The 72,089-nt window shown below is 47.4% G+C and overlaps 1 protein-coding gene and 1 long non-coding RNA gene across 2 annotated transcripts; both read left to right on the top strand.

Moving 5' to 3' along the window:
- Positions 1-21,584: 21,584 nt before the first annotated feature.
- On the top strand, positions 21,585-23,612 carry LOC123157345 (FBD-associated F-box protein At5g60610). The gene is made up of 3 exons (XM_044575607.1): positions 21,585-22,467; positions 22,714-22,857; positions 22,966-23,612. The coding sequence occupies exons 1-3, from the start codon at positions 21,664-21,666 to the stop codon at positions 23,347-23,349; spliced, it is 1,332 nt and encodes a 443-aa protein (XP_044431542.1). The 5' UTR covers positions 21,585-21,663; the 3' UTR covers positions 23,350-23,612.
- A 15,271-nt stretch (positions 23,613-38,883) lies between these two features.
- On the top strand, positions 38,884-43,877 carry LOC123159140 (uncharacterized). The gene is made up of 3 exons (XR_006479531.1): positions 38,884-39,347; positions 42,193-42,269; positions 42,922-43,877. It is a non-coding gene; the product is annotated as an uncharacterized lncRNA (long non-coding RNA).
- The last annotated feature ends 28,212 nt before the right edge of the window (positions 43,878-72,089 follow it).

The following is a 72,089-nucleotide window of genomic DNA, read 5'->3' as shown; positions in this document are numbered from 1 at the left end:
CTTATGAAGGGTAAATAGAAGTTGACAAAATCACGTTGTGGTTATTCGTAGGTAAGAAAACGTTCTTGCTAGAACCCAATTGCAGCCACGTAAAAGATGCAACAACAATTAGAGGACGTCTAACTTGTTTTTGCAGCAATTGTCATGTGATGTGATATGGCCAGAAGTTGTGATGAATGATGAATGATATATTGTGATGTATGAGATCATGTTCTTGTAATAGGAATCACGACTTGCATGTCGATGAGTATGACAACCGGCAGGAGCCATAGGAGTTGTCTTTATTTTTGTATGACCTGCGTGTCATTGAAGAACGCCATGTAAATTACTTTACTTTATTGCTAAACGCGTTAGCCATAGAAGTAGAAGTAGTCGTTGGCGTGACAACTTCATGAAGACACGATGATGGAGATCATGATGATGGAGATCATGGTGTCATGCCGGTGACAAGATGATCATGGAGCCCCGAAGATGGAGATCAATGGAGCTATATGATATTGGCCATATCATGTCACTACTATATAATTGCATGTGATGTTTATTATGTTTATGCATCTTGTTTACTTAGAACGACGGTAGTAAATAAGATGATCCCTTACAACAATTTCAAGAAGTGTTCTCCCCTAACTGTGCACCGTTGCTAAAGTTCGTCGTTTCGAAGCACCACGTGATGATCGGGTGTGATAGATCCTTACGTTCACATACAACGGGTGTAAGACAGTTTTACACATGCAAAACACTTAGGGTTAACTTGACGAGCCTAGCATGTACAGACATGGCCTCGGAACACAGAGACCGAAAGGTCGAACACGAGTCGTATGGAAGATACGATCAACATGAAGATGTTCACCGACGATGACTAGTCCGTCTCACGTGATGATCGGACACGGCCTAGTCGACTCGGATCGTGTAACACTTAGATGACTAGAGGGATGTCTAATCTGAGTGGGAGTTCATTGTAATAATTTGATTAGATGAACTTAATTATCATGAACTTAGTCTAAAACCTTTGCAAATATGTCTTGTAGATCAAATGGCCAACGCTCATGTCAACATGAACTTCAACGCGTTCCTAGAGAAAACCAAGCTGAAAGATGATGGCAGCAACTATACGGACTGGGTCCGGAACCTGAGGATCATCCTCATAGCTGCCAGGAAACAATATGTCCTAGAAGGACCGCTAGGTGACGCTCCCGTCCCAGAGAACCAAGACGTTATGAACGCTTGGCAGTCTCGTGCTGATGATTACTCCCTCGTTCAGTGCGGCATGCTTTACAGCTTAGAACCGGGGCTCCAAAAGCGTTTTGAGCATCACGGAGCATATGAGATGTTCGAAGAGCTGAAACTAGTTTTCCAAGCTCATGCCCGGGTCGAGAGATATGATGTCTCCGACAAGTTCTATAGTTGTAAGATGGAGGAAAACAGTTCTGTCAGTGAGCACATACTCAAAATGTCTGGGTTGCACAACCGCCTGACTCAGCTGAACATTAACCTCCCTGATGAGGCGGTCATTGACAGAATCCTTCAGTCGCTCCCACCAAGCTACAAGAGCTTTGTGATGAACTACAATATGCAGGGGATGGTGAAGACCATTCCTGAGGTATTTTCAATGCTGAAGACAGCAGAGGTTGAAATCAAGAAAGAACATCAAGTGTTGATGGTCAATAAGACCACTAAGTTCAAGAAGGGCAAGGGCAAGAAGAACTTCAAGAAAGACGGCAAGGATGTTGCCGCGCCCGGTAAGTCAGTTACTAGGAAGAAGTCAAAGAATGGACCCAAGCCTGAGACTGAGTGCTTTTATTGCAAGGGGAAGGGTCACTGGAAGCGGAACTGCCCCAAATACTTAGCGGATAAGAAGGCCGGCAACACCAAAGGTATATTTGATATACATGTAATTGATGTGTACCTTACCAGTACTCGTAGTAACTCCTGGGTATTTGATACCGGTGCCGTTGCTCATATTTGTAACTCACAGCAGGAGCTGCGGAATAATCGGAGACTAGCGAAGGACGAGGTGACGATGCGCGTCGGGAATGGTTCCAGGGTCGATGTGATCGCCGTTGGCACGCTACCTCTACATTTACCTACGGGATTAGTTATAAACCTTAATAATTGTTATTTGGTGCCAAGTTTGAGCATGAACATTGTATCTGGATCTCGTTTAATACGAGATGGCTACTCATTTAAATCCGAGAATAATGGTTGTTCTATTTATATGAGAGATATGTTTTATGGTCATGCCCCGATGGTCAATGGTTTATTCTTAATGAATCTCGACGTAATATTACACATATTCATAGTGTGAATGCCAAAAGATGTAAAGTTGATAACGATAGTCCCACATACTTGTGGCACTGCCGCCTTGGTCACATTGGTGTCAAGCGCATGAAGAAGCTCCATGCTGATGGACTTTTAGAGTCTCTCGATTATGAATCATTTGACACATGCGAACCATGCCTCATGGGCAAAATGACCAAGACTCCGTTCTCCGGAACAATGGAACGAGCAACCAACTTGTTGGAAATCATACATACTGATGTGTGCGGTCCAATGAGCGTTGAGGCTCGCGGAGGATATCGTTATGTTCTCACTCTCACTGATGACTTGAGTAGATATGGGTATGTCTACTTGATGAAACACAAGTCTGAGACCTTTGAAAAGTTCAAGGAATTTCAGAATGAGGTAGAGAATCAACGTGACCGAAAGATAAAGTTCCTACGATCAGATCGTGGAGGAGAATATTTAAGTCACAAATTTGGTACACACTTAAGGAAATGTGGAATCGTTTCACAACTCACGCCGCCTGGAACACCTCAGCGTAATGGTGTGTCCGAACATCGTAATCGCACTCTATTGGATATGGTGCGGTCTATGATGTCTCTTACTGATCTACCGCTATCATTTTGGGGATACGCTCTAGAGACAGCTACATTCACTTTAAATAGGGCACCGTCTAAATCTGTTGAGACGACACCGTATGAATTATGGTTTGGGAAGAAACCTAAGCTGTCGTTTCTAAAAGTTTGGGGATGCGATGCTTATGTCAAGAAACTTCAACCTGAAAAGCTCGAACCCAAGTCGGAAAAATGCGTCTTCATAGGATACCCTAAGGAAACTGTTGGGTATACCTTCTACTTAAGATCCGAGGGCAAGATCTTTGTTGCCAAGAACGGATGCTTTCTGGAAAAAGAGTTTCTCTCAAAAGAAGTAAGTGGGAGGATAGTAGAACTCGATGAAGTACTACCTCTCTAACGGGAAAGTGGTGCAGCTCAGGAAAATGTTCCTGTGATGCCTACACCAACTGAAGAGGAAAATAATGATGATGATCAAGGTACTTCGGATCAAGTTGCTACTGAACTTCGTAGGTCCACAAGGACACGTTCCGCACCAGAGTGGTGCGGCAACCCTGTCCTGGAAATCATGTTGTTAGACAACGGTGAACCTTCGAACTATGAAGAAGCGATGGCGGGCCCAGATTCCAACAAATGGCTTGAAGACATGAAATCCGAGATAGAATCCATGTATGAAAACAAAGTATGGACTTTGACAGACTTGCCCGATGATCGGCGAGCGATAGAAAACAAATGGATTTTTAAGAAGAAGACGGACGCGGATGGAAATGTTACCATCTATAAAGCTCGACTTGTCGCTAAGGGTTATCGACAAGTTCAAGGGATTGACTACGACGAGACATTCTCTCCCGTAGCGAAGCTGAAGTCCGTCCGAATCATGTTAGCAATTGCCGCATACTATGATTATGAGATATGGCAGATGGACCTCAAAACGGCATTCCTTAACGGACATCTTAAGGATGCAGCCGGAAGGTTTTGTTGATCCTAAGAATGCTAACAAAGTTTGCAAGCTCCAGTGATCCATTTATGGGCTGGTGCAAGCATCTTGGAGTTGGAACATTCGCTTTGATGAGATGATCAAAGCGTTTGGGTTTATGCAGACTTATGGAGAAGCCTCCGTTTACAAGAAAGTGAGTGGGAGCTCTGTAGCATTTCTCATATTATATGTAGATGACATACTCTTGATGGGAAATGATATAGAACTTTTGGACAGCATTAAAGCCTACTTGAATAAGTGTTTTTCAATGAAGGACCTTGGAGAAGCTGCTTATATATTAGGCATCAAGATCTATAGAGATAGATCGAGACGCGTCATAGGTCTTTCACAAAGCACATACCTTGATAAGATTTTGAAGAAGTTCAAAATGGATCAGTCCAAGAAAGGGTTCTTCCCTGTATTGCAAGGTGTGAGATTGAGCTCTGCTCAGTCCCCGACCACGGCAAAAGATAAAGAAGAGATGAGTGTCATCCCCTATGCTTCAGCCATAGGATCTATTATGTATGCCATGTTGTGTACCAGACCTGATGTAAACCTTGCCGTAAGTTTGGTAGGAAGGTACCAAAGTAATCCCGGCGAGGAACACTGGACAGCAGTCAAGAATATCCTGAAGTACCTGAAAAGGACAAAGGACATGTTTCTCGTTTATGGAGGTGACGAAGAGCTCGTCGTAAAGGGTTACGTCGACGCTAGCTTCGACACAGATCTGGATGACTCTAAGTCACAAACCGGATACATGTATATGTTGAATGGTGGAGTAGTGAGCTGGTGCAGCTGCAAGCAGAGCGTCGTGGCGGGATCTACATGTGAAGCGGAGTACATGGCAGCCTCGGAGGCAGCGCATGAAGCAATTTGGGTGAAGGAGTTCATCACCGACCTAGGAGTCATACCCAATGCGTCGGGGCCGATCAAACTCTTCTGTGACAACACTGGAGCTATTGCCCTTGCCAATGAGCCCAGGTTTCACAAGAAGACCAGGCACATCAAGCGTCGTTTCAACTCCATCCGTGAAAATGTTCAAGATGGAGACATAGATATTTGCAAAGTACATACGGATCTGAATGTCGCAGATCCGTTGACTAAACCTCTCTCGCGAGCAAAACATGATCAACACCAGAACTCTATGGGTGTTCGATTCATCACAATGTAACTAGATTATTGACTCTAGTGCAAGTGGGAGACTGTTGGAAATATGCCCTAGAGGCAATAATAAAAAGATTATTATTATATTTCCTTGTTCATGATAATTGTCTTTATTCATGCTATAATTGTATTATCCGGAAATCGTAATACACGTGTGAATACATAGACCATAATATGTCCCTAGTAAGCCTCTAGTTGACTAGCTCGTTGATCAACAGATAGTCATGGTTTCCTGGCTATGGACATTGGATGTCATTGATAACGGGATCACATCATTAGGAGAATGATGTGACGGACAAGACCCAATCCTAAGCATAGCACAAGATCGTGTAGTTCGTTTGCTAGAGCTTTTCCAATGTCAAGTATCTTTTCCTTAGACCATGAGATCGTGTAACTCCCGGATACCGTAGGAGTGCTTTGGGTGTATCAAACGTCACAACGTAACTGGGTGACTATAAAGGTGCACTACAGGTATCTCCGAAAGTGTCTGTTGGGTTGACACCGATCGAGATTAGGATTTGTCACTCCGTATGACGGAGAGGTATCTCTGGGCCCACTCAATAATGCATCATCATATTGAGCTCAAAGTGACCAAGTGGTTGGTCATGGGATCATGCATTACGGTACGAGTAAAGTGACTTGCCGGTAATGAGACTGAACAAGGTATTGGGATACCGACGATCGAGTCTCGGGCAAGTAACGTACCGATTGACAAAGGGAATTGTATATGGGGTTTGATCGAATCCTCGACATCGTGGTTCAACCGATGAAATCATCGTGGAACATGTGGGATCCAACATGGGTATCCAGATCCCACTATTGGTTATTGACCAGAGAGTCGTCTCGGTCATGTCTGCATGTCTCCTGAACCCGTAGGGTCTACACACTTAAGGTTTGGTGATGCTAGGGTTGTTAGGAAGACTTGTATGTGATTACCGAATGTTGTTCGGAGTCCCGGACATCACGAGGAGTTCCGGAATGGTCCGGAGGTGAAGATTTATATATGGGAAGTTGTCATGCGGACACCGGAAAGTTTCGGGGGCATATCAGTATTGTACCGGGGCCACCGGAGAGGTTCCGGGGGTCCGCCGGGAGGGGCCACCCCTCTCGTAGGGCCACATGGGCCGCAAGGGGCAGGGAGCCAGCCCCTGGAGGGCTGGGCGCGCCCCCACCTTGGGCCCATGCGCCTAGGGTTGGGGGGGGGGGAAACCCTGAAGGGGGCGCCCCCCTTGCTTGGGGGCAAGTCCCCCCTCCCTGGCCGCCGCCCCCCCCCCTCTAGATCCCATCTAGAGGGGTCGGCCCCCCTTGCCCCTTCCCCTATAAATAGAGGGGTGAGGGGAGGGCTGCTGTACACATCCCAAGGCGCAGCCCTTCCCTCCCCAACACCTCTCCTCCTCCGTTACGCGCTTGGCGAAGCCCTGTCGGAGTACTGCTGCTCCAACACCACCACGCCGTCGTGCTGCCGTTGGAGCAATCTTCCTCAACCTCTCCTTCCTCCTTGCTAGATCAAGATGGAGGAGACGTCGTCCGTCCCGTACGTGTGTTGAACGCGGAGGTGCTATCCGTTCAGCACTTGGTCATCGGTGATCTGAATCACGGCGAGTACGACTCCATCATCATCATCCCCTTGAACGCTTCCGCACGCGATCTACAAGTGGTATGTAGATGCAAACTCACTCCCTTGACTCGTTGCTTAGATGAACTCATAGATGGATCTTGGTGAAACCGTAGGAAATTTTTTAATTTTCTGCAACGTTCCCCAACATTCCTCTGTGTCGTCACCGATAGGCTTGATGGCTTCTTTAATCAACAACAACGCAGTCCAGGGTGAGACTTTTCTCCCCGGATAGATCTTCGTATTCGGCGGCTTCGCACTGCGGTCCAATTCAATTGGCCATCTGGAGCAGATCGAAAGCTACGCCCCTGGCCATCAGGTCAGATTCGGAAGCCTAAACTTCACGGCTGACATCCGCGGAGACTTGATCTTCGACGGATTCGAGCCACAGCCAAGCGTGTCGCACTGTCACGATGGGAATGATCTAACTCTGCCGCCGGACAGTACCCTGGAGGCCGCACACGAGTCCTCTCCGACCCATAGTCCAGAGCTGACCACGCAGATCGAGGACAGGTGGCTGGACACCGCCTCGGGAGCTGCAACTTCCACGGCGATGGATCCGAATACTGACCTCGTCCCTTATAAAGCTCGTGACTCCGAGGTGCCGGACTCCCTGCCGGACTCCGAGCCTCCTGCGCCCCTGCCAATCGAATCCGATTGGGCGCCGATCATGGAGTTCACTACCGCGGACATCTTTCAGCACTCACCCTTAGGCAACATCCTAAATTCGCTAAAGCATCTCTCGCTATCAGGAGAACCCTGGCCGGATTGCGGTCAGGACGGTTGGGATGCGGACGACGAAGAAATTCAAGGCCCACCCACCACCCACTTTGTAGCCACTGTCGATGATCTAACCGACATGCTAGACTACGACCCCGAAGACATCGACGGTATGGACGACGATGCCGGAGACGATCAAGAACCAGCACCCACAGGGCACTGGAAGACCACCTCTTCATACGACATATACATGGTGGACACCCCAAAGGATGGGGACGGCGGAGAAGAAGCAGAGGCAGATTCCTCTAAGAAACAGCCCAGGCGCCAACGTCAGCGGCGCCGCTCTAAATCCCGCCACAGCAAGAATGGAGATTCCGGCAAAGGAGATAATAACACTCTAGTAAGTGCCGAAGACAACCCCCTCCAGCAAGATTCAGCGCAGGAGGATGCAGAAGCCAGCCCTCACGAGAGAGCAGCAGACGAAGAGGTCGAGGATGATAATTACAGACCTCCCTCCGGAGACGAGGCAAGCCTCGACAACGACGAATTCGTCGTGCCTGAGGATCCCATTGAACAAGAGCGTTTCAAGCGCAGGCTAATGGCCACGGCAAATAGCCTAAAGAAAAAGCAGCAACAGCTTCAAGCAGATCAAGATCTGCTGGCCGACAGATGGACCGAGGTCCTCGCGGCCGAAGAGTATGAACTCGAACGCCCCTCCAAAAGCTACCCAAAATGCAAGTTGCTCCCTCGATTAGAGGAGGAGTCATATAAACCTTCATCACCAGCGCACAATACGGCAGACCGACCACCTTGTGGCCGCGACAGAGAGGCATCCAGGCCCTCCACCAGGACTGTACCCCGGCACCGCTTGAAAAGTACGAAGCCGCGGGGGAACGCGCCGGACTTGCAGGATATATTGGAGGACAAGGCAAGACAATCCAGATCTATCTATGGATCACGTGGGCGCCCCACGACCCACGACGAATACCGTCGCGCCGGATACAGCAACTCTGGTCGGGCCGAACACAACAGACAACGCTCTCTTGAGCTACGTCGTGATATTGCTCAATATAGAGGCGCCGCACACCCACTATGCTTCACAGACGAAGTAATGGATCATCAAATCCCTGAAGGGTTTAAACCCGTCAACATTGAATCCTACGATGGCACAACAGACCCCGCGGTTTGGATTGAGGATTATCTCCTTCATATCCACATGGCCCGCGGCGACGGTCTCCATGCCATCAAATATCTCCCACTCAAGCTTAAAGGACCAGCTCGGCATTGGCTTAATAGCCTGCCCGCAGAGTCAATTGGGTGTTGGGAGGACCTGGAAGCCGCATTCCTCGACAACTTCCAGGGCACATATGTGCGGCCACCAGACGCCGATGACCTAAGCCACATAATTCAGCAGCCAGACGAATCGGCCAGACAGTTCTGGACACGGTTCTTAACAAAGAAAAATCAAATCATCGACTGTCCGGATGCAGAGGCCCTCGCAGCCTTCAAACATAACATCCGCGACGAGTGGCTGGCCCAGCACCTAGGACAGGAAAAGCCGAAATCCATGGCAGCCCTCACATCACTAATGACCCGCTTCTGTGCGGGAGAGGACAGCTGGCTAGCCCGCAGCAACAACCTTAGCAAAAATGCCGGCAGTTCGGATACTAAGGACCACAATGGCAGGTCGCATCGAAACAAAAACAAACGCCGCGTTAACGGCGACAACAATGAGGATACGGTAGTCAACGCCGGATTCCGAGGCTCTAAACCCGGTCAGCGGAAGAAGCCATTCAAAAGAACCACTCCGGGTCCGTCCAATTTGGACCGAATACTCGACCGCTCTTGCCAGATACATGGCACCCCCGAAAAGCCAGCTAACCACACCAACAGGGATTGTTGGGTATTCAAGCAGGCAGGCAAGTTAATTGCCGAAAACAATGACAAGGGGCTGCACAGCGATGACGAGGAGGAGACTTGGCCGCCGAAAAATAGAGGACAGAAGGGTTTCCCCCCACAAGTGCGGACGGTAAACATGATATACGCAACCCATATACCCAAGAGGGAGCGGAAGCGTGCACTTAGGGACGTATATGCGATGGAGCCAGTCGCCCCGAAGTTCAATCCATGGTCCTCTTGCCTGATCACTTTCGATCAAAGAGACCACCCGACCAGTATCCGCCATGGCGGATTCGCCGCATTGGTTTTGGACCCAATCATCGATGGATTTCACCTCACCAGAGTCCTGATGGACGGTGGCAGCAGCCTGAACCTGCTTTATCAGGATACAGTGCGCAAGATGGGCATAGTCCCCTCAAGGATTAAACCTACAAAGATGACCTTTAAAGGCGTCATACCAGGTGTTGAGGCCAATTGTACAGGCTCAGTCACACTGGAAGTGGTCTTCGGATCCCCAGATAAGTTCCGAAGCGAGGAGTTAATCTTCAACATAGTCCCGTTTCGTAGTGGCTATCACGCTCTGCTCGGACGAACCGCGTTTGCAAAGTTCAACGCGGTGCCCCATTATGCATACCTCAAGCTCAAGATGACAGGCCCTCGTGGAGTCATCACGGTCAACGGAAATACTGAACGCTCCCTCCGAACGGAGGAGCACACAGCGGCTCTCGCGGCAGAAGTACAGAGCAGCCTTTTAAGGCAATTTTCGAGTCCGGCTGTTAAACGACCGGACATGGCCAAACGCGCCCGGAGTAACATAAACCAAGACCACCTGGCACGTTCCGAGCACGCGTAGAAATGCGGCCCCAACCCCAGCCCTTGCATAATTGCAAAACCAGCTCTCCGCGTACATCATTATGCTTTGGAGATACCATGGGCATAGGGGAAGGGGCACAACCACGACAGGACCAGAGTGCGGCTCAACCACACCAGGGGCTCCCAAGTGTGTCACTCTTTTTATTTTCATCTTTCTTCTTTTTATCCACAGGACTCCGTTCACCAGAGGCCCTGTCCGGCGGCGAACCTGCCGAACTCACGATGCAACAGCCAGGGGGGACAAAGGCTGCGGCAAACACTCAGGTGGTCTCCATTACGAGCATTAAATTTGTTAAATACATCAGTCCGCAGCCCACCCCTGGAGGGGGACATGTTTAATTAGTCCAATCCCTTGCTTACCGCACTATTTGTATCATTCTGCACTCATAGCAGAATTCCTTGAATAAACAATGCAACACTTTTTGCCTATAATTGCATTACTTCTTTTTACATATATGTTCATTAATGACATCTCGCACCCGTACATTTTGGTACGGCCGAATACACCAGGGGCTTATGTTCCCCGCATTATGGTGTGATAAGTCCGAACACTTTCACAAGTGCGGCACCCCGAACTTATAGCATTATATGCATCGGCTCCGAATCATGTCTTGGGTCAATAGTTGGGTTTGCCTGGCTCCCATGTTTTGGTACCTTACGTTCCATTCTGTTGGCTAAGGTAGCACTGGGAGAACCACTGCGATTGCTCCCCGGTTGAGCTGGGCGAGCGCCTCAGTGGAGAAAGCTAAAACTGACTGTCATTATAAGGCGAGAGACTGGTCGCTGTTCGAGAGGTCTTTTCGAGTCCCTAAAGACCTATGCCGCTTCGAGCGAAGAACCGGATAGTGTCCGGCCAAGGCATGGATAGCGCCTCGAACTCGGTCTTCTGAATACTAGGGGCTTCGCCGAAATTTAAAATTATAGAATTCTATGGCTAAGTGAGAGTGTTCAAGCATTATAAGTCCGGTTGCCTTGTTCGTTGTGTTGAGCGCCTCCCTAGATGGACCCAAAAATGGGAACAAGAGCGCTCAAGTTTATCCCGAACACCCCAGCACTTGTGGCATGGGGGCTGAAACCGACGACTTGCCATCTCTCAGATTTAAGAAACGACCGCATAGAAGGTAATATTTTAAATCAATAAGCGTTGCTTAGCGCATATGAACAAAGTTTTCAGCGCACATGATAGCACATTGCGAGTTTACTCAATAATTACATCTTTGGGGCACTCATCCGCAATCTTGCGGGCACCCTTCAGGACACTCTTATAGTACATTTTGGGTGTACGATATTCCTTGCCCGCCGGCCGCGCGTCCGTGATAAGCCTCTCAGCATCCAGCCTGCCCCAGTGCACCTTTGCGCGGGCAAGGGCCCGACGGGCACCTTCAATGCAGGCGGAGCGCTTGATGACTTCCACCCAGGGGCACGCATCCACCAGCCGCCACACGAGGCTGAAGTGGCTCCCAGGCATGGCCTCTCCAGGCCACAGCCGGACTATGAGGCCCTTCATGGCCTGCTCGGCTACCTTGTGGAGCTCGACCAGCTGCTTTAGCTGGTCGCTAGGGGGCACCGGGTGTCCGGCCTCAGCGTACTGAGACCAGAAGACCTTCTCCGTTGAGCTCCCCTCCTCGGCCCGGTAAAATGCGGCGGCATCAGACATGCTGCAAGGCAGATCTGCAAACGCCCCTGGAGAGCTCCGAATTCGGGTAAGTAACAGGTAATTTACATTCACATGCTTGCTTTGCATGAAAAATGCCTTACCCGCCGCTATTTTCTTCACTTCCTCAATCTCCTCGAGGGCCTTATGGGCCTCGGCCTTAGCGACTTTGGCACTTTCAAGAGCCAAGGCAAGCTCGGACTCTCGAGTCTTCGAGTTGCGCTCCAAACTCTCATGCTTTTCCATGAGAGCCTGGAGCTCTTGCCGCACCTCCACCACCCGCGCCTCCTGCTTCTCTCACTCCGCTCGTTCCTCGGCCGCATTGCGTTCAGCCGCGGACACGGCCTCCTTCAGGGTTGCCACCTCGTTCATGGCCCCTGCAGTACCCACGTTATCCTTGTTATTTCCATTGCAACCAAAATCCTTTTCTATAAGGTAGAAATTTAAAAGTGGTGTTACTCACCTTCTTTGTCCTCGAGCTGCTTCTTGGCACGGCCGAGCTCTTGCTCGGACCGCTCGAGGTTCTGCTTCAAAGCACCGACCTCCGCAGTCAGTGCGGCAGAGGTCAGCAGCGCAGCCTGCAAACCAATATTGACATAATTTTTAGCACTCCTGCGTATATCTTTATTAGATCCTCAGTCCGGTTTTTCTTTCCGAACACCAAACCGAGCATCAGGGGCTACTGTCTATGCGGTACTACATTACATATTTTAAACTTCTTACCTCAAAGCCTGTTAGAAGGCTACTGCAGGCTTCGGTCAGCCCGCTCTTGGCGAGCTGAACCTTCTGAATCACCACACTCATGATAGTGCGATGTTCTTCCTCGATGGAAGCGCCATTGAGCGCCTCCAACAAGTTGTCCGGCGCCTCCGGTTGGACGGAGGCCGCCGGCGTCACGGTCTTGCCCTTCTTACGAAGGGGCCGCTTGCCGGACTCCGGAACCACAGCGGGTTCCGGCATGGAGTCCGGCGCAAAGTTCGGGAGGTTGCCTTGTGGCACCTCCGGAGCCTCCTCCTGATGGATCCCCTCCTGGGATCCCACCTCGGCGTCTTCAGCATCGCGAGGGATAGAGGCAGTCGGAATGGAATCTACATCCGACGGAGCCAATGACCCGCTTGATGAAGCGGGAAGATCATCATCGGCCGGACTATAGGAAGTGTGCGGCATTAGAAGGACACTATGTGACACAAAAGAGAAATTATAAATCACTCAGGAATCCGGATACTTACGATCTTGCCGGAGGCCTGGCCCTTGAGGGCCACTCTTCGTCGCCAACGTTGGCATTGGCGGAGCTGTCCTGGGGAATAGTCCTTCCCCTCTTGGACCCTTCGGCCTCCCCCGTTGGGGAAGCCTTCCTCTTCCTCTCTCCCTCCTCTAGGAGAGAGTCCTCTTTCTCCTCCTCGTCTTCGGGGGAGGATTCCGCCTCGAAGCCATCGGACGATGAGTCCGATATCACCTGGCGCCGGGAACTTCTTAGGGTTCCCATGGCCTTCTTCTTGGCCTTCTTCTCCGGCACCACATAAAGTGTCAGGACCAGCAGCCTCGTTAAACGGGTGTCCGCTGGGTCTTCGGGAAGGGGAGCCGGACAGTCTACCTGTCCGGACGTCCTCTGCCAGTCCTGTTAAAGGCATCGGGAGTTTTAGATCCCACAATAGAGTCAAACTATGAAAAAAATGAATGTCCCATAAAGGATAATATATCTTACCACACCGGCCGGGCGCTTGGTGCTGAATCCGCGATCTTCAGTCGCGGACGCGGGGGCTTCTCCGCCCTTGAATAGCACCCTCCAGACGGCTTCGTACGTCGTGTCGAAGAGCCCGCTCAGAGTCTGGTGCTGTGCCGGATCGAACTCCCACAAATTGAAGGCCCGCTGTTGGCAAGGGAGAATCCGGCGGACGAGCATGACCTGGATCACATTGACAAGCCTAAGCTTCTTGTTCACCAAGGTCTGGAGACAGGACTGGAGTCCTGTCAGCTCCTCCGAACTGCCCCATAGCAAGCCCTTCTCTTTCCAGGAGGTGAGCTGCATGGGGATGCCAGATCTGAACTCGGGGGCCGCTGCCCATTTAGGGTCACGCGGCTCGGTGATGTAGAACCACCCCGATTGCCATCCCTTGATGGACTCCACGAAGGCCCCCTCGAGCCAGGTGACGTTGGGCATTTTTCCCACCATGGCGCCTCCGCACTCCGCTTGGACGCCCTTCACTACCTTCGGCTTAACATTGAAGGTCTTGAGCCACAAGCCGAAGTGGGGCTCGATGCAGAGGAAGGCCTCGCACATGACGATAAACACCGAGATGGTGAGGATGAAGTTTGGCGTCAGATCGTGGAAGTCCAGGCCGTAGTAGAACATGAGCCCCCGGACGAAGGGATGAAGTGGGAAGCCCAGTCCGCGGAGGAAGTGGGGAAGGAACACGACCCTCTCATGGGGCCTGGGGGTGGGGATGAGCTGCCCCTCGTCGGGCAGCCGGTGCGCGATGTCGCTGGAAAGGTATCCGGCGCCGCGCAGCTTTTCGATGTGCCCCTCCGTGATGGAGGAGGCCAACCACTTGCCTCCCGCTCCGGACATGGTTGGAGAAGGTTGAGGCGAGATGTGCGAACTTGGGCGCTGGAGCTCGAGTGCGCGGAGATGGATAAGCAAAGGAGGAAGAAGGCGTAGGTAAAAAAGGTGAATCCTTATCCCCTTATATATGGGCGGACGAAGACTATGCGTCCCCACCAGCCTGGTAAAACTCGCTTATCTCCCAAGCGCCACCATCAATGGCGCGGTTGGGTTACCCACGTCCGTATTGATGGGAATCCCGGAATAAGGGGAACATGATCTCTGCTTCGACAAGATGTGCCAAGGAAACCGCTTCGCTAAACGCGCTGAGGTGGTATAATAAACGATTCCAATAAAGGCTTGGTAGTGGCGTGACGTCATGCCACAAAATACGTCAGCAGATTGAACTTGTATACATATTATTCTCTCTACGGTGGAATGTGGAAATTATTTTGCAGAGCCGGACACTATCCTGGTGTTCACGATCTTCTATGAGTTATTCGGAGGAGGAACCCGCCTTGCAATGCCGAACAATATGCGCGTCGGACTCATCGTCATTGAAGCCTGGTTCAGGGGCTACTGAGGGAGTCCTGGACTAGGGGGTGTCCGGATAGCCGAACTATCATCATCGGCCGGACTCCAAGACTATGAAGATACAAGATTGAAGACTTTGTCTCGTGTCCGGATGGGACTTTCCTTGGCGTGGAAGGCAAGCTTGGCGATACGGATATGTAGATCTCCTACCATTGTAACCGACTCTGTGTAACCCTAGCCCTCTCCGGTGTCTATATAAACCGGAGGGTTTTAGTCCGTAGGACAACACAACCATTACAACAATCATACCATAGGCTAGCTTCTAGGGTTTAGCCTCCTTGATCTCGTGGTAGATCCACTCTTGTACTACCCATATCATCAATATCAATCAAGCAGGAGTAGGGTTTTACCTCCATCGAGAGGGCCCGAACCTGGGTAAAAACATCGTGTCCCTTGTCTCCTGTTACCATCCGCCTAGACGCACAGTTCGGGACCCCCTACCCGAGATCCGCCGGTTTTGACACCGACAGCCCTCCTCTCTGTTCCTTCTCCCTTAGGCATTGTGCGAGGTCCCAGTGGTAGTACCGCTGGGCCGAGCGACAGTAGCGTTGTGGCCAGCGATAGTACCGCCCGCTGCGGGCTATGAATGGGGATAATAATTGTATTTTCCCCCTCCTATAAAAGGGGGTCTTCTTCCCCATCGAACCTTATATCTTGAGCTCGTGTTCTTCCCCCGTTGTTGACCTTCTTCGAGCTTGCTATCTCTCAATCCCTCCGTGGATTCTTGCTAGTTTTGGGGGGAAACGAGAGAGGAGATCTAGATCTACGTTTCCACCAATCACTTTCTCCTCTATGTGAGGGGAACCCTTTGGATCTAGATCTTAGAGTTATTGGTGTTCTCCTTCTTGTTCTTCTCTTTGTCCTCCATAGCTTTCGTTTGTTTGGTGGGATTTGAGAGTGAGGGACTTGGGCACTCCGTGTGCCCTTGCCATTGCATTACTTGCACCGGTTTGAGTTCGCCATGGTGATACGTGGAAGTGAAAAGTTGAGAAGCTTATTACTCTTGGGTTCTTGGTGCCATTGAGCTTGTTCCTCTTGGGTGCCTTGGTGCCCTAGATGGTTGGGGTCTCCAATTAGGTTGTGAAGATTGCCCCAAGAAATTTGACGGGTTCCGGTGACCGCCCCCCAAGGGTTGCCAAAGTGTACGGGTTCAGTGACCTCCCCCAAGGGTTGCCATTTGTACGGGTTCGGTGACTGCCCCCAAGGGTCCTTAGTGGAATCATGACATCTTGCATTGTGCGAGGGCAAGAGGAGATTACGATGGCCCTAGTGGCTTCTTGGGGAGCATTGTGCCTCCACACCGCTCCAAACAGAGATTAGCATCCGCAAGGGTGTGAACTTCGGGATACATCATCGTCTCCACGTGCCTCGGTTATCTCTTACCCGATCCTTTACTTATGCACTTTACTTTGTGATAGCCATAGTGTTTCATGTTATATATCTTGCTATCACATAGTTGTTTATCTTGCTTAGCATAAGTTGTTGGTGCACATATGTGAGCCTAGTTGTTGTAGGTTTTGTGCTTGACAAATTAACCGCTAGGTTTATTCCGCATTTGTTCAAGCCTAAACCGTAATTATTTTAAGGCGCCTATTCAACCCCCCCTTTAGGCGACATCCTCGATCTTTCAGGAGGTCATAGGTGAAAGGATCAACCTAAAAGAGTTAATGAATAGAAGATTATTTACTTTACACACTTAAATCTGAGATGGTGTGGAATAAGATCAAGTATTTGGAAAACAACATACAAGTTGCTTATTGGATTGCGTATGGCATCTTTTATTTTTTACTACACTCCATGATTTTAAAGCCCTCATGGTCAATTGAGGTTGTTGATTTTGGATTGGGGTCAATTTTTACTGGGTCTGATTGTTTGGTCATATGGAGGGAACCATTGTTGGGTGGACTCGCTTCGTAAGTGGTTGTGTGTTGTGGTCGGTGGGGGCCTGGTTCCTTCGTCTAGTGAAAATTTGGATGCCTCATGACGCCTTTGGGTTCCTCACTAGTCACACGTCGATTAGGTGCGTTGGGTTGGTGCTTCACATAGGAGAGAGGGGGATTGGGGTGGGTGCGGGGTGGTCGCCATTTGGTTCTGGTGCTTGCCTTAGCTCGTGTTATCGTCACTGCTCTCGCTGCAGGTTGTCAGGAGGTACAAGTAGTGCTTGTCTTGGCGGTCCGTCGCCTCTCTGGCAATTGTTGTTGTGGGGTGGCATCATCGTCCTCATCGTATATGACATTGGAGGGCTATCTTTGTCGTCGTGAATTTGTGCCTTTGTCCCGACTCTGGTGCTACTTCTGGTCATCACGTTGGAGGGCTTCTTCATTGTATTCCTCTGTTGTGTTCTTGTATAAATTCATTTGCAAAAGGAATTACTTAAATCGAAGCACTACAGTTCAAATTATGGTGAATTGGAGTTTGAAATGAATTTATTTCAATTTCAGATATATCAAAAGAAATTGAATATAGGATCACACGATTTGGATGACAATTGTATCATACAAGTATTGAATTGCAAAAGGTGTTCAATTGAATTGGATGCATGGTTTGAGTGCTAGGGACATTTTAAGTTCAAATTAAATTCGAAATATCTAAAACGGGGGGATATATGATGTCTAATGGGTATGGTTCTCGACAAGATTCAATATGCAAAAAGAATCATTACACTTGTGTCAAGGGTTTGCAAGATATTATAGACCAAGGTGTGAATTCAGGGTTCATGAATTAAAACTGTTGGTGCTATTGAATACTCCAGGTCAATATGAACATTTAGGTAAAAGAATCACTAGGTCTGTTTGAATAGATAAAAGCATACGGTTAAAATAGAGTTGAATAGAGTCTATAGAAATCACTGCCATGGCAGAGAAAATGGCTGCCATGCCAACACTTTTTGTATTGATGGTAGAATCTTGCTATGATCAAGATTACTTGCTGGAAACCTAACTTAAATGGTTCTACTTTAAAGAGGGCCTCATAAGGATCACTTTGCAACAACTTTCACCCCATTTGTACATTTGGTTTGTAAACTAGGTTAAAACATAATTTGAATTCAAGTTTGAAAGGTTCACATTTGTGCAATTATGGCTCTAGTGGATGCTAGTGATCATAATGCGAATGGAACCACTCAATTTGGATTCATGGTTTTCAAACTAGGGCTCACAAATGATTCAGATTTGGAATTAAAAAGTTGGAACAACTAGGTGATTTCCTCACATGTTGTTGCGGGATGCAAATATTAACTTTGGATGAATTATGTATGGACAAAATGACCCAAATTAAAATCTATTATTTTTGGGAGTATTTCTGTGTGAACAAAGAATATGCATGTAGTTGGACCATTGGATTTGCCACAACTAAATTGGGGTATGCATGTGCTACAAAATAGTGTTAGTGGATGATGATGTGTCACATTCAGTGATGTGGAGGGATGCATGTTGAGATAATTTGAGTTAATATGAAATGACCTAAATCAAAAGATATTACTTTTATAATTAATTGTGTGTGAACAAAGAGTGTGCATGTAGGCTGAACCAACTGAGTTGCCCTAATCAAATTGGGGTATGTATGTGCTACAAAATAATGTTATTGGATGACGACGTGACACATTGGGTGATGTGGAGGGTGCATCTTGAGAGAATTAGAGTTAGTGAGGGTCAACTATTTAGGTATACTAAATTAGTACCATTGAAAGAAGCACTCCGTGAGGATTAATATGCAAAAAGATTCATCTCCTTTTGAGTTTCTAATAAAAAAGTTACAAGTGTTTGAAGTTACACGGGTTATTCTACAAAGTTACTGTTTATAGTGAGGTCCTAACACGTGTCAGTCTTTGGTTAGCTGGTACCGCTTTGGGGTTCATTAAACACGGGCCATAGGATCTAAGATGGATGGTTGAGGCTTTGTACCGGTTCGACGCTCGGGGGAGGGGGCACAACGGTTAGAGGTAGGGAATGACGGATGTGGTCGAATGTCAAGGAGAGAAGGGGAGAAAGAGAAGGTGGGTTGCAGTTGGGCCTCAATTTTTGTTAAACCATGCTCGGTTGGCGGCATTTAGCTATGGGTCGCACATGTCAACTGTGTTGGGTTAGGTTAGAATATGATTTTCTTTCCCCCCTTTTCGTTTTTAAAAATAGGATCTATTCAATTTGGAAAATTCTACAAAATCCAACAAATTGTTTTCCAGCCCAAATATTGAATAGAATACATATAATAATTTTATAAATTCTATTTAGGCATTATACATATTCCCTAAAAATAAATTTAGGGTTCAAAATTAATCCCAATATATTTTTAAACTCCAAATAAAATCCAAAGGATATTTGGAAAGTCTTTTTAACCCCCCCCCCCCTCAAATAAGTAATCATTTAACTTTACAAAAGAATAAATCCTAGTCAAAATTAGTATCATAAGCAAAAAAAAATTATTCACATTCCAAAATTGAAAATTTTGGGATGTGGTAGGTGGTGGGAGTCCTAGAACGGGGGGAACCCTTGATCGACTTCACATCAACCTCGACAATGTCAACTCCCCTACACATATCTCCCCTCTTGAGAGTGTGTCGAGCTTCCTAAGCTACCCCCTCCTCCCTCCTCGCCGCCGGTGAAAATATTGGCTTTTCTTGGCCGGACGCCAGTGAAAATATTTGGGATGTGGTCTTGCTGTGTGGTGGTTGGTGCCGACGATGGTGCGTGGCTCTTAGGGTTGTCGGCGATGGTGGGGACGAGGTGATTACTCCACAATCCATCATCGCCGTTATGCTCGGTACTTCCTCGGGTGCTGGCCGGTGTACGACGTCCTCGTGTGGCGGCATGGTACAAACGATGGGGAGATTGTGGTTTCCCTTTCGGTAATGGCTCCTTTAGGTAGGTGGCAGAGTAGATAATTCTATCCATGTTGTCCTCATCCTCCCATTCTCTTCGGTTGCGTTTCCTGGTGGCATATGCTCCGTTGTTTTAGCCTGTGTCAAGTTTGATCTTGGTTTCCACGTGTTGATATTTTCGTTTGTGGATGTGTTCTCTGGCACATCTTATCCTCGAGTGTGATCCGTGTGTGATGCTTCAATTTTTTCTTCAAACTTTTGAGGCAGCACATGTGTATCTTAGCGGGTGAATGACTTCATTAATTTGAAGTGTATCTTAGCTCCTCGCAAAAAAAAAGTGTATCTTAGCTGGCTGATGGCTTTGGCTTCATTTAATTTTGGCTACATGCCTTTAAAGAAAGGGAAACGATTGGGGCCGGCGCACCGGCCGAACCACTCGGCCGGTCGCGCGCGACCTGTGCGATCCCCTTTTCATCGGCCCACAAATTGCTCGCCATTAACGCCCCACGCGGCTGCGCTGCTTCCTCTCTCTCTATTTCATCTCGCCGGTCTCTATCTCAGTTGGCCGTCGCCGTTCGCCGCCCCCGCCGGCCGTCCTCATCGCCGGTGGCCACCCGCGCCGGCCGTCCCCGTCGCCGTTCGCCGTCCTCGCTCGCCGGCCCCGGCGGAAGCTGGAACCGCGTCGTGGCCTGCTGCAACCCGTGCCCAGGAGAGCTGCCATCATGGATGGCGAGCATGGTGACGGCGAGCTGCGAGGACGGCGGCGCTCGCGCTGCAGACATGGCGGAGGCATTGCAGAACCTGCCGCACGCCCTCATGCTACAACCGTTTAACCAAAATGCTTCAAACCAAGATGAAAAAAGCTTCAACCAGATACATCAAAAGCTGCAAGCAGTCATTGCCATGGCGGAGTGCTACAACCGTCGACATAAAATGCTACAACCCTTGATGAAAAAGCTTCAACCCGAAACGATAGAGAAAGCATTAACCAAGGCTGCTACAAAGAAAAAAGCTGCAACCATTTGATAGAAAAGCTTCGACCGTAGATGAAAAAAGCTTCAACCAGATACATCAAAAGCTGCAAGCAGTCATTGCCATGGCGGAGTGCTACAACCGTCGACATAAAATGCTACAACCCTTGATAAAAAAGCTTCAACCCGAAACGATAGAGAAAGCATTAACCAAGGCTGTTTACAAGAAAAAAGCTGCAACCATTTGATAGAAAAGCTTCGACCCTAGATGAAAAAAGCTACAACCATTGAAAAAGAAAGCTACAAACATACACTGCATAACCAGAAAAGTTGCATCCGTTGTAGAGAAAGCTTCAATCATATGTGCGAAATGCTTCAACCTGCGCGTGTCGCCACCGAGCCGCAATCACAGTGGTTGGCTGGCGGCCGTCGCCGACGCAATTTCCTGCAGCCATGAGCATCAACGGCGAGGGGCGGCGGCGGAGCTATAACCGGGGAGAGCTATAAGCGTCGCCGCTGCAAGCTGCAACCAGCAGATGATAGTTGGAAGCGGCGATGGGGACGGGGCGGCGAGGGTTGGAAGCGGCGACGGGGACGGGCGGCGAGGGTTGGAAGCGGCGGCGGAGACGGGCGGCGAGGGTGTGGACGGGCGGCGAGGGATAGAAGACGCGGCGCGGCGCGGCCCAAGCGAGGGGATCGTGCCGAGGAAGAAGAAGCTGGGGGCGAGTTTTTTTTTTTTGCTCCAGATCCAACCGCGCACGCCTCGCATCGAACGGCTAGGGCTGGACCGGCCGAACGTTTCGGTCGGTGCGCCGGCGCCTAGCATCGCCCTTAAAGAAAGGGAATAGATGTCTGAAATAAATAAAGTAAAATAAATGCGGAGCAACTTTAATCGCTCCGGGTACCCCGAACCTTCCCGGTCAGTAGGCCGCCTCCCCATTCCGGCCGAAGTCAAACCAAACCAAATCCTCGCCTCGCCTCGCCACCATGGCCGACGGCGCCGGCAGCGGCAGGTCCCGCCTCAGCGCCCTCCCCAACGACCTGCTCCGCCACATCGTCACCTTCCTCCCCGTCACGGAAGCCGCCCGCGCCGCCACCATCGCCCGCGGCTGGCGCCACCTCTGGCGCTCCTACCCGCTCGTCCTCAAGGATGCCGACATCCCCGAGCGGGCGCGCGACGCCGCAATCCCCCGAGTCCTCGCCGACCACCCGGGCCACTTCCGCGCCGTCATCCTCTACGACTGCAGGCTCGCCTCACTGGACCGCGAGCTCCCCGCCTGGCCGCGCGTCCTCGTCGACAAGCGCACGGAGAAACTTGTTCTCGCCTACAGATGGTTCGTGGACCAGCCCAACCCCGCGCGCCTTCTTCCCGCCGACATCCTCCGCTGCGACTCGCTCCAGGAGCTCACCCTGGACTACTGGACGTTCCCCAGCGGCGCCGAGGTCGTTCTTCCCCGCCTGCGGATTCTCGCCATGGTAAGGATTGGCATAAGCGAGCAGGAACTGGAGTCCTTGATCGCTGCCAGCCCCGTTCTAGAGTCCCTTCGTCTCACCCTCAATAGCCCCAAGCACGTCCGGCTCCGCAGCCAAAGCCTCCAGTGCGCGCTCGTTGGGCTATCCAGAGTGGAGGAGTTCACCGTGGTGGACACGCCGCTCCTGCAGCGGCTCTACTTGTTCCTGCCGCCTACTGGTGTGGTGGGGTTCAGGATCGCTTGTGCTCCCAACCTGCGGGTGCTCGGCTACCTGGACACAAGAGCTCACAAGCTGCAGATTGGTAACAGCGTCATCGGGGTACGTCTCTCCAGTCTCAATCTCTGTCTCTCAACTTGAAATTGTTCCATCCACACTGATCCATCCATCATGTTCTCTAGGATCAGAAAGTAGTCAGTGAGTTATGATAATGTTGCTTTTGCTGCATCTCGTTGCAGTCTCTCAAAGTTATTCCATCCACATCAATCCATCCCATGATAGTGTTCTGTATGATTATAGAACACTTGATGAGTTATGATAAACCTGTCTTTGTGAACCTCTTTGCAGTCAGACACAATGGTGAACGCAAGCACTGTGGTTCGAAGCGTCAAGATATTGGCGTTAACTGTGAATTTTGGTGTCTTTGGGGAGGTCAAGATGCTGGCCAGCTTCCTCAGATGCTTTCCCAATGTTGACACGCTGCACATTGAGGTAGCTCCCAGTTCCTTCAGTCTGTCAACCATTTCAATATTATCATCAATTATTAGCAGCTTGATATATATGTAACCAAACTGCTCACACATTGGTACCAATTTGCAGTCTGCACCGCATGATCCATCTGTAACTGCCGATGAACCCAGTGGGGAGCATCATGCCAGGTTCTGGCAGGAGATCAGTCCGATTTGTTGCTTGAGATCACATGTCAAGAAGATGGTTATTCATGATTTCCGAGGAGATCGAAATGAATTTGAATTCGTCAAGTTCATCGCCATGAATGCCCAGGAGCTGCAGTCCTTACTGCTTGTGTCGCATGAAGGAATTTTGTCTTCAGCTGACAAGGTGAATGAGATAAAAGACGAATTGCAGTTTCTACAGTTTCCAACAGATATCTCTGCAGTGCTGCACGTGTCACCTAAAGCAGGAACTGGTTTGCGCTTGGAGAAAGCATCCAATCTTACAATCGATGACCCTTTTGAATGCTGAATCCATGGTTAATTCTCTGTATGTTTACATGCTTGATCCGTACTTTTTGAGGAACCATTGACTGTTGTCTGCAAGATCTTGCTGTTTAGTTTCTTGTAGGCATGCCTTATCTTGAGACATGGCTGAGTTTTCCAATGATCAAGAGTATGTAGGAATTAAAGCTAGCAGAAGTACTTGAGAGACTAGTGTTATTTTCATGTGTCTGTCTCGATATGACACTATGGCAGCAGTGTGGTTCTGGATATAGTGCGCTTGTTTTTTTAGCATGTCTGTGGTTTCATTTTCTCTGCATTGCTTATGTAGTTTTTTATCACCTCTTTCAGTTTCGTTAACTATCAATTGATGGTCAGAGTATACTGAGCTTGGTTAGCCAGGATCAGGATGGCAAAGGCTAAATGTAGTTCTGTACTTCTGCTTTATGCATCATGTTTTGTGTATCTGGAATAATAATGGCACATTGCATCGACGGGTAAAAGCATATGGAATAAATAGGCTATGACAGTAGATTTTTTTTCTTTCCAATAAAGACTTGGCCGATTAGTTGAGCAAATCTAGAGCCTACATATGCGACCTGGTTTGTAAACAATCTTAAGAGTAGTTGGTTTCCGAAAATAAAGTTGTCTATTGATGTTTCACTGAAAGATTTTCAGGAACTGAGAATGTTCAAATATGCTAATTCTTTGCTTAATAGAATGCCCACCATATATGTTTAGAGATATAAACAGTTATGTAGGTGTTACTCTACTTGTTTGGCCCCGCTTCTCCTGTTTGCAAAGAAGACTTTCTTATTTTTTTATATTTTTTTCGAAAGGGGGGTCTCTCCAGCCTCTGCATCAGGACGATGCAGACGGCCAAAGTTGAGGACTTGGTTGTTGCTTGCCCTTGATGATGTTCTCTCTTGGTTTAATTCCGCCAATAGCCCAGCATTTGATTTCATTCACCGTTCTTTATTTAGTTACTTCAGTGGCCTAATAGCCTTGCCATTTCAAAGGAGGAACATAAATGTCTTAACAACCTTGACATTCTTGACACTGAAAACTGGTCACGTTTGCAGACCAAAAATGGTGGCGGTAAGTTCAAAATAAAAGGCGGCGGTTTAGGTGTCACCGAGCTAAGCGCATCTCTAACTCATCCCCTATTCAGCGTTAGAGAAGGATAAATTCGATTTTCCTTTAATCGGTGGGTAACCGAACTCATTAAACCTTTAGTGAAGAAACTATTTACTCTGTGTCAGCCATGACTCTTAAATATACTCACCGACCTCCTTGAGAAGTAAAAATTTCCCCACCCATACATCTCCTCTTCTTCCATTCCGCAACTGCTCAAGCCCCGCCGACGCGCCCCTACCTCCACCCCGATCTACTCCACTGTCGCCCCACCGTCGATAATGGCCGGATCCATTCGCCACCGCTCCCGTTGCCCATCCCCGACGCGGATCCACGCGCAGTCCCAAGCCCATGGTCGCGGTAGCGCTTCCTCCTGCCGTGCTGGTGCATCTCACATCCCTGACCTCTTGTCACCGCCGCCATTGGGGACATGGGTCGTAGAGATCACCGGCCCGACAGCCACGAACACATTTGGATCTGATCTTTCCACTTGACGGTGCAGGCGACGGGGGAATACGACATAATGTCGGTCTGCCTCCATGACGCCAACACCGGCGCAATTTCCCTGCCAGCCTGCCGCAATTGGCGCACGTCGACCCCCGGATGGCCACCACATGGGAGATGCGGGAAGACCGGGAGGCCCATGAGCTCCTCTAATTCTATACTAACCAGCGTTTTTCTAAAGGAACACAGGAATGCATTCCATTACATACCAGTATTAGGCAAATCGCCCATTACATAATTCGGTACAAAGTCTGGGAGTGGACCCAACCAGGTTTCACACATTTCAGCTCCCAAGTTAACTCCATACGCAGCTAAAACATGTGCCACTCTGTTACAAGCCCGAGGGCAAGACACAACACTAGCAGAAGAAAACTCCACACACAGTTGGAACGTAATACTCCTAATAATAGCTCCTATATTCGCTAGATCATACTCATTAGAATCCACTGCCCTCCTCAGCTGTATGGAATCAGTTTCAAACAACACCTTGTCGCAACCCATATGAGCAGCCATTTTTATGGCATACAACAAGGCCAAAGCTTCAGCATGTAGAACATCTGAGATGTGTACCATATTTCCCGCCTCTGCAGCCATCGCCCTACCTTGATCATCTCTAATGACGAATCCCCAGTCGCCGGAATTGGTGTCCCTGTGAAAAGATGCATCAGTATTAATCTTGAGAAAGCCACTTGGCGGCCGAGACCAATTATGGTTCAACTGCAGTTTTTGCTCCCTAGTAGTCCTTTTGCTTTTCATTACACTTGATAGATGATAATTAATAGAATAACAAACATCATCAGTCGAGATAAGGGCTTCGCCCGTGTTTGCCTTATTGCGAACATGCCACCAGCGCCAAAGCAGCAAGCAAGTTTTTATTTTTCTCCTCCTCCACTAGACTAAGGATTTGCTCTAGGATGCTTACAGGATTTGTAACTTCAGCCAAAAGCACCCTAATGTGCTCCAGGTTTAATCTCCGCCACACCTCCTTGACTTTCTTACACATAAAAAAGCAATGTCCTCCCACTTCATCTAATCTAAAACATACAGGACATCGAGTATCTACCTCCATACCTATCATTTGTAACTTCGCCCATACTGGAAGGTTGTTCGTAGATAATCGCCATAAGAAGTGAAGCACTTTATTCGGGAGGGGAAGCGACCATATTTTTTGCCAATCAAATTCGCCTTGTCCCTCATCTGCACTTGAGGAGGAAGTTAGTCCTGTCCTGGACTCCCGAGCTACACTTTGTATTGCTACTCTATAGGCAGATTTAACGGAAAAGGTACCTCTCTTGTCGAAGTGCCATGCTATAAAGTCATCGATGTTTTCTTGAATTGGGATTTGAAGTATAATTCTTGCATCTTCTGGAACAAAGGTCTGCTTAACCAAATCTTCATCCCAACTATTTGTCATAGGATTAATCAACTCACTCACTCTAGTGATTAAATTATTTCCTTTGTGGCTGATTACCTTTCTTGTATTGTTCCTTGGGATCCATGGATGTTCCCATATATTAATATGCTCACCTGTACCAATTCTCCAAATGATCCCTTTTTTCATAAGCTCAACTCCCTTAAGAATATTACGCCATGTATATGAGATGTCGCGAGTTGGGATTGCTTCCAGAATTGAGCCATTTGGGTAGTATCTTGCTGAGAGAACTTATGCACATAAAGAGGAAGGGTTTTGAATCAGCCTCCATGCTTGCCTTGCTAACATGGCTAGGTTGAAAGCATGGAGTTCCCTAAATCCCAGTCCCCCACTTTTCTTCCCTCTCGTTAATTTCTCCCAGCTTACCCAATGCACTTTGTTTCATTTATCAACTTGACTCCACCAGTACTTGTTGATCATGTTGTTCAGTTCTTCACATAGGCCCTTAGTGATCTCAAAACAAGCCATAGTATAGACTGGAATTGCTTGCGCTATGGCTTTTATCAAAGTTTCCTTCCCTGCTTTTGAGAGTAACTTCTCCTTCCAGCCTCAGATCTTTTTCCAAATTCTTTCCTTCACATATTCAAAAGTCTTCGCTTTTGCTTGTCCTACATATGTTGGAAGGCCTAGATATTATGATGATAGACCCCTCCACATCAATCTGCAAGATGTCCTTCATTTCCTGTTTTTGCCATACCTTTGTGTTCTTACTAAACAAAATAGATGATTTATCCTTATTAATCATTTGACCTGAACAAGCTTCATATGTGTTCAAAATGCGGTTAACTTCCTGGGCATTACTTGAGTTAGCCTCCATCAACAACAAAGAATCATCCGTAAATAGCAGATGGCTAACACTAGGGGCTCCCCTACAGATTTTGATTCCTGTGAGTGAGCCATTCAGTTCAGCCTTGTGAAGCAAGGCTGAGAACCCTTCTGCGCATATCAAGAAAAGGTATGGGGAGATAGGATCTCCTTGACGAAGACCTCTTTGAGGTATAATTGCGTCGGTGACGTTTGTGTTGATTTTGATCTGGTACTTGACCGTGGTAATGCACTTCATGATCAACTTAATCCAATCTCTGTCAAAACCCAATTTTTCCATCATACCCTTCAAAAAGGGTCATTCAACGTGGTCATAAGCTTTACTCATGTCAAGCTTGACGCTGCGTACCCCGAAGTGCCACTTGTTTTCCTATGTAGAAAATGTGTTAGCTCGTATGCCAATAAAATATTATTAGAGATTAGGCGCCCCGGCACAAATGCACTTCGGTTAGGGGAAATAATGTCAGGGAGGATTACTTTAAGCCTATTCGTTATTACCTTCGCGATTAGCTTATACACCACGTTGCAAAGGCTTATGGGCCTGAGGTCTTTTATCTTTGATGGATTAGAATTCCTCAGGATTAGTACAATAAATGTCTCATTCCATCCTTCCATCCTTCAGGCATGTCTCCCCCTCGCAGAGTACCCAACACTTCCTTCACCACTTGATCCCCAACTATTGGCCAGGACTTTTTGAAGAATATTGCTGGCATCCCATCTGGTCCAGGAGCTTTTAAATCTCCAATGCTATTTAGGGCTTCTCTAACCTCCTCTTCAGTATATTCCGCACAAAGGATGCTATTCACTTCCTCTGTCACTTTCGGATGTACAACTTGCATGATTTCTTCATTATTTTCATGTACCGAGGAGGAAAAGATATTGAAGAAATAATTTGCAATATGCACTTTTAGAGGGTTATCACCCTCGACCCAGCTTCCATCATCCCTCTTTAGCTTCCTAATAGTGTTCCTCCTTTTCCTTCCAGAAGCAAATGCATGGAAGAATGCGGTATTTTTGTCTCCTTCTTGTAACCATTTGACATGAGCACGCTGCCTCCAGTGAGTGTCTTTTTGATGCTCCAACCGGTCAAGCTTCTCACGAAGGTAGTGTTCTCTTGACACTTTGTCCTGGCTAATCTTGAAGGAAATATGCCCTAGAGGCAATAATAAAGTTATTATTTATTTCCTTATAATCATGATAAATGTTTATTATTCATGCTAGAATTGTATTAACCGCAAACATAATACATGTGTGAATACATAGACAAACAAAGTGTCACTAGTATGCCTCTACTTGACTAGCTCGTTAATCAAAGATGGTTATGTTTCCTGACCATGAACAATGAGTTGTTGTTTGAGTAACGAGGTCACATCATTAGTTGAATGATCTGATTGACATGACCCATTCCATTAGCTTAGCACCTGATCGTTTAGTATGTTGCTATTGCTTTCTTCATGACTTATACATGTTCCTATGACTATGAGATTATGCAACTCCCGTTTGCCGGAGGAACACTTTGGATGCTACCAAACGTCACAACGTAACTGGGTGATTATAAAGGAGCATTACAGGTGTCTCCAAAGGTACATGTTGGGTTGGCGTATTTCGAGATTAGGATTTGTCACTCCGATTGTCGGAGAGGTATCTCTGGGCCCTCTCGGTAATGCACATCACATAAGCCTTGCAAGCACTGCAACTAATATGTTAGTTGTGAGATGGTGTATTACGGAACGAGTAAAGAGACTTGCCAGTAACGAGATTGAACTAGGTATTGGATACCGACGATCGAATCTCGGGCAAGTAACATACCGATGACAAAGGGAACAACGTATGTCGTTATGCGGTCTGACCGATAAAGATCTTCGTAGAATATGTAGGAGCCAATATGGGCATCCAGGTCCCGCTATTGGTTATTGACCGAAGACGTGTCTCGGTCATGTCTACATTGTTCTCGAACCCGTAGGGTCCGCACGCTTAAGGTTACGATGACAGTTATATTATGAGTTTATGCATTTTGATGTACCGAAGGTTGTTCGGAGTCCCGGATGTGATCACGGACATGACGAGGAGTCTCGAAATGGTCGAGACGTAAAGATTGATATATTGGAAGCCTATGTTTGGACATCGGAAGTGTTTCGGGTAAAATCGGGATTTTACCGGGTTACCGGGAGGGTTACCGGAACCCCCCGGGAGCTATATGGGCCATAGTGGGCCTTAGTGGAAAAGAGAAGGGGCTGCCCTGGATGGGCTGCGCGCCTCCCCCCTCCCCTAGTCCTATTAGGACTAGGAGAGGTGGCCGGCCCCCTCCTCCTCTTTTCCCCCTCCGGGGAATCCTAATTGGAATAGGATTGGAGGGGAGTCCTACTCCCGGAAGGAGTAGGACTCCTCCTGCGCCTCTCTCTCTGGCCGGCGCCTCCTCCCCCCCTTGGCTCCTTTATATACTGAGGTAGAGGCACCCCAAAAGACACAAGTTGATCCACGTGATCTATTCCTTAGCCGTGTGCGGTGCCCCCTGCCACCATATACCTCGATAATACTGTAGCGGAGTTTAGGCGAAGCCCTGCTGCTGTAGTTCATCAAGATCGTCACCACGCCGTCGTGCTGACGGAACTCTTCCCCGACACTTTGCTGGATCGGAGTCCGGGGATCGTCATCGAGCTGAACGTGTGCTCGAACTCGGAGGTGCCGTAGTTTCGGTGCTTGATCGGTTGGATCGTGAAGATGTACGACTACTTCCTCTACGTCATGTCATCGCTTCCGCAGTCGGTCTGCGTTGGGTACGTAGACAACACTCTCCCCTCGTTGCTATGCATCACATGATCTTGCGTGTGCGTAGGAAATTTTTTGAAATTACTACGAAACACAACAGTGGCATCCGAGCCTAGGTTATTTATGTTGATGTTATATGCACGAGTAGAACACAAGTGAGTTGTGGACGATACAAGTCATACTGCCTACCAGCATGTCATACTTTGGTTCGGCGGTATTGTTGGACGAGACGACCCGGACCAACCTTACGCGTACGCTTACGCGAGACCGGTTCCCTCGACGTGCTTTGCACATAGATGGCTTGCGGGCGACTGTCTCTCCAACTTTAGTTGAACCGAGTATGGCTACGCCCGGTCCTTGAGAAGGTTAAAACGGAGTCTATTTGACAAACTATCGTTGTGGTTTTGATGCGTAGGTGAGATTGGTTCTTACTTAAGCCCGTAGCAGCCACGTAAAACATGCAACAACAAAGTAGAGGACGTCTAACTTATTTTTGCAGGGCATGTTGTGATGTGATATGGTCAAGGCATGATGCTGAATTTTATTGTATGAGATGATCATGTTTTGTAACCGAGTTATCGGCAACTGGCAGGAGCCATATGGTTGTCGCTTTATTGTATGCAATGCAATCGCGATGTAATTCTTTACTTTATTACTAAACGGTAGTGATAGTCGTGGAAGCATAAGATTGGCAAGACGACAATGATGCTACGATGGAGATCAAGGTGTCGCGCCGGTGACGATGGTGATCATGACGGTGCTTCGGAGATGGAGATCACAAGCACAAGATGATGATGGCCATATCATATCACTTATATTGATTGCATGTGATGTTTATCCTTTTATGCATCTTATCTTGCTTTGATTGACGGTAGCATTATAAGATGATCTCTCACTAAATTATCAAGAAGTGTTCTCCCTGAGTATGCACCGTTGCCAAAGTTCGTCGTGCCCAGACACCACGTGATGATCGGGTGTGATAAGCTCTACGTCCATCTACAACGGGTGCAAGCCAGTTTTGCACACGCAGAATACTCAGGTTAAACTTGACGAGCCTAGCATATGCAGATATGGCCTCGGAACACGGAGACCGAAAGGTCGAGCGTGAATCATATAGTAGATATGATCAACATAACGATGTTCACCATTGAAAACTACTCCATCTCACGTGATGATCGGTCATGGTTTAGTTGATTTGGATCACGTAATCACTTAGAGGATTAGAGGGATGTCTATCTAAGTGGGAGTTCTTAAGTAATATGATTAACTGAACTTAAATTTATCATGAACTTAGTACCTGATAGTATCTTGCTTGTTTATGTTGATTGTAGATAGATGGCTCGTGTTGTTGTTCCGTTGAATTTTAATGCGTTCCTTGAGAAAGCAAAGTTGAAAGATGATGGTAGCAATTACACGGACTGGGTCCGTAACTTGAGGATTATCCTCATTGCTGCACAAAAGAATTACGTCCTAGAAGCACCGCTGGGTGCCAGGCCTGCTGCTGGAGCAACACCAGATGTTATGAACGTCTGGCAGAGCAAAGCTGATGACTACTCGATAGTTCAGTGTGCCATGCTTTACGGCTTAGAATCGGGACTTCAACGACGTTTTGAACGTCATGGAGCATATGAGATGTTCCAGGAGTTGAAGTTAATATTTCAAGCAAATGCCCGAATTGAGAGATATGAAGTCTCCAATAAGTTCTATAGCTGCAAGATGGAGGAGAACAGTTCTGTCAGTGAGCATATACTCAAAATGTCTGGGTATAATAATCACTTGATTCAATTGGGAGTTAATCTTCCAGATGATTGCGTCATTGACAGAATTCTCCAATCACTACCACCAAGCTACAAGAGCTTCGTGATGAACTATAATATGCAAGGGATGAACAAGACTATTCCCGAGCTCTTCGCAATGCTGAAAGCTGCGGAGGTAGAAATCAAGAAGGAGCATCAAGTGTTGATGGTTAACAAGACCACTAGTTTCAAGAAAAAGGGCAAAGGAAAGAAGAAAGGGAACTTCAAGAAGAACGGCAAGCAAGTTGCTGCTCAAGAGAAGAAACCCAAGTCTGGACCTAAGCCTGAAACTGAGTGCTTCTACTGCAAGCAGACTGGTCACTGGAAGCGGAACTGCCCCAAGTATTTGGCGGATAAGAAGGATGGCAAGGTGAACAAAGGGACTACGGAATAAGCGGGCACTGGCAAAGGACGAGGTGACGATGCGCGTGGGAAATGGTTCCAAAGTTGATGTGATCGCGGTCGGCACGCTACCTCTACATCTACCTTCGGGATTAATATTAGACCTAAATAATTGTTATTTGGTGCCAGCGTTGAGCATGAACATTATATCTGGATCTTGTTTAATGCGAGACGGTTATTCATTTAAATCAGAGAATAATGGTTGTTCTATTTATATGAGTAATATCTTTTATGGTCATGCACCCTTGAAGAGTGGTCTATTCTTATTGAATCTCGATAGTAGTAATACACATATTCATAATGTTGAAGCCAAAAGATGCAGAGTTGATAATGAAAGTGCAACTTATTTGTGGCACTGTCGTTTAGGTCATATCGGTATAAAGCGCATGAAGAAACTCCATACTGATGGACTTTTGGAACCACTTGATTATGAATCACTTGGTACTTGCGAACCGTGCCTCATGGGCAAGATGACTAAAACACCGTTCTCCGGTACTATGGAGAGAGCAACAGATTTGTTGGAAATCATACATACCGATGTATGTGGTCCGATGAATATTGAGGCTTGTGGCGGATATCGTTATTTTCTCACCTTCGCAGATGATTTAAGCAGATATGGGTATATCTACTTAATGAAACATAAGTCTGAAACATTTGAAAAGTTCAAAGAATTTCAGAGTGAAGTTGAAAATCATCGTAAAAGGAAAATAAAGTTTCTACGATCTGATCGTGGAGGAGAATATTTGAGTTACGAGTTTGGTGTACATTTGAAAAACTGTGGAATAGTTTCGCAACTCACGCCACCCGGAACACCACAGCGTAATGGTGTGTCCGAACGTCGTAATCGTACTTTACTAGATATGGTGCGATCTATGATGTCTCTTACTAATTTACCGCTATCATTTTGGGGATATGCTTTAGAGACGGCCGCATTCACGTTAAATAGGGCACCATCAAAATCCGTTGAGACGACGCCTTATGAACTGTGGTTTGGCAAGAAACCAAAGTTGTCGTTTCTTAAAGTTTGGGGCTGCGATGCTTATGTGAAAAAGCTTCAACCTGATAAGCTCGAACCCAAATCGGAGAAATGTGTCTTCATGGGATACCCAAAGGAGACTATTGGGTACACCTTCTATCACAGATCCGAAGGCAAGACATTCGTTGCTAAGAATGGATCCTTTCTAGAGAAGGAGTTTCTCTCGAAAGAAGTGAGTGGGAGGAAAGTAGAACTTGACGAGGTAACTGTACCTGCTCCCTTAATGGAAAGTAGTTCATCACAGAAAACTGTTTCAGTGACACCTACACCAGTTAGTGAGGAAGCCAATGATAATGATCATGAAACTTCAGATCAAGATACTGCTGAACCTCGTAGATCAACCAGAGTAAGATCCGCACCAGAGTGGTACGGTAATCCTATTCTGGAAGTCATGATACTAGATCATGATGAACCTACGAACTATGAAGAAGCGATGGTGAGCACAGATTCCGCAAAGTGGCTTGAAGCCATGAAATCTGAGATGGGATCCATGTATGAGAACAAAGTATGAACTTTGGTTGACTTGCCCGATGATCGGCAAGCAATTGAGAATAAATGGATTTTTAAGAAGAAGACTGACACTGATGGTAATGTTACTGTCTACAAAGCTCGACTTGTCGCAAAAGGTTTTCGGCAAGTTCAAGGGATTGACTACGATGAGACCTTCTCACCCGTAGCGATGCTTAAAGTCCGTCCGAATCATGTTAGCAATTGCCGCGTTTTATGATTATGAAATTTGGCAGATGGATGTCAAAACTGCATTCCTGAATGGATTTCTGGAAGAAGAGTTGTATATGATGCAACCGGAAGGTTTTGTCGATCCAAAGGGAGCTAACAAAGTGTGCAAGCTCCAGCGATCCATTTATGGACTGGTGCAAGCCTCTCGGAGTTGGAATAAACGTTTTGATAGTGTGATCAAAGCATTTGGTTTTATACAGACTTTCGGAGAAGCCTGTATTTACAAGAAAGTGAGTGGGAGCTCTGTAGCATTTATGATATTATATGTGGATGACATATTGCTGATTGGAAATGATATAGAATTTCTGGATAGCATAAAGGGATACTTGAATAAAAGTTTTTCAATGAAAGACCTCGGTGAAGCTGCTTACATATTAGGCATTAAGATCTATAGAGATAGATCAAGACGCTTAATTGGACTTTCACAAAACACATACCTTGACAAGATTTTGAAGAAATTCAAAATGGATCAAGCAAAGAAAGGATTCTTGCCTGTATTACAAGGTGTGAAGTTGAGTAAGACTCAATGCCCGACCACTGCAGAAGATAGAGAGAATATGAAAGATGTTCCCTATGCATCAGCCATAGGCTCTATCATGTATGCAATGCTGTGTACCAGACCTGATGTGTGCCTTGCTATAAGTTTAGCAGGGAGGTACCAAAGTAATCCAGGAGTGGATCACTAGACAGCGGTCAAGAACATCCTGAAATACCTGAAAAGGACTAAGGATATGTTTCTCGTATATGGAGGTGACAAAGAGCTCACCGTAAAAGGTTACGTTGATGCAAGCTTTGACACTGATCCGGACGATTCTAAATCGCAAACCGGATACGTGTTTACATTAAACAGTGGAGCTGTCAGTTGGTGCAGTTCTAAACAAAGCGTCGTAGCGGGATCTACATGTGAAGCGGAGTACATAGCTGCTTCGGAAGCAGCGAACGAAGGAGTCTGGATGAAGGAGTTCATATCCGATCTAGGTGTCATACCTAATGCATCGGGTCCAATGAAAATCTTTTGTGACAATACTGGTGCAATTGCCTTGGCAAAGGAATCCAGATTTCACAAAAGGACCAAACACATCAAGAGACGCTTCAACTCCATCCGGGATCTAGTCCAGGTGGGAGACATAGAGATTTGCAAGATACATACGGATCTGAATATTGCAGACCCGTTGACTAAGCCTCTTCCACGAGCAAAACATGATCAGCACCAAAGCTCCATGGGTGTTAGAATCATTACAGTGTAATCTAGATTATTGACTCTAGTGCAAGTGGGAGACTGAAGGAAATATGCCCTAGAGGCAATAATAAAGTTATTATTTATTTCCTTATAATCATGATAAATGTTTATTATTCATGCTAGAATTGTATTAACCGGAAACATAATACATGTGTGAATACATAGACAAACAAAGTGTCACTAGTATGCCTCTACTTGACTAGCTCGTTAATCAAAGATGGTTATGTTTCCTGACCATGAACAATGAGTTGTTATTTGAGTAACAAGGTCACATCATTAGTTGAATGATCTGATTGACATGACCCATTCCATTGGCTTAGCACCTGATCGTTTAGTATGTTGCTATTGCTTTCTTCATGACTTATACATGTTCCTATGACTATGAGATTATGCAACTCCCGTTTGCCGGAGGAACACTTTGGGTGCTACCAAACGTCACAACGTAACTGGGTGATTATAAAGGAGCATTACAGGTGTCTCCAAAGGTACATGTTGGGTTGGCGTATTTCGAGATTAGGATTTGTCACTCCGATTGTCGGAGAGGTATCTCTGGGCCCTCTCGGTAATGCACATCACATAAGCCTTGCAAGCACTGCAACTAATATGTTAGTTGTGAGATGGTGTATTACGGAACGAGTAAAGAGACTTGCCAGTAGCGAGATTGAACTAGGTATTGGATACCGACGATCGAATCTCGGGCAAGTAACATACCGATGACAAAGGGAACAACGTATGTCGTTATGCGGTCTGGTCGATAAAGATCTTCGTAGAATATGTAGGAGCCAATATGGGCATCCAGGTCCCGCTATTGGTTATTGACCGGAGACGTGTCTCGGTCATTTCTACATTGTTCTCGAACCCGTAGGGTCCGCACGCTTAAGGTTACGATGACAGTTATATTATGAGTTTATGCATTTTGATGTACCGAAGGTTGTTCGGAGTCCCGGATGTGATCACGGACATGACGAGGAGTCTCGAAATGGTCGAGACGTAAAGATTGATATATTGGAAGCCTAAGTTTGGACATCGAAAGTGTTCCGGGTAAAATCGGGATTTTACCGGGTTACCGGGAGGGTTACCGGAACCCCCCGGGAGCTATATGGGCCATAGTGGGCCTTAGTGGAAAAGAGAAGGGGCTGCCCTGGATGGGCTGCGCGCCTCCCCCCTCCCCTAGTCCTATTAGGACTAGGAGAGGTGGCCGGCCCCCTCCTCCTCTTTTCCCCCTCCGGGGAATCCTAATTGGAATAGGATTGGAGGGGAGTCCTACTCCCGGAAGGAGTAGGACTCCTCCTGCGCCTCTCTCTCTGGCCGGTGCCTCCTCCCCCCCTTGGCTCCTTTATATACTGAGGTAGAGGCACCCCAAAAGACACAAGTTGATCCACGTGATCTATTCCTTAGCCATGTGCGGTGCCCCCTGCCACCATATACCTCGATAATACTGTAGCGGAGTTTAGGCGAAGCCCTGCTGCTGTAGTTCATCAAGATCGTCACCACGCCGTCGTGCTGACGGAACTCTTCCCCGACACTTTGCTGGATCGGAGTCCGGGGATCGTCATCGAACTGAACGTGTGCTCGAACTCGGAGGTGCCGTAGTTTCGGTGCTTGATTGGTTGGATCGTGAAGATGTACGACTACTTCCTCTACGGCGTGTCATCGCTTCCGCAGTCGGTCTGCGTTGGGTACGTAGACAACACTCTCCCCTCGTTGCTATGCATCACATGATCTTGCGTGTGCGTAGGAAATTTTTTGAAATTACTACGAAACCCAACAAATCTCACCTCCTCCAAATCCTTTCTCAAATTCTTAATTCTCTTATCAAGATTACCCAACACATTTGTGTCCCAGTCCTTGAGATCATTAGCAACCCTACACATCATGCGTTGAATATTATTACTGTCACAACTCTGAATTGCATTGTTCCATTGTTTACAATAGCTTCACAATCTTCTTCCTGCAGCCATCTTGCTTCAAACTTAAAGGCATGAGCCCTTCTTCTGTAGATATGCGTACTATTTTCTCCTTCTATTTGAGCAGTTATAGGCCTGTGATCTAAGTGTCGTGGGTCACCGTTGATAACCTTGGCAAAGGGGAACCTCGCACACCAACTCCTTGAGCCTATAGCTATATCTAAGTCTCTCTTTAATGTATCGCCTGGCTTCCCAACTATTATTGCGCCAGGTGTATTTATCTCCCACATAACCCAGGTCTCTTAGGCCACAATCAGAAAGAGTCATCCTAAATTCCTCCATCTGGCCCTGCGCTCTAGCTGGTCCACCTTTCTTCTCGTGGTTGTACAAAATCTCATTGAAATCACCCATACACAACCAGGGAAGATCCATTTGATTACCGAGCAAGCGTAGCAACTTCCAAGTAATTATTTTCCTGTCACTCGCTGGTTCCCCATAGACACCGGTGAAACGCCATCTAAAACCATCTTTTTCCACCACTTCCACATCGATATGGTATCTTGAGTAATTATGCAGCTTCACATTTATTTATTTCTTCCAAAATAAAGCCAAGCCTCCACTTTTTCCAGCACAATCTCTTGCCACCATGTTATTCATTTCAAGCATCCATTTGAACTTTTCCATTCTCCTTTTGTCCAATTTTGTTTGGTATGGACTAGATGTACATGTTGAGCGATTTTCAAAAAAAAAAAGATGTACATGTTGAGGGCCTCTTTGGATTGAAGGATTTTCATAGGAATATTGGAGGATTCCAATCCATTGGATTTTTTCCTAAAGAAGCCCTTTGGATCAAAGGAACCACACCTCCAAAATTCCTATGGATGCATTCCTACACCTCAATCCTATAGAAATTTCAACATCCAGTATAACCTCTTTTTTACACTGATTCGCGTAGGATCGAGGCACTTTTCCTGTGTTTTTCCTGTGTTCCATCCAAATGACCATTCTTGTAGTTTTCCTCTATTTTGTAATCCTTTGTTTTGCACCTACAATCCCGTCAAATTCCTGTGTTTTTTGAATTCCTTTGTTTTCTAATCCTGTGATCCAAAGAAGCCCTGAGCGTGTCCCTTTCCCCCGGCAATCCTCTGAATTTCACCGTAGGACCGTGATTTCCCGTTTCCCCCCTTCTCATTTCAGTCTCTCCTCGTAGATTCCAACTCAGAAAAGGGGAAAATCTCTCCTCTCCATTCCGGCCAAAGCCCAACCAAACCCTCGCCTCGCCACCCCACCATGGCCGACGGCGGCGCTCCCCTCTCCACCACGGGCCACGGCGGGGTAGACCTCATCAGCGACCTCAACGACGACGTCCTCCGTGAGATCATCACCCGCCTCCCCGTCAGGGAAGCCGCCCGCACCGCCGTCCTTGCTTCCCGCTGGCGCTACCTCTGGCGCTCCAACCGGCTCGTCCTCAAGGACGTTGACATCCCCGAGCCCGCGCGCGACGCCGTAGTCCCCCGAGTCCTCGCCGACTACCCGGGCCACTTCCGCACCGTCATCCTCGCCGACTGCAGGCTCGCCTCCCTGGACCGTGAGCTCCCCGCCTGGCCGCGCCTCCTCGTCGACAAGCGCACGGAGAAACTCGTTCTCGCCAACAGATGGGTCATGGGCCAGCCTCACGCTGCAGGTGGGAGTGGGGTTTAGTGGGGCTAGCATCATTTAGTGGGGCTAGCATCATTAGCCCATTGAGAACCCACTTAACCCACTTAATCCATTGCCCTTACACTCCCGTGGACAGAAGAATAGAGGAAGCGCCGCCGCGCACGCGCGCACCCATCCCTGCCGCCGCCACTCGATGCTCGCCACCGCCGCGCCTCATCCCCTCCTCTTTCACCCTGCAATCAACCACTCCCAGCCTCCCTTCCCCGCAGCTTCTACCCTGGCCGAACGGAATGGCCAAGACGCCGGCATCTCCAACCCCGACCCCCAGGTCCCTGACACATCGCGACGGAACGTGGGCGCACGGAGCTTCACGGCACGACGACTGGCGGCGCGCAGGTGGGGCAGAACGGGATTTAGTCAGGCAGCGCGGCCTGGTTGTCCCATTCGAGGGTAGGCCGCATGAAGCTGTCACGCTCGCCGACGAGCACCTGGACCGACCTGTGCTTGAACGAGTCATCAGTGTGGGGCGAGGCTGGTCAGCTGGTGCACTCCTCGCGCATTTCCTGCCGGTCAAGCTTCAGCAGGTAAGCCACCGGATCGACCACGCGATCGATCACCATCCGTCGGTAGCTGGAGTTCTTCGTGCATCAAGCATCGTAGTAAACTTCTACTAATAAAATTCTAGTAATTCATAGAGGCCAACTGGGCAAGTGTAATTTTTTTTTGAGGGTACGCAAATTGGGTAGCTTTATAGAAGGAGAGAAAACAGCCATACAACCACATCTACCTCTTGCTACGAATAGCGAGCGTAGCACAACTCCACACCCGACACAAGTAAGAAACCACACACGACTACACACACCACACACGACTACACACTACGACATACAAGAGCCTACCCAAAACCGATATCCTCGCCGCGTCTTGACGGACGCCGGTGATCATCAAGGAACAGCAACTCCAGCTTCCCAGGAAGAGCCAACGACGACCGTACATAGCGCCAGAGAAGAACGATTCGGGCAGCGGTGCACGCCGGAGGAGCGCAACATAGGGCCTCATATCTCCAAGCACGAAGCTCCCAACAGAGAAACAACGTCAGAAAGACGCCGCCATCGTGCCGATCCTACGGATCAAGGCTTTCGCCCCGGAGATGGTTGCCGAAACAAGGCACCGTGAACAATGGCGCTACACTCGGCGACGCCTCCAGGAAGGGGAATGACACCCACGGGTGCCATCGACGCCGGTCCGACCAAGGCCGAACAGAATTTTCATCCGTAGCATTGCACATTTCCACGCCACCAAGCTTCCGGCCAGCCCCAAAAGATGCCTCACACCGCCAACACTGCAGCCACTTGCAGTCGGAGCCACACATCACTGCCGAGGAAGCACGCCTCAAGCCACCACCTTCAGCACACCAGGAACCGCAGCAACCACCAATCAATGTGGGGACCAGATCCGTCGCGATGGCCTTCACCCGCACCTAGGGACTGCCACACAAATGGACCTGACACGCACCATCAGCCACACTTCGACGCCAACTTCACCGAGGCATCACCACCGGCACCTCGCATGTAGGTGGTCGGGCGCCCGCTGCTCGCCAGGCCCTGCCTAGCCGAGCCTCGCAGCGCCGCCGCCTCCATGGCTGCGCAAGTGCTGCCGCCTCCGACGAAATCAGCGCACCACCCGCATCCACTCACCTGCTGCACCCCTCGTGCAGATCCAGGGGACCGCCGTCGAGCATCCCGCCGTGAACCAGCCTCCCGCAGCACCCGACCGGGAGCCATCCGACGCGCCAGATCTGGCCCGAGAGCCACGGATCCGCGCAAAGGAGGGCTGCCAGCCGGCCGACCCAACGCTGACCAAGGGAGCCACCACGGCGCCACGGGCCGGACGAGGCCGCGCCAAGCCGGGCAGGGCCGCGCCACGCCGCCCGAAGCAGGGCACCGCCGATCCCAGATGCCGCCGGCACGCCCCGTGCGACCTGGAACAAGGCCGCGCCACTCCGCCCAGACGGGAGCCACGCACGCGCCGAGCCTCGCCAGAGCCACTAGCTAGCTAGTAGTGCTGGGTACTCACGGAAGTGGGATCCCACTTATGCCCAGCTAATACACCTAAGCTGTATTGGGATGTTGGCTATCACCCACCAAACCTTGGTGGAACTAAGTGGGCTCTGGTGGGACGCCCAAGATCAATCCCACTTGCAGCCTGAAAAGAAATGCATGTGGGAGCTGTCACCAAGCCAAAATCCATAACAATGCTGAAACTTTCTTGCTAATACTACAAGATCCCAAAATGGCTCGTAATGAAGGAGTATGTTCAGTAGCTAACACTAACAGTGAACGAGGCAGGCAGAGCTTAAGGGCCAGGGACAAAACGCCGCTATTGTTGTCCCTGGCCTGGCCCTTAAGAATGAACTAGGTGGAATCGCACGCTCCGCTGCGCGCGGATATTATGCAATGGATAAAATGCTCCATTGCATGAGTACATTATAGCGTGTATATAAAAACTGCAATATGGTCAACATTGATGTTGTCCATTTGTACAACTTAGTTTATTTGAATGAGTAGTTAGTATGCTCATACAACAACATATATATAAACATTGATGTTGTACAACTTAGTTTATTTGTCAGTCATCGATATGTTTCTTTCGTATCTATCATTACTGTGAATTTGCATGACGAACATAGCACAGTTGTGTCTCAAACGAGGCACATCATAAGCAATATTCCTGTTGTGGAAGCGTCATCTGACAATCCCAAGCTTCCTCCTGAACTCAACGTGGGCTCGCTCCCACAAATTACAGTCCAAATTAAAGTAGCTGAACCAAGAACACATGTAAACCCATAAATCCTCCTGGCCCAGGCTCTCAAAGAGAAGACAATCTAAACAGAAGATGCTAATTGTAGCAAAAAGTGCAAACTCATAACAGTCTGTACCCACATATAGACATGGTCAGCTAATGATATACTCCAAATTCAGAACATTTGTGTGCCCTAGTAAACAGTGTTCTTATCAACACCAAATGTTCTGTAATGCCAACAAATTACAGTAAATTCCAATAAATTCCAATAAATCGAAATAATTCAAATAAATTGCGACAAGGATTTGATATACGAGGATTAGATAAGGCATACACAAGGACATGACATAAGGGCCTCTTTGTCCCCTCTTGACACAAGATTACACAAGGAGCACGAGGATTACACAATTCATCTTCCGATAATTTCTTTCTCCCCTCTATTGCATTTAGTATTGACAGCTCTCACTTCACATTAAGCAAATCAATTGGCTGCAGCCTGCAGGTATATGTATATGTGCTCTAACTGAACTTGGATGATTCACATAACTGAATTTATATGCACTCCACTTAATACCCAAGCTTTCATTAAGTAGTTTATGTTTGCTTATTTTGTTTTTCTCTCTGCAGGAAATACTTTGGCATGGTACAGTTTGACCAGCCACAGGACCAGATCAGTTAACCTACTCCCTTTACTCTGCATCAAGGTACAGATCTTTTAACTGAATTTTAACAGTCTGGTGATATTTTCACTGAATTTTGGCCTTATGGAAAGTTACAAAATCTGACCATTTAAGTTGCAAACAGAAGTTGCTTACAAATCTGACCATTTAAGTTGCAAACAGAAACTCAGAGTTTGGAGTACTGTTACAAATCTGACCATTTAAGTACAGTTTGGAGTACTGTTGCGAATCTGAATTTGCCTTAAGTACAGTTTGGACTATTGTTTTCTGGAGTGACCTGAACTGCCTTTGGAAACAAAAGGCATAAAAACACAGAGAAACAAAGCCATTTTACAGAAGTTGCTTTCATAAGTTGAAAACAGTACTCCAAACTGGCAGTACCAAACCGAATTTTGTACTCCAAACTTTCATAATTTGTGGAGTACTCCAAACTGGAGTAATTCCAGCAGTACCAAACAGTAATCCAAATTTGCATATATTTAGTGACTGCATATGTTCAGTGACTTAACAGTTTGACAGTTAGCAAAGTACAGTGACTGCGTATGTTCAAAATTGGATGATCTGCTCTAATTCCACAATGCTAGCAATAATTGATCTAGACAAACATTCAATTTCACCAGATGACTGTCAATTTCACCATATGACTATTAATTTCACTATACTTGATCTGCTTCAGTACCTATCCCAGCAGCAGCAGCAGAGGTGGGGGCTCTGGAGGAAGCCAAGGTCGGCGCTCAGGCAGACAGCAGCAGAGGCGGAGGTTCAATGCTGCATTGCTTGTACTGTCAAAAAGGTTCAGGCTCAATGCTGATTGCTGAAAATTGACAGTAAGTTTTAACAGTTTGGAGTACAGATTAACTAAAACCTGACATTTTAACTGAATTTTACCTTCTTCTTCCTTCCTGAGGAACACGAGCTCTGGCGGCAGCACAAGGAGCAGGCCAGAGGAGCACAGGGGAGCTACTACTGGAGCTCTGCTGCTGCTGATCAACACGAGCACGACAAGCGAGCAGTGGATCAATTTCACTCTGTATAAGCTGCAGGATCAGAGCGGAGTACCAGAGGCAACGGCGGAGGCCTTAGGGGTCGGGGTCGGGGAATCGGAGGGCGTCGGCGTCGCCCACCAGCAGTGGCGGCGGCATCAGAGGCGTCGGCCGCCACCACCACCTCAACTAGCCGGCTGGCCGAAGCGAACCAGCGTGGCGGCTAAAGCGGACCAGCGCGACGTAGGTGAGCGGCGGAATAGTGGGTGGAGTGGACCAGCGCGGCGACGGTGGGTGGCAGAGGACCCACTCGTCGGTGGGCGGCGGAGGTCCTCCTCATGGGCAGCGGAAGTCCTGTTCGTGGCCGGGCTCGGCGGCGGCTCATGACCTTCTCCTGGAGACGGCTGGCTGCGGCGGCTGGCCGTGGCGACGCGGGCGACGGCGGAGGAGTAGGAAGGAGACGGGGGCTTAATTTCCAGAGTTTTGAAAGTGGAAGGACTAAAATGCAAAAACAAAAAACAAATGTACTAAGCCCGCGACATGAGGTAGTGTACTACCCTCCGTCCAGTGTCAAAAAAACGTCTTACATTATGAAACGGAGGGAGTACTTAACACCCTTGGTGCTTGTCTGCCTGAGCTATCAACAACATTGCAGAGCTAAAACGTAAATACATGTAGACAAAGAGTTTCATTACTGGACTGAGAAATTGTGTTGACAACCTTCTCTTGTGTCCCATGTATGCTGCAACCTGTGATCACTTGTTCACGCTACAAACTAAAGATCCGAACGACCCTCCGCACGCACGATCGTTAATCCCTTGTGATCGCTAATCCCACCAGCACCGCGCTTGATCGCTAATCCCACCAGCGCACATTCTCTGCTTTTTTTTTCCTCATCTAGTTTCTTCTCTTTGAAAAAAAATCCGTACAAAGCAGGAGTTGAACCTAAAGACCTCTCCTTTCAAGGCTATCTCTGCTAACCAACTGGACTAACGAATCATTTATGGATGTCTATCGATTGACATCTAGTTTGTATACATATAACTATGTTTGAATTAACTGAAACAAAACTGCTCATGCTAGATATATCAGCCTACTCGTGCTAGATTTATCAGGTAATTCACACGGAATTTACCAGGCTACTCATGCTAAACATGTTAGGTTGTTAAATGTTAATGTCCAAGATACCATGATTTTTTAACGTAAGTTATCAGGTCTGTCGTTTATGTTCCAACAACCCTTCTCCCTCTAGTCAATGTTACCATAGTGCTTGTGTGTAACTTACCAGATCCCAGGTACATAAAAAATACCATGCTACTTCCCCTCCCCGAAGGTCAAAATTACCATGGTATTATATACACAAATTAACATGGTTGTGGTGCATTAATGATCATCTATTTACACATAAGCTATCAAGGGGTATTTTCAACAAATGATTTTCCCCTGTCAAAGTTACCAGGGTGTTTGTACGTAAATTATGGTGCTATTAACACAAAAGTTACTGGGGGTATGTTTTCATCAACTTTTTCCTCTCGAGTCAAAAAGTTATCATGTTGTTTGTATATAGGTTATCAACTTTGATGTGTGTAAATTATCATGTCATTTACACGAAAGATATCGGAGGGGGGGGGGGTATGTTTTCAACAACTTTTCCTCCCGGGTCTAAAGTGTTGGGGAACGTTGCAGAAAATAAAAAAAATTCCTACGGTTTCACCAAGATCCATCTATGAGTTCATCTAAGCAACGAGTGATAGGAGTGCATCTACATACCCTTGTAGATCGCGAGCGGAAACGTTCAAGAGAACGGGGTTGAGGGAGTCGTACTCGTCGTGATCCAAATCACCGATGACCAAGCGCCGAACGGACAGCACCTTCGCGTTCAACACACGTACGAAGCGGATGACGTCTCCTCCTTCTTGATCCAGCAAGGGGAAAGGAGAGGTTGATGAAGATCCAGTAGCACGATGGCGTGGTGGTGGATGCAGCAGAGTTCCGGCAGAGCTTCGCCGAGCTTCTGCGAGAGGGAGAGGTGTAGTAAGGGAGAGGGAGGCGCCAAGACTTCAGGGTGCGGCTGCCCTCCCTCCCCCCTCCTTTATATAGGCCCCCAGGGGGGCGCCGGCCCTAGAGATGGGATCTCTAGGGGGGCGGCGGCCAAGGGGGGTGGAGTGCCCCCCAAGGCAAGTGGAGGCGCCCCCTCCCCTAGGGTTCCCAACCCTAGGCGCAGAGGGGGGCCCAGGGGGGGTGCACCAGCCCACCAGGGGCTGGTCCCCTCCCCACTTCAGCCCACGGGGCCCTCCGGGATAGGTGGCCCCACCCGGTGGACCCCCGGGACCCTTCCGGTGGTCCCGGTACAATACCGGTGACCCCCGAAACTCTTCCGATGGCCGAAACTGCACTTCCTATATATTATTCTTTACCTCCGGACCATTCCGGAACTCCTCGTGACGTCCGGGATCTCATACGGGACTCCGAACAACTTTCGGTTTGCTGCATACTCATACCTCTACAACCCTAGCGTCACCGAACCTTAAGTGTGTAGACCCTACGGGTTCGGGAGACACGTAGACATGACCGAGACGGCTCTCCGGTCAATAACCAACAGCGGGATCTGGATACCCATATTGGCTCCCATATGCTCCTCGATGATCTCATTGGATGAACCACGACGTCGAGGATTCAATCAACCCCATATACAATTCCCTTTGTCAATCGGTACGTTACTTGCCCGAGACTCGATCGTCGGTATCCCAATACCTCGTTCAGTCTCGTTACCGGCAAGTCACTTTACTCGTACCGTAATGCATGATCCCGTGACCAAACACTTGGTCACTTTGAGCTCATTATGATGATGCATTACCGAGTGGGCCCAGAGATACCTCTCCGTCATACCGAGTGACAAATCCTAGTCTCGATCCGTGTCAACCCAACAAACACTTTCGGAGATACCTGTAGTGCACCTTTATAGTCACCCAGTTACGTTGTGACGTTTGGTACACCCAAAGCACTCCTACGGTATCCGGGAGTTACATGATCTCATGGTCTAAGGAAAAGATACTTGACATTGGAAAAGCTCTAGCAAAACGAACTACACGATCTTGTGCTATGCTTAGGATTGGGTCTTGTCCATCACATCATTCTCCTAATGATGTGATCCCGTTATCAACGACATCTAATGTCCATAGTCAGGAAACCATGACTATCTGTTGATCAACGAGCTAGTCAACTAGAGGCTTACTAGGGACATATTATGGTCTATGTATTCACACGTGTATTACGATTTCCGGATAATACAATTATAGCATGAATAAAGACAATTATCATGAACAAGGAAATATAATAATAATCTTTTTATTATTGCCTCTAGGGCATATTTCCAACAGTCTCCCACTTGCACTAGAGTCAATAATCTAGTTACATTGTGATGAATCGAACACCCATAGAGTTCTGGTGTTGATCATGTTTTGCTCGCGAAAGAGGTATAGTCAACGGATCTGCGACATTCAGATCCGTATGTACTTTGCAAATATCTATGTCTCCATCTTGAACATTTTCACGGATGGAGTTGAAACGACGCTTGATGTGCCTGGTCTTCTTGTGAAACCTGGGCTCATTGGCAAGGGCAATAGCTCCAGTGTTGTCACAGAAGAGTTTGATCGGCCTCGACGCATTGGGTATGACTCCTCGGTCGGTGATGAACTCCTTCACCCAAATTGATTCATGCGCTGCCTCCGAGGCTGCCATGTACTCCGCTTCACATGTAGATCCGGCCACGACGCTCTGCTTGCAGTTGCACCAGCTTACTGCTCCACCATTCAACATATACACGTATCCGGTTTGTGATTTAGAGTCATCCAGATCTGTGTCGAAGCTAGCTTCGACGTAACCCTTTACGACAAGCTCTTCGTCACCTCCATAAACGAGAAACATGTCCTTTGTCCTTTTCAGGTACTTCAGGATATTCTTGACCGCTGAACAGTGTTTCTTACCGGGATTATTTTGGTACCTTCCTACCAAACTTACGGCAAGGTTTACATCAGGTCTGGTACACAACATGGCATACATAATAGATCCTATGGCTGAAGCATAGGGGATGACACTCATCTCTTCTTTATCTTTTGCCGTGGTCGGGCATTGAGCCGAGCTCAATCTCACACCTTGCAATACAGGCAAAAACCCTTTCTTGGACTGATCCATTTTGAACTTCTTCAAAATCTTATCAAGGTATGTGCTTTGTGAAAGACACTACTAGGAAAAGGGCTATAGATGAAAATGACACTAATGGCGCACCAGACAAGTGGTGCGCCATTAGTATATACTAATGGCGCACCACCTTCTGATGTGCCATTCGTGTCGAAACTACTAATGGCGCACCTTGACCACGGTGCGCCATTAGTACCAATTTTTTTTTGAACTAGTGCGCCTGTCCAAACATACTAATGGCGCATCCCCTGGTGGTGCGCCATTACTAGTTGTAACTAGTAATGGCGCACCAGCCAGAAGGTGCGCCACTAATGTTATTTTTTTTATTATTGCTTTTATTCCATTTTTTGCAAAAGTTCTAATGGCGCACCACCAGGGGGTGCGCCATTAGTAACCTGGATTACTAATGGCGCATTTGTTGCTGGTGCGCCATTAGTAAGTGGGCAGCAACAAGATATTTTGGACAGCCTCTCCTCCCACACTCACTTTCTCCCCACTTCATTCTCTCCACCGCCTCCTCCTTGTCTCGGGTGCCTCCTCTTTTTCACCTCATTTCCATCATAGATTCATTCAAATTAAGTGGTTAAGTTACCTTGTTTTGCTAGGTAAGTAAGGGGGGAAGCTATATTTATGTTGTTCTCCCTACAACAATGTGCACATGCACTTTTTATGGCCTAGCTAGATCTATGTATGTTGTGGTGTTGCATATGTTTGTGGTGTTGCATATGTGTTTGTGTTTGGAGGTGTACCGGTATTTGAAATGCGATAGTTGCCAATATTTTGCCGGAATGTTGATTCATTTCCGTTTCGGCGAGAATTTTGGCATTAAGCATTCTTTTTGGTCCTATTTTTAGGGAAAGTCATGCCAAATTTTTTCTTGGTTCTAAAATATCGTTTTGCTCTACCCCGCAGGCGACCATGGTCCGCACGATGACCGAAGGCATCGTGAATAGGTTTTTGAGGTCCGCGAAGGCCGAGATGCTTCAAAAGAACGAGACGGAGATAAGATGTACGTGTCGAAGATGCAAGCTGAATAGCCTTATTGCGGCCCCGGATTCCGGGCAGATGCGGGACCACCTGCTCTTGCGTGGTTTCATGGATGGCTATCAGTGGCAAGGTGATGAAGATGACTATGAAGTCGTCCATGGGGGCCGGGCAAGAAATGAGGAAGGGCAACAAGACAACCACCGCGGCTCAGAGGGGGCGAGAAGACGAAGAATCCCCAGGAGATGATCACGATGGTGATGCTGTACACAGTCATCATGTAGAAGATGCAGGACATGACGATGATGCCGGCGGAGCAGACGACGCTGGACCATCGATGGGCTGGGTGCAGGACCCTCATATTCAAGAGCTGCTTCTCAAGCAGACGGATAACGCAAGAGCTGCCGCCCGAGAGAAAGCCAAGATGGATCAACTTGAGTTAGACGCGGTTACTCCATTGTATGAAGGATGCAGGCCCGAGGATACCCGCCTGAAAGTAACGCTCATGGCTCTGGAGATGAAGGTAAAACACAAAATGACCGACGCATGCTTCGATGAGAACATGTCATTCTAGCACGAACGTCTTCCCAAGGGGAACAAGTGCCCGACCAGTTTGGAGGAGGCAAAGAAAATCGTGTGTCCTCTGGATTTACCGCACGTGAAATACCATGTGTGCATGAACAATTGCATCATTTATCGGGACGAGCACGCGGAGTCTACCATATGTCCGGTGTGCGGTGTCACTCGATACAAGAAGAGGAAGAAAGCTCCTCGAAAAGTGGTGTGGTACTTTCCGATCACTCCTCGTCTGCAGCGGTATTTCGCGGACCCTAAGGTAGCAAAGCTCTTGCGTTGGCACGCGGATAGGGAGGAGAAGAAGCGAGAAGATGACGCAAATGATCCGGAGATAGATAAAAAAGACAAGATGCTGAGTCACCCTAAGGATGCGAGCCAGTGGCAAGCGTTGAACTTCGAATACCCAGAATTTGGGAACGATCCAAGGAACATCATGCTGGGCGCGAGCACCGATGGAGTCAATCCGTTGGCAGCCAGAGAAGCACACATAGCACCTGGCCTGTGTTCGTGTGGATGTACAACCTTCCCCCCTGGTTGTGCATGAAGAGGAAGTACATTCACATGAGTATGCTAATTGAAGGGCCGAAACAACCAGGGAACGACATCAATCTGTATCTGGGGCTGCTGAAAGAGGAGATTGACACGCTGTGGAAAACGCCAGCCAATACGTGGGACGCCGCAGAGAAAGAATATTTCCCTATGAGAGCCGCACTGCTCACGACGGTGCACGACTATCTCGGTTACGGATATCTTGCGGGGCAGGTAGTCCACGGATTTTCTGGATGCGTAAGGTGCATGGATGACACAACGTATCGCCAGCTAGATAGAGATCCCGGGTCTTCGAAAACCGTGTTCATGGGACATCGAAGGTGGCTTCGCGACGATGACCCGTGGAGGAAACGCAAGGATCTGTTCGATGGTGAAACCGAACCCCGAAAACGCCCGTGTACGAGGAGCGGCGAGGAAATAGACAAGCTGTTGAAAAATTGGAAAGACTGCCCACTGCCGGGAAAGAAGCAAAAGGCGCCAGAGCCGCTGCTGAAGGTATGGAAAACGAGGTCTGTTTTCTGGGACTTGCCGTACTGGAAGATCCACCGTGTGCCTCACAGCCTTGATGTCATGCATATCACGAAGAACGTGTGCGAGAGTCTACTTGGTACCCTGCTCAACATGCCAGAGAGGACCAAAGATGGGCCGAAAGCAAGGGCAGACTTGAAATCAATGGGCATCAGGCAGGAGCTTCATGCTATATATGATGATGATGATGATGATGAGGCGAAGCAGGACACAGAAAGTCGTCGCAAAGGCAAAAAGGCCAAGAAGACCAGAAATGACTACCCTCCCGCGTGCTTCACTCTAAGTCAGGAGGAGATCGAGCAGTTTTTCACCTGCCTCCTAGTTGTAAAACTTCCTTACGGTTACGCGGGGAAGATAAGCAGATACCTAGACCCAGCGAAGCAGAAGTTCAGCGGGATGAAGTCTCACGACTGTCACGTGCTGATGACACAGATACTTCCAGTTGCAATCCGTGGGATCATGGACGCGCACGTCCGTGAAACGCTATTTGGCCTATGCAACTTCTTCGACGTCATCTCTCGAAAGTCGATTGGCGTGAGGCAACTCAGAAGGCTACAGGAAGAGATCGTGGTGATACTATGCGAGCTTGAGATGTACTTCCTGCCCGCATTCTTCGACATTATGGTGCATCTGCTGGTCCATATAGTGGAGGATATCATCCAACTCGGGCCGACGTTCCTGCACAACATGATGCCGTTCGAAAGGATGAATGGTGTCATCAAAGGATACGTTCGCAACATGTCACGTCCAGAGGGAAGCATAGCCAGGGGCTTTCTGACCGAAGAGTGCATCTCCTACTGCACGAATTGTCTAGGCATCGAGAACCCCGTTGGTCTGCCCGTCAACAGGCACCTCGGCAGGCTCGCTGGATGGGGTCACCGTGAGGGTCGCCGCGAAATGCATGTCGACTTCGAGGGTCGACTCGCCGACTTTGAAAGAGCAAACCTAGTCACGCTACAACACATAGACGTGGTCGATCCTTGGGTGGTAGAGCACAAAACCTTTATTAAGAAGACGTACAATGACCGAGGCCAACAGAGGACGGACGGAGATATACTCAAAGAGCACAACTCATGTTTCACGCGTTGGTTCAAGCAGAAGCTTCTGTCGTACCCTTTACATGAGGATTCTTCCGCGGAAGAACAACTCATATTCGCCTTGTCACAGGGCGCCGAGCACAACCTGATGACCTATGAGGCGTACGATATCAACGGCTACACATTCTACACCGAGGCCAAGGACATGAAGAGCGATGGTTATCAGAACTCCGGGGTAACGATGGAATCCTACACCGGTAACGACAAGGACAGATACTACGGAAGGATCGAGGAGATCTGGGAGCTGAGCTACGCTGGAGAGAAGGTCCCGATGTTCCGTGTCAGATGGGCCAAGAGCGTCCTAAAAGAAGACCGGTATTTCACCACCATGGTTATACCCGAAGCCAAATCCAAGACCGCGGGCGCAAACGTCACCGCGAAAAATGAGCCATGGGTACTGGCTTCCCAAGTGGACCAATGCTTCTTCATTACCGACCCGTCAAAGACCAGTCGTGTTGTCGTGAGGAGAGGCAAAAGGAAGATCATCGGAATGGATGGAGTAGCCAATGAGCAAGACTTCGACAAGTACGGCGACCCGAGGATCGAACATGACGACGATGATGAAGTAGCAGCATACACCACAAGAAGAAGCAGGACCACCCTACCTAAAGGACGTCCGTTCCACAGAAGAACTCCATTTGGGAAAAAAGAAGGGCAAGAAGATTGTTAACAGATAGCTAGCTAAGATCGATTGTATTTAAATCGTAGCCTTCATTTCTCGATTGTATTTCATGGGCACTTTTTGAACTATCATGAATATTTTTAAATTTCATGGACACTCGATCTCGATCCCCCTCCATCTCGATCGCTATCCCACCTCGCCAGATCCGGTCCCCCTCGCCGCCGAGCACCCCCCGGTCCACCGGCCGCCACCGACCCCCCGCACCCTCGATTCCCCTACTCAACCGCCGCCGACCCCCCGCACCCCTCCCCTACTCAACCGCCGCCACCGACCCCCCGCACCCTCCCCCGCTCCACCGGCATTACTGTTTGATGATATTTTTAAAAAAATTATTACTGTCTTATAAAAAAAATTACTGTTATGATTTAAACAAGTTTGAACATATTTAAACACAAAAAAGTATCAAACAGCATTTTAAATGCATAAAAAAAATTTGTGGAGCCTAGGAATCGAACCCAGGACCTCCTGGTGTGAGAACGGGCACCTGACCAGTCGAGCTAGTAGAGGGGAGTTGATGTGGATAAGGTCAGGTGGGAGATAACCTGTTGGCTCGGGAAAAAAAATACTAATGGCGCACCAGGTCGAGGTGCGCCATTAGCATGTATATACTTATGGCGCACCGAGGGGTGGTGCGCCATTAGTATTGTGCCCCCCTACTTCTGATCCCCTCTCTCTCCCTCGCCCGAGCCCTCGCCCTCGATCCCCTCTCTCTCCCTTGCCCGAGCCCTCGCCCTCGATCCCCTCTCTCTCCCTCGCCCTCGCCCTCGCCCTCGATCCCCTTCCCCTCTCCTCTCCCGACGCCGCCGCCTCGCCGCCCTCAACCCCGGCCAGATCCGCCGCCACCTCTGCTCGAGCTGCTCCCATCGACCACGCCGCTGCTCGCGTGCTTCTTCTCTCCCGCGACCCCGCCATTGAAGGTCTCGCAAGGTCCTCTTCTCCTCCCCCTCCCCCTTTGTTCGATTCGATTGTGCCGCCGTCAAGGTTCCCTGATGATGCTGGTTCCTCTCGCGCGCAGGCTGCACGCACCTCGGACCACGTGTGCCTAGTTCTTCCCGGGACGCTGCCCCGACCCTACTACCCACGCCATCAGGGGAGCTCGTCAAGGTATCATCCCCCCCTCTCTCTCTCTCTGCTCTCTCCATCTCTCATGCTCTGGCGTGTTTTTTTCCTAAGGGACGAAACTATGTTCTCTTGTTGCTATTGCTAGGTGTTCCATGTACGTACATACCTAGAGTAGTTGATTAGATGCAGAATTCTTTGTCAAAAAATATGCGATTTCCATTCTGCAGTGTTGAACTTGTTTTAGTGTTCGTGTCTGCTCTATCAAAAAAATTGGGGAAAATCCTGCCAGTTAAGCTGGCTGATTAGTATATATTTAGTCATTTTTAGTGTTAATATATGTCACTCCGTGTGCATGATTTCTTCTCAACAAGTTCCAGAAACTTTGTGAAATACTATAATATACCACTTTTTATTCATGTATTAGAACTCTGTCCAAAGCTCAAAATACGAAAACAAATTGTTGTTTACTTGTGATGTTGATACAACTGTAATGGTCTGTGCAATTGGTGATTTTTTCAAAATGTTTTCTATTTCCATGGGGATAAATTTATCTTATGCCTTATGTTCATGCGATTCAGTTCATTTGTTTTGAGTTGCGCAGTAGGGCAAAGCCCCACACCCCCTGTTATATTTATTTAAATTAAGATTACAAGGCTACAAGTAGAAAATAAAATGCACATTAGAACTATACATGGAAGCAGGTGCCTTTGTGTTCTGGTAGTCCTTTAGAACTATACATGGAAACATAATCTTCCTTATCAAGACAAACATAATAGAAGCAGGTGCAGGAGCTGTAGTACTCCATTTGGAGACTTTAACTGGATCAGATTAAACTGGATCAGATCACTGTTGAACTGGGTGTAAAATCACTACTGTTGATATTCAAATTTAAACTTGAAAATGAAAATTGAATTGGAGAATTAAATCACTGTTTTTTAGTCCCCATTTTTGAACCTATGCTAACCTTGCAAGCAGCATAACAGGCAATGTACTCCAAAATACTATAAGAACTAGAGTAAAAGATGATTGCATCTCACAGAATATAAGAAATGGGGACTCTTGGCTAAGTATGGCAATGCCACAGAGTAATAATTAACTAACTGAAAATTTGACATTCTGGACTATGCTTGGCTCTGGTTTTGTGAAATCTCATCTCTTTTCTAGTGCCATGACTAGTCATGAATTTTATTTTACTTTCCCCACTTTATAACATTCAGAAATTGTTTACTAGCTCAAGCTTCTCCTTTGCACTTTATCACTTCAATCTGCTGCTACCTCAAGCTTCTCGTTTACACTTGTGCCAAGTAGCATTTTTTCCTTGTATAATTATATGGTGGTTGACTGAGCTGCTACTTTTTCCTTGTAGAAGATCGCAGGTCGAGTGGGAGGGATCCAGTTGCGACGACACCGAATCACTAGCAAGGCAGCTGCCTAGAATAATAGGTATTTTTGTTACGCTTTCAGTTCGTGTCAGCAGGGAGATATAATGTTTTACAATCTTTCTGGTTATATTGGAGTTAGGTTTTTTGAATATGAGTAGCAGTGACTTGGATATACCTTATGGAGTTGTAACAGTTCCTCTTGGTGCTTATGTGCATTTTCTTTGTGTAACTTGGTAGTTCAAACGGAATGTATCTCATTTTGTAGACAGATTATTTTCTGGAATATCATATATTCAAATTTGTAATGAATGATGGCTTCTACCTTGGGGTGTGGTTTCATGGGCAGTCTCCTTGGCTAGCCTGAGTGGCTCTTGCTGCCCATGCTAGGCTGTCTCTTTCATAAATCAATGCATACTGATGTTCATATGTCATGTTTCATGCATGGAGAAAATTAGCTCCGTGCGGTCGCAAAGATGTACAAAATGGAGGATACCATCTTCTAACTCAAGGGGTTTTTTTGTGATGCTAGTAGAGGCACATTGTGGCCTTTTCATCCATATGAAAGTAGAGGCACATTGTGGTGCTAGTTTGCTGGGTTTTGTCTCCGACCATCGTGTCGTGATGATATTGCAGGTACCCCGAGAGGCCCTTGAGTTTGCCGGAATGTCGATTAACTTCCATTCCGGCAAATTCGGGTACTCCATATGTCCTATTTTCAGCAAAGGTCATGCTGAAATTTTCCGTGAATTTTAGCATGACTTTGCTAAAAATAGGACATATGGGGTACTTGTGACTAATGCATGGGCCGGGGTATCTTAGTAGTTAATTAAGTAGGATCAAGTGCCCCGGTGTACTTGTGACTAATGCATGGCTTTTAGGGTGCCTCGGTGTCGATAAAAACCGAAATGATGAAAGGTTAGGCTTTTAGGGTGCCTCGGCGTCGAAAAACCCTCAATGATAAAAGCTTAGATTTTAGGATGCCTCGGTGTCGACAAACCCTAAATGATGAGACCATGATCTTGTTCCTTGACAATAACCAACTTTTTGACCAAACTTTGTTTCTATTTAGAGAGAAACATGGCCCACAACGATGAGGCCGGGGGTTCGGGCGGCAAGGCATTCTGGGAGCTGTCCCAGGAGATGGAGGAACAACCTCACTTGTATGAGGCCGCCGCCTTCCCCACCGATCCTGAGACCACGGATGGTGCCGCCGAGGATGACCACACTGATGCCACCACTGATGGTGCCGCCGAGGATGCCACCACTGATGATGGCGGCGCACGCACAGATGGCAGCCAACCGAAGAGGCAACGGAAGGACCGGCGCCCGATCGTGCTCCGCACCCTCAAGGAGGAAGTTACTGAAGTGGACTCCAACGGGAATCCAACGGCGCCCGAACGAATAGTCAAGGGGTACTCGCTTCAGCTCGGGTGCATTGTCCGGAGCACCGTCTCGATCAACACCGAGAACCTGAGGCATCCTGACCGAGGGAATTTGCGCAACCTCCTCTTCACGAAGCTGCACGAACGATACAAGTTCCCCGCTGAATTTGAAAACACAAGCCTCAAAGGGAATAAAGTGAACAATGCTGCCCTCACGAAGATGAGCAAGGCCCTGTCTACTTGGAAAAGCAATGTGAAGAGAATGATCGAGAAAGGTGAGAGTTATCAGAAGATCAAGGAGAAAAATCCTTCAATCACCGAAGATGACTACAACGACTTCAAGATCAATTGCTCGAGCACCGCAAGCTCCCAATCAAGTGAGTGGGGGAAACAAATGCGGGAGCTGAACATAGGGGAACACACACTCGGTCCCGGCGGTTACAGAGTGGCGGAGCCTATATGGGACAAGGAGGAGGCAGATCGTGCCGAGCAAGGCCTACCGCCCCTCTTCGATAAATACGGTGACAAGCAGACCAGGAACTTTGTTAGGGCCCGGTACAAGAAGGACCCAAAAACAAAGGAGCTTACCACGGATCCGAAGACCAGGCAGCTTGAGCTTGTTCTGGTAAGGAATACACCCCCGCGTAATTAGCTCCATATGGTTGCATTCTAATTAATGAAGCCAAATTTCTAAATGGTTCACATTCCTTCCGCAGGCGACTGAAAGCAGTAGCGCAGGGTCGACTAAGAGCAACCCTTGGGACACCACTCTAAATAGGGGGTTGAATGTAATGAAGAACAAGGATAAGCTCAGTAAGCCGACGTCAGCTGGTCGTGTGGCCGGCAAAGGCTTGTCGACAAAATGGGGGTCATACTATACCGTTGGTGTGCGGAAGGAGAAAAAGACCAGCTCGGAAAGCCAGGCGCGAGAGGTTCAAGAACTCAAGGCACAGGTGGCGCGGATTCCGGAGATTGTCCAAGAGCAAGTGGAACAACGACTCGGAGCGACGATCACCGCCCTTGTGCCTACCTTGATCTCGGGGTTGAGTGTGTGGATTGCAGGCGGCCAACAGGGGCCGCCCCCGATTCCTAGCATCACGGCCAGCAACTCGCATAATGCGATGGCGGGGCCATTGGTGCCTCCGACGGATGCGGCATTGGTGTCTCCGACGCCGGCACGGGAGCTTAATGCACCCGGGTGTACGCCGGCCGGCACCTCTTCAGCAAGCGGCCCCTCCGTCAACTGCACGCCCGCCGTTGGCGGTGCCTCGACATTAGCCGAGCTCGACGCCATCATCACGGTAACTAATTAAGCCTCTCTCGGCCGAGGACTTCATCTCCTTGCCTTTGACTGGGCATCCCTGACGCCCTACATGTTTTCGCAGGGCGCCGCCGACGTTCCGTGCACTCTCCTCCACTTCGTGAACAACGAGTTGGTCGATGTCGCCAAGGGAAAATCGTTCAACCGGGCAACCCCTTGTTCCACGGTACCCAGATGCCACCCAACTTGTTTAGGGTTCAACTGGTTCGGGTGCTGCCAGGCTGCGACGACTTGTTACCTCCGATTCGACCCGTCGGGGCCGACGATGAAGACGTGATGACCCTCAGCGCCTGCCTGAGCTGGCCCCTGCTTTGGCCGAAGAGCCAGATTCGTTTGGGGGCGGGGGACACCACCCCAAAGACAACACCGCCAGTCGTGCCGGCGCCAAGTCGGCCCCATGGCAAGACCGCCGTAACGGTGCCGGACATCCCTATGCCACTGGATCCAAACATGCATATGGCACAGGATCAGAACGACGACGACGACGACGATGATACATTTGGCAACGTCGATCAGTACTTTGCCGAGCATGGGTACGATGGCGACTTCATGGGGCCTCCTTCTCAAGAACCAAACCCAACAAAAGACGTGTGCGATCTAGCTCGTACCGTGGAGAAGCCAAGTTGCAACAGGCGCCGTCTGGCGTTCATCTCTTAGGAGACGCCTCCAGCTGCCGACTTCATCGAGCCTCAGATAGGCGAGGTGCGAAATATTATCAGCCCCAACACACTCAAGAAGGCGGTCTATGAGCAGAACTCGGTCCCATTACAGGAGAAGAAGAAGGCACGCAAAAGAAAGACTAAGAAGGGTGCGAGCCAGCCGGCATCGAGTACGATCCGTGCTCAGGACGGGCCACCTTCACCGCAGGATATCTCGAGGAGGGTGCATGTGGCGGGTAGGGCGATGCTACCAAAAAATATGCTCAATGCTGCAACCGGTGCTATGCGGAGTCTGCATGACAGTGTTCTTGCTTTGGAGAAGCGGCGTCTTAGGGAGAAGGATGTGGCATACTCGGTTTTCGCGGCCAAGGTGCCAGAGGGCAAGGGCTTTGTGGATAACTCCATCGGGCGTACGATCGTCTTGCGTTTTGATGACATCCACGCTATGTTGAACCTTCATCCGCTGCACTACACCTTCGTTCGGCTATTTTCGCTGAGTATGGAGATGCAGATCATTCGCGACAAGAACCCGGACATCGTGATAGTCGACCCCTTCTACATGCGTGCCAAGATCTTGGGCAGCGCTGGGGACCGGCAAGTCGCGAGTTCTTACCTCGAAGGCGTCATTCTGGCAAACCAAGATAAGGATAACTTCCTCGTGCCTTACTTTCCCGAGTAAGTCCTCCCCTCAACCGGCCCGTAACATATGAATTCTTACATTTCGATCGTTTTTCTTTTAACATTCCGTGTTTTCTGCAGTGACACACGTTGCACGCTCATCCTCCTAAGCCCCAAATATTCCATGGCCACGTATTTCGACCCGGACCGTCAGTCGAACGTAGACTACACAAATGTCAAGAAGGTTCTTGATGATGTTCTCCCCGGCTACGCCCAATCTGGAGGCACCTTCACCAGGCCTATTCGTAAGTACGGCAAGCACGTGTTCTCCCACAATACGATGTTCTGCTGCGTCAAGCAGCCGCCTGGCGGTCAGAAGGGTGCCTACTACGCCATCCATCACATGCGGGCGATCGTACGGGACCATCATCAACTTCTGCTACCGAGTAAACTCAAAGATTGGGCCGCGAGCGTGTCGGCAATCCAGGACGCGGACCTCCGACAAGAATTCTTTCGCATCCAGTCGGAGTTTGCGGAAATCATCCATCAAGATGTCCTTCGTACCTCGGGGCAGTTCTACCTCAGAAATCAACCGTCCAACAGTGACATCGACACAATGCTACAAATGCAGGATGACAACGCCCGTTCTTTCATGACTCCCACGATAGACGGCGGCTTCATCCACGCTCCGGTCCCTTGAGTCGAGTTGTCTAGTTCTGAAACATCGATTGGTTCATGTTGTAATTAAACTTTAATGAACTTGTAGTATGTCTCTTTGGTTTCGAGAGTCGTTCAACTTAGATGTAATCGATGCTATTAATGTCTTGCTTTTCTCTTCCGATCGTTCTGTTGCATAATTATATATTGCTTATGTATTGTCTGTGAATTGGTACTAACGTTTCGTTTGGCTAGTGCATAGCGATGCCGACGTATGTCGTGTACAAGGGTAAGGTTCCCGGAGTCTACGATGACTGGGAGGAGTGTCGGAGACAGGTTCACCGATTCAGCGGTAACAGTTACAAAGGGTACACCACTAGGGCCGAGGCCGAATCTAGATACGCCCGCTATCTAGCGGGAGAGGGGAGGGAGCGTTGGAGGAACCGGATGAAGACGAGTTTCATCGTGATGATGCTCATCGTGATGACCGCAGCTCTCTTCTATGTGATGGTAGTTTAGATGATCGATATCGACTTGTAATGTGAAGACAAACTCGCTACTCGCGGTCTCGAGACTTGTAATATAATGTTCTATCTTTGTTCGGTCTTTTTAATTCGGAGACTAATATGATGAATTGTATTCGGAGACTAATATGATGAATTGTATTCAAAGACTAATCTTCTATTGTATTCGATGAATCTGTTGTTGATGTGTGCTGTCTATATTTTGTCAAATTATACATTTTGTAACCTGTGCAAAAAACAGAAAATAAAAAAATAAAAAAACCTAATATTCATACTAATGGCGCATCACATGACAGTGCGCCATTAGTATGACAGTGCATACTAATGGCGCATCACAGGGTAGTGCGCCATTAGTATGCCGCGGTTACTAATGGCGCATCCAGTGGTGGTGCGCCATTAGTATGCCAAAGCACCTGGGTATACATGGCCCCTGGGAGGCATACTAATGGCGCACGCTGGCCTATACTAATGGCGCACCCGCGGTGCGCCATTAGTATACCAGATACTAATGGCGCACCAGGTGGTGCGCCATTAGTAAAAATTACTAATGGCGTGCTGTTAATGGCGCACCACAGATGCGCCATTAATGGCCATATTAGGTACGCCATTAGTAGGGGTTTTTCTAGTAGTGAGACCTATGAGGCGTCTCGATCTATCCCTATAGATCTTGATGCCTAATATGTAAGCAGCTTCTCCAAGGTCCTTCATTGAAAAACACTTATTCAAGTAGGCCTTAATGCTGTCCAAAAGTTCTATATCATTTCCCATCAAGAGTGTGTCATCTACATATAATATGAGAAATGCTACAGAGCTCCCACTCACTTTCTTGTAAACGCAGTCTTCTCCATAAGTCTGCATAAACCCAAACGCTTTGATCATCTCATCAAAGCGAATGTTCCAACTCCGAGATGCTTGCACCAGCCCATAAATGGATCGCTGGAGCTTGCATACTTTGTTAGCATTCTTAGGATCGACAAAACCTTTCGGGTGCATCATATACAGTTCTTCCTTAAGATGTCCGTTAAGGAATGCCGTTTTGACGTCCATTTGCCATATCTCATAATCATAGTATGCGGCAATTGCTAACATGATTTGGACGGACTTCAGCTTCGCTACGGGAGAGAATGTCTCATCGTAGTCAACCCCTTGAACTTGCCGATAACCCTTAGCGACAAGTCGAGCTTTATAGATGGTAACATTAACATCCGCATCCGTCTTCTTCTTAAAGATCCATTTGTTTTCTATCGCTCGCCGATCATCGGGCAAGTCTGTCAAAGTCCATACTTTGTTTTCATACATGGATTCTATCTCGGATTGCATGGCTTCAAGCCATTTGTTGGAATCTGGGCCCGCCATCGCTTCTTCATAGTTCGAAGGTTCACCGTTGTCTAACAACATTATTTCCAGGACAGGGTTGCCATACCACTCTGGTGTGGAACGTGTCCTTGTGGACCTACGAAGTTCAGTAGTAACTTGATCCAAAGTACCTTGATCATCATCATTAATTTCCTCTCCAGTCGGTGTAGGCACCACAGGAACATTTTCCTGAGCTGTACTACTTTCCGGTTCAAAAGGTAGTACTTCATCAAGTTCTACTTTCCTCCCACTTACTTCTTTCGAGAGAAACTCTTTTTCTAGAAAGGATCCGTTCTTGGCAACAAAGATCTTGCCCTCGGATCTTAAGTAGAAGGTATACCCAATGGTTTCCTTAGGGTATCCTATGAAGACGCATTTTTCCGACTTGGGTTCGAGCTTTTCAGGTTGAAGTTTCTTGACATAAGCATCGCATCCCCAAACTTTTAGAAACGACAGCTTAGGTTTCTTCCCAAACCATAATTCATACGGTGTCGTCTCAATCGGATTTAGACAGAGCCCTATTTAAAGTGAATGTAGCTGTCTCTAGAGCATATCCCCAAAATGATAGCGGTAAATCGGTAAGAGACATCATAGACCACACCATATCCAATAGAGTGCGATTACGACGTTCGGACACACCATTACGCTGAGGTGTTCCAGGCGGCGTGAGTTGTGAAACGATTCCACATTTCCTTAAGTATGTACCAAATTCGTGACTTAAATATTCTCCTCCACGATCTGATCGTAGGAACTTTATCTTTCGGTCACATTGATTCTCTACCTCATTCTGAAATTCCTTGAACTTTTCAAAGGTCTCAGACTTGTGTTTCATTAAGTAGACATACCCATATCTACTTAAGTCATCAGTGAGAGTAAGAACATAACGATATCCTCCGCGAGCCTCAACGCTCATTGGACCGCACACATCGGTATGTATGATTTCCAATAAGTTGGTTGCTTGCTCCATTGTTCCGGAGAATGGAGTCTTGGTCATTTTGCCCATGAGGCATGGTTCGCATGTGTCAAATGATTCATAATCGAGAGACTCCAAAAGTCCATCAGCATGGAGCTTCTTCATGCGCTTGACACCAATGTGACCAAGACGGCAGTGCCACAAGTATGTGGGACTATCATTATCAACTTTACATCTTTTGGTATTCACACTATGAATATGTGTAACATTACGTTCGAGATTCATTAAGAATAAACCATTGACCATCGGGGCATGACTATAAAACATATCTCTCATATAAATAGAACAACCATTATTCTCGGATTTAAATGAGTAGCCATCTCGTATCAAACGAGATCCAAATACAATGTTCATGCTCAAACTTGGCACTAAATAACAATTATTGAGGTTTAAAACTAATCCCGTAGGTAAATGTAGAGGTAGCATGCTGACGGCGATCACATCGACCTTGGAACCATTCCCGACGTGCATCATCACCTCGTCCTTCGCCAGTCTCCGCTTATTCCGCAGCTTCTGCTGTGAGTCACAAATATGAGCAACGGCACCGGTATCAAATACCCAGGAGTTACTACGAGTACTGGTAAGGTACACATCAATTACATGTATATCACATATACCTTTAGTGTTGCCGGCCTTCTTGTCTGCTAAGTATTTGGGGCAGTTCCGCTTCCAGTGACCCTTCCCTTTGCAATAAAAGCACTCAGTCTCAGGCTTGGGGTCCATTCTTTGACTTCTTCCCGGCAACTGGCTTACCGGGCGCGGCAACATCCTTGCCGTCCTTCTTGAAGTTCTTCTTACCCTTGCCCTTCTTGAACTTGGTGGTTTTATTGACCATCAACACTTGATGTTCTTTCTTGATTTCTACCTCTGCTAACTTCAGCATTGAAAATACTTCAGGAATAGTTTTCACCATCCCCTGCATATTGTAGTTCATCACAAAGCTCTTGTATCTCGGTGGGAGCGACTGAAGGATTCTGTCAATCACCGCCTCGTCCGGGAGGTTAATGTCCAGCTGGGATAGGCGGTTGTGTAACCCAGACATTTTGAGTATGTGCTCACTGACAGAACTATTTTCCTCCATCTTACAGCTATAGAACTTGTCGGAGACTTCATATCTCTCGATCCGGGCATGAGCTTGGAAAACCATTTTCAGCTCCTCGAACATCTCATATGCTCCATGTTGCTCAAAACGCTTTTGGAGCCCCGGTTCTAGGCTGTAAAGCTTGCCGCACTGAACGAGGGAGTAATCATCAGCACGTGACTGCCAAGCATTCATAACGTCTTGGTTCTCTGGGATGGGTGCTTCACCTAGCGGTCCATCTAGGACATATGCTTTCTTGGTAGCTATGAGGATGATCCTCAGGTTCCGGACCCAGTCCGTATAGTTGTTGCCATCATCTTTCAGCTTGGTTTTCTCTAAGAACGCGTTGAAGTTCATGTTGACATGAGCATTGGCCATTTGATCTACAAGACATATTTCCAAAGGTTTTAGACTAAGTTCATGATAATTAAGTTCATCTAATCAAATTATCTAATGAACTCCCACTCAGATTAGACATCCCTCTAGTCATCTAAGTGTTACACGATCCGAGTCGACTAGGCCGTGTCCGATCATCACGTGAGACGGACTAGTCATCATCGGTGAACATCTCCATGTTGATCGTATCTTCCATACGACTCATGTTCGACCTTTTGGTCTCTGTGTTCCGAGGCCATGTCTGTACATGCTAGGCTCGTCAAGTTAACCCTAAGTGTTTTTGCATGTGTAAAACTGTCTTACACCCGCTGTATGTGAACGTAAGAATCTATCACACCCGATCATCACGTGGTGCTTCGAAACGACGAACTTTAGCAACGGCGCACAGTTAGGGGAGAACACTTTCTTGAAATTATTATAAGGGATCATCTTATTTACTACCATCGTTCTAAGTAAACAAGATGCATAAACATAATAAACATCACATGCAATTATATAGTAGTGACATGATATGGCCAATATCATATAGCTCCTTTGATCTCCATCTTCGGGGCTCCATGAACATCTTCGTCACCGGCATGACACCATGATCTCCATCATCGTGTCTCCATGAAGTTGCTCGCCAACTATTACTTCTACTACTATGGCTAACATTTTAGCAATAAAGTAAAGTAATTACATGGCGTTAAATCATTGACACGCAGGTCATACAATAATTAAGACAACTCCTATGGCTCCTGCCGGTTGTCATACTCATTGACATGCAAGTCGTGATTCCTATTACAAGAACATGATCTCATACATCACAATATATCATTCATCATTCATCACAACTTTTGGCCATATCACATCACAAGGTAATTGCTGCAAAAACAAGTTAGACGTCCTCTAATTGTTGTTGCATCTTTTACGTGGCTGCAATAGGGTTCTAGCAAGAACGTTTTCTTACCTACGAAAAAGCCACAACGTGATTTGTCAACTTCTATTTACCCTTCATAAGGACCCTTTTCATCGAATCCGCTCCAACTAAAGTGGGAGAGACAGACACCCGCTAGCCACCTTATGCAACTAGTGCATGTCAGTCGGTGGAACCTGTCTCACGTAAGCGTACATGTAAGGTCGGTCCGGGCCGCTTCATCCCACAATACCGCTGAAGCAAAATAAGACTAGTAGCGGCAAGAAAGTTGACAACATCTACGCCCACAACAAATTTGTGTTCTACTCGTGCAATAAAGAACTACGCATAGACCTAGCTCATGATGCCACTGTTGGGGAACGTTGCAAAAAATAAAAAAATTTCCTACGATTTCACCAAGATCCATCTATGAGTTCATCTAAGCAACGAGTGATAGGAGTGCATCTACATACCCTTGTAGATCGCGAGCGGAAGCGTTCAAGAGAACGGAGTTGAGGGAGTCGTACTCGTGGTGATCCAAATCACCGATGACCAAGTGCCGAATGGACAGCACCTCCGCATTCAACACACGTACGGAGCGGATGACGTCTTCTCCTTCTTGATCCAGGAAGGGGGAAGGAGAGTTTGATGAAGATCCAGTAGCACGACGACGTGGTGGTGGATGCAGCAGAGTTTCGGCAGAGCTTCGCCGAGCTTCTGCGAGAGGGAGAGGTGTAGCAAGGGAGTGGGAGGCGCCAAGACTTCAGGGTGCGGCTGCCCTTCCTCCCCCCTCCTTTATATAGCCTCCCAGGAGGGCGACGGCCCTAGAGACGGGATCTCTAGGGGGGCAGCGGCCAAGGGGGGTGGAGTGCTCCCCAAGGCAAGTGGAGGCGCCCCCTTCCCTAGGGTTCCCAACCCTAGGCGCAGAGGGGGGCCCAGGGGGGCACACCAGCCCACCAGGGGCTGGTCCCCTCCCCACTTCAGCCCACGGGGCCCTCAGGGATAGGTGGCCCCATTCGGTGGACCCCCGGGACCCTTCCGGTGGTCCCGGTACAATACCGGTGACCCCCGAAACTCTCCCGATGGCCGAAACTACACTTCTTATATATTATTATTTACCTCCGAACCATTCCGGAACTCCTCGTGATGTCCGGGATCTCATACGGGACTCCGAACAACTTTCTATTTGCTGCATACTCATATCTCTACAACCCTAGCGTCACCGAACCTTAAGTGTGTAGACCCTACGGGTTCGGGAGACACGTAGACATGACCGAGACGGCTCTACGGTCAATAACCAACAGCGGGATCTGGATACCCATGTTGGCTCCCACATGCTCCTCGATGATCTCATCGGATGAACCACGACGTCGAGGATTCAATCAACCCCATATACAATTCCCTTTGTCAATCGGTACGTTACTTGCCCGAGACTCGATCGTCGGTATCCCAATACCTCATTCAGTCTCGTTACCGGCAAGTCACTTTACTCGTACCGTAATGCATGATCCTGTGACCAGACACTTGGTCACTTTGAGCTCATTATGATGATGCATTACCGAGTGGGCCCAGAGATACCTCTCCGTCATACGGAGTGACAAATCCCAGTCTCGATCCGTGTCAACCCAACAAACACTTTCGGAGATACCTATAGTGCACCTTTATAGTCACCCAGTTACGTTGTGACGTTTGGTACACCCAAAGCACTCCTACGGTATCCGGGAGTTACATGATCTCATGGTTTAAGGAAAAGATACTTGACATTGGAAAAGCTCTAGCAAAACGAACTACATGATCTTGTGCTATGCTTAGGATTGGGTCTTGTCCATCACATCATTCTCCTAATGATGTGATCCTGTTATCAACGACATCTAATGTCCATAGTCAGGAAACCATGACTATCTGTTGATCAACGAGCTAGTCAACTAGAGGCTTACTAGGGACATATTATGGTCTATGTATTCACACGTGTATTACGATTTCCGGATAATACAATTATAGCATGAATAAAGACAATTATCATGAACAAGGAAATATAATAATAATCCTTTTATTATTGCCTCTAGGGCATATTTCCAACATAAAGTTATCGCGGTGTTTGTACGTAAGTTATCATCTCTGGAGTGCATTAGTTATCATGCCGTTTGCACATAAGTTATCGGGAGGAGCGAGGATGTTTTCATCAACTCTCCCCTCCCTTCTGGGTCAAAGTTACCATGATGTTTGTACGTAAGTTATCAGGTATGCGGTTTATACATTACCACATTATTTATGCATAAGTTACCGGGGGTATGTTCTTTTAACAACCCCCCCCCCCCCAGTGAAAAGTTATCGTGGTGTTTGTACATAGGTTACCGTCTCTGTTGTGTGTAAACTATCATGCTATTTAGGCAAAGTGGTCAGGCATATGTTTCCAATAGCTTTTTCCCTGGGTTAAAGGTTACCGCGGTGTTTGTACATAGGTTACCATATCAGTTGTGGTATATTACCATGAAATTTACATAGAAGTTATTGGGGATATATTTTCAAACAACCTTTTCCTCGTTGGTCGAAGTTACCACGGTGTTGGTGTTTGTATTCAAGTAATCATCTCCGCGGTGCCTAAATTATTATGCTATTTACACATAATTTACTGGAATTGTACTTGCAGTAACTTTTTTCACTAGGTCAAAAGAAGTTACAATGGTGTTTGCACCTAAGCTATCAGGTCCGTGATGCTTAAATTATCATGTTAATTACATAGAAACTACCATTCAAATTAATAACATCCAAACTACAAAAAATTACTCAAACTACTGCTAATTCTGGCTTGATAGCCACCTCTTAGACACTCCTCGGTTTTGAACCATCAAGGGCCTGTTCCAAGAAGAATGCTGCAATAGTGATCAATGCCCTCACATGATCAATAATTTCCTATTGCCCAAGTTGGTTATAGAGTTGAGTGACTTGCGCTTCCAGATATGGGATCATGGGTTCGAATTCCTCCTTTCGCAAATTATTTTTCTAGACCATTGTTTTTTAGCGGGACCTGCGGGATCACACGAAAAATAAATTTTGAGCGGGACATGCGGGGGTCATGACGAGACCTATGAAACTAGATCCCATGTTGATATATTCTAATGACCTTTTTTCGTGCAAATAGTTACCGGCCTGGGCTAACTAAGTTATCAGCTCTCATGTGTGCATATTATGATGCTATTTACACATGAGTTACCGTGGTACGTTTTCAACAACTTTTTTTCTGGGGACAAAGTTACCTCGGTGTTTGGACGTGAGTTACCACGCCCGCGATCCGTATATTACCATACCATTTACAAATAAGTTATCGAGGGTATGTTTTCAAACAACTCCATCCCCCCGCGATCAATGTTACCATGGTGTTTGTACGTGAGTTAACAAATCTACGGTGCATATATTACCGTGATATTTACGCGGAAGTTATCGCGAGGGGGGTATGTATTCAAACAACTTCCTCCCCTTCCTCCCACGCCCGGGTCAAAGTTATCATGGATGCTTGTGCATGCGTTATCACGTATATGTTGCGTATAGTGTCATGCTAATTATACGAAAGTTACTGGAAGTATGTTTTGAAACAACCCACCCTGGGGCAAAGTTACCGTGGTGTTTATGCGTGAGTTATCAGCAATGTTGTGCGTATGTTGTTATTTATAGAGAATTTACCATGGGGATGTTTTGAACAATTTTTTCCCCAATCAGAAGTTACCATGGCGTTTGTGTGTAAGTCAAGTATGAGATTCATATATTACCATGCTATTTACATAGAAGTTATACGAGCATGGTTTCAACAACCTTTTTCCGGGATTTAAAAGTTACCACGGTGTTTGTACCCTGGTGATGGTGTCCTGGACAAGGGGGTACTAACCTAGTCGACCCTTGATCCTTAGGTTGGGCCGACAGGCCCTCATTCGTGATCAAGATGGACTCTAGAGGTCGTACGCAGGAGGCGTAATCAATATTACCTCCCCCAAAGACTTGACTTGACTTATACTTCAAAATCTCTACCGCCGCCTAGCTGCTAGCTACCGACCTTGTAACCCTAGATACTCTCCCTGGTGTGTATATAATCCATGGGGTTTAGCCCGTAGAGGGGACATCAACACAAAATCATTCACCTAGCTCTAGAGTTAGACTATATATTACGATCTCGTGGTAGATCAACTCTGTACTTGGTACAACTTCATCAATATAAACAAGAGCAGGACGTAGGGTTTTACCTCCATCAAGAGGGCCCGAACTTGGGTAAACATCGTCTCCTTCGTTCCGGTTACCCTCAATCCATTATCCAGAGCTTGGGACCCCCGGTTTTGACACCGACACTGGGTTATCAGGTCTACAAGTATTTTTTTTCTCCGGGTCAAGGTTATCGTGGTATTTGTGCATAAGTTAACACGTCCGCGGTGGGTATATTACCATGCTTTTGAGCCAGTAGTTTTCAGGAGTATGGTTTTGACAAAGAAAATCTTAGGGTCAAAGTTACGACGGCGTTTGTGCGTAAGTTACCACGCCCGCAGTGTGTGTATTACCATGATATTTAGGCAGAAGTTACCGGGGTTATATTTCCCACAAGTTTTTCACCCGGTTCAAAAATTAAACACGGTGTTTGTATGTGAATTATCAACTCTGCCGTGGGTAGATTACCAAGCTATTTACACAAAAGTTACTGGGAGCATGTTTTCAACAACCTTTTTCGTGAGTCAAAAGTTACCGCGGGTTTTTGTATGTGAGTTATCAGCTTCAAGGTTCATATATTATCATGTTGTTTACACAAAAACTCCCAGGGTATGTTTTCAACAAAAGTTACCAGTGGTATTTTTTCTAACAACTCCTCCTCCCCCTTCTCAAAGTTATCGCGGTATTTGTACCTGGTTTATCAGGTTTGCAATGTGTTTATTAACATCATATTTATACAAAAGTTATTGGGACAATTGTTTTTCCAGGTAAAAAGTTACCTTAGTGTTCATACCTGAATTATCAGGTCTGTGGTATGTATATTACTGTGCTATTTTACACAAAAGCCTACCAACAACTCCATTTTGACGTGATAAACAAAGCACCAACTCAAGTCCTTCATGGTGTTAAGCAAAAGTGGTGCTCATCTCATTCAATCATGGCGTCCTCCACTGGACAAATAAAACCAGTCAAACTTTTCACAAAGCAAAAAACCATATCAGGATATTATGGGCTTGGTAACGGCAACACGTGTGGTTGGTGATGACGGCCGCCGCCGCGTGATGGTCGGGGACAATGGTGACAGTCTCCGCGGTTGGTTAGGACACCGACCAGTGGCAATGTGTCGTGGTCAGAGATGAAGGCCTCCGCGGTTAGTTTGGATGGCGGTGACTTGTGTGGTTGGGGACGGCCACTGGCAATGATGCGTCATGGTCGGGGACACCATGAAGAAAATAGCTTTTGTACGAACATGCTTGTACTATGTGTCATTTTTTTCCTTAAAAATGTTTGTTCCTCTTTGTGAACGCCTAATACGTCTAGGTGTACTGGTCGAATCCTTGGTTTGCATTCCTTTTTCCTCGCCTTGATTTTTCTGGGTATCTGTTTTCCTGGGGAGTGCGGGATGCATGCGGGAGGAGACCGCATTTCTCGGGTAGTGCGGGATCGTTCGCGAGATTTTTACGCTGGATCGCGATCGCCTGATACATACCGCACGACAAGGAGTTCGTTCGGATCTGAAGACAAGATCCAAACGTTCGGAAATTAGAAATTTCGATACAAAGAACAGGGTGGCTTGTCAGCCTTCATGTCAGTGGTTCGGATTAGAGAAAAATGCCATAAATATGTTGATTATACTTGTTGTATCTAATATAAGTCACTCTATAAAGCACCTGAGCCACAATGGATTGGCAAGAGCTGCAAAAGCCAAATAATACGGAGGCCATGGCTATCTATAAGATCTTCTACTGCAGATATTTCAGCAAAAGATGAAACACATGCATTCAACATCAGGAAGAAACATTAACAAATGGACTTGACTAGAAGGCAAAACGGATGTACTTGCAGCCCTAACCCACAAGGGACTATAAGTACCAGCGCCGGAGCCGCATGCCTCGTGTGCAGCCCTAGAACAATCTAATCAGAAATCAGTAGATAAAGCTCAGTTTTGCATGGCACTATTCTCTCAAGAACTACACCTCAGTTTCTCACTGTCCTTTTGCCAGTAAACTAATGTGCATACTGCAATAGTGCAAAGAACATTGGTATGAAACTGGCTAGCCTAGAGTAGTAACTGAAAATCATTGGCTAGCACTCATACAAAGTTTTGAGGTGTTTTGACATTTAGTGAGAAATTGTTACTAAACCGGTTTAGGAGCAAGTAGTCTGTCCTGATTCATATACACAGAAACTGATTTAGCCAATGTTACTAAACGGGTTTAGGAGCAAGTAGTCTGCCCGTGATTCGTATACACAGAAACTGATCTACTACCTCCGTCCTGGTTTATTGGTCCCCATTGTATTTTGTGCCAAATTTTGATCATAAATTTAACTAACAAAATGTTCATACATGTCACCAAGAATTATGTCATAGAAAACCAGGTTCAAATATGAACCCAACGATATAATTTTTGTTGACATGCATTCACATTTTGTTAGTTAAATCTTTGGTCAAAATTTAACACACAAAGGGACCAATAAACCAGAACGGAGGCAGTAGCATACAGTAACATTTATTACTTGCTGCCGCAGAACCATATGTCCAAAGAGACATACTGTACAAAAACAATGTAGAGCTCAAACAGTCTCCCCAACTTAATATTATATCTCCACAAGGGGAATAATAATAATCTGAATTGACATTTTGCATACATGCCAATTTGGCTTTCCTCCACATAATTTCTAGACCAAAGGCCAGAGGGCCCTAACTTATAGAAAGCAATCTCAATAAGGAACGGGGTAGCGGCCTGGGGACTCCATCTTACATGTTCCTCTATATAATCATCAACTGGAAATATATCTAGGGGGAGATGAGACGGTTAAGCAAAACATAGAGACCGAAGCTCTACTTTAATTAGGAAGAGCCTGCTTCTGTTCTTGCTTTGAGAGTGACTTTGATCAGCAACATTCCCGCTTCTGGAGTCAATTGACATAAATCATTGGAGATGAGATCCATACAAAGGAAGCATCTGGACAAATAGTTAAAGGAAAAGACCCTGTCGTAAACAGATAAATAAAAAATAATAGACCGCATAACAAAAGATGAAAGTTTATGTACATACATACATAAATAAATAAATAACGCAAAGAAAGGTTCAATCCATGAGAAAATAGAAGACTGAATCTTCTTTGTGAAAATATTAATGCACTGGATCATTTAGATTATCAGACATATGAGACTTCAAATCCAGAATATGTAGTTATGACCAAAAATATGTCAGGATCAAGAGTTCTAGAAATGATAAAGCTAACATAAGCTAAGAAGCTATGAAACTTGAGCATTAGCTTCGCTCTGGGCAGAAATAACAGGTTATTTTTTATTTTCCTCAAGTTGCACCTTTCTAATTCTTCTCTACTGTCACTTGCTTAGTTACTAATTCGCCTCTGCTACATCTACTCCCTCAAGGACAAATGCTAACTTCTTTGCCTTACAGCTTGTGCCTTCTTCTCTGATAACTTCTTTGCCTTACAGCTTGTGCCTTCTTCTCTGATATCCAAAATAGGGCGGCACGGTGACGGCGCCGGCGCCCACGGGCGAGGTACATAACGGCAAGCCTGAGCTACTCCGAGATCAGCTCGATGCTTGGCACCGCCGCGCTCGCCGGCCGCAGCCGCGGCACGGCGACAACCGTCGCAATGAAGGACAGATCGGAGGTGCCCGGTGCTGCTGGCCTGCTGCCAAAGGGCGGGGATCGGGAGACGCCCGTGGATGATGCTGTGGTGAGACGAAAACGGAGGGGATTGGAGGCAT

The sequence above is a fragment of the Triticum aestivum genome, chromosome 7B (genome assembly GCF_018294505.1).
Source record: "Triticum aestivum cultivar Chinese Spring chromosome 7B, IWGSC CS RefSeq v2.1, whole genome shotgun sequence".
Lineage (NCBI taxonomy): Eukaryota > Viridiplantae > Streptophyta > Magnoliopsida > Poales > Poaceae > Triticum > Triticum aestivum.
This window is presented reverse-complemented; position numbering and strand designations above follow the sequence as displayed.

Excerpts from the sequence above, each read along its gene's own strand:
- LOC123157345 (XM_044575607.1), top strand. The coding sequence starts at position 21,664 with ATGGCCGACGGCGCCGGCAGCGGCAGGTCCCGCCTCAGCGCCCTCCCC. Across the intron at positions 22,468-22,713 it reads TTGGTAACAGCGTCATCGGG|TCAGACACAATGGTGAACGC; the intron begins GTACGTCTCTCC and ends ACCTCTTTGCAG. Across the intron at positions 22,858-22,965 it reads TTGACACGCTGCACATTGAG|TCTGCACCGCATGATCCATC; the intron begins GTAGCTCCCAGT and ends ACCAATTTGCAG.